Source organism: Hevea brasiliensis, chromosome 5 (assembly GCF_030052815.1).
Source record: "Hevea brasiliensis isolate MT/VB/25A 57/8 chromosome 5, ASM3005281v1, whole genome shotgun sequence".
Lineage (NCBI taxonomy): Eukaryota > Viridiplantae > Streptophyta > Magnoliopsida > Malpighiales > Euphorbiaceae > Hevea > Hevea brasiliensis.
In genome coordinates this window covers 115267407-115332437 of record NC_079497.1, presented here as the reverse complement: position 1 = coordinate 115332437, position 65031 = coordinate 115267407, and the positions used below count along the sequence as shown (strand labels likewise).

General features: G+C 44.8%; 2 protein-coding genes, 2 non-coding genes and 1 pseudogene across 4 annotated transcripts; 4 read left to right on the top strand and 1 right to left on the bottom strand.

Moving 5' to 3' along the window:
* The first annotated feature begins 10978 nt into the window (after positions 1–10978).
* On the top strand, positions 10979–11739 carry LOC110668638 (NADH-ubiquinone oxidoreductase chain 3). Its single transcript, XM_021829968.2, has one exon. The coding sequence runs from the start codon at positions 11136–11138 to the stop codon at positions 11490–11492; it is 357 nt and encodes a 118-aa protein (XP_021685660.1). The 5' UTR covers positions 10979–11135; the 3' UTR covers positions 11493–11739.
* Positions 11541–11933, top strand: LOC131179999 (ribosomal protein S12, mitochondrial). The gene has a single exon (XM_058147581.1). It carries the CDS (start codon positions 11541–11543, stop codon positions 11916–11918), a length of 378 nt encoding a protein of 125 aa, XP_058003564.1. The 3' UTR covers positions 11919–11933.
* Positions 11934–18664: 6731 nt separating this feature from the next.
* On the bottom strand, positions 18665–18736 carry TRNAG-GCC (transfer RNA glycine (anticodon GCC)). Its single transcript has one exon. It is a non-coding gene; the product is annotated as a tRNA-Gly (tRNA).
* Positions 18737–20445: 1709 nt separating this feature from the next.
* Positions 20446–27886, top strand: LOC110668647 (ATP sulfurylase 2-like; annotated as a pseudogene).
* Positions 27887–29541: 1655 nt separating this feature from the next.
* TRNAD-GUC (transfer RNA aspartic acid (anticodon GUC)) lies at positions 29542–29615 on the top strand. The gene has a single exon. It is a non-coding gene; the product is annotated as a tRNA-Asp (tRNA).
* Positions 29616–65031: the final 35416 nt, after the last annotated feature.

Genomic DNA, 65031 nt, shown 5'->3' with positions numbered 1-65031 from the left:
CAGTGACTTCCGGACCTCGCTCTGTAGATGTTTAAGGAATAACCTACGCAGTTAGCCCCGCTCGTGGCATAGCTCAGAGTCTTAGTAGTAGTAGCGATCAGTCCTTTTGCTCTTCACGACTCCGATGTTCTCGGGTGCAGATGAACAAGCGGTGTGATCTTTTCCAATGAATACCAGACGAGGAGTCAATTCTTGTTGAGTGAAATGACATGGCACGGATTTGTTTTAGATTAAAAAGAAGAAGCTCTTGACCCTCTTCCATATGCCAGGGTATCCGTCGTCGTTGGTTTACTAAGTATTGGCCCTTTAGTAAGGCATTCTCTTTCAGAAAGAACGGAGAGTGAAGGCGGCGGGTTTGCTTCTCGATAGCCAGTCCGGGGACCTTTCAACCAAAAGGGATTGGATGCGATTCTCTCTTTCCGGGCTTCCGCCAGTAGGACTTGTGAAGCTGTAAGGTAAAGTGAAGGCAAGTCTCCATTTGGTACTTTATTCACGGCAAATAGAATAGGAGTTTACCCGGCTGCTGCTATAGAATAGGCAGTTGTTCACGACTCAGCTGCTATTGACTCTGTTGTTGGAAGGGCCACTTCTTTTTCTTTCGAGAGGGGAATCCCCCGTCGGCTGGCCAGTCTTTCATTTCAACTAAGCCCGAGCAAGGGAAATGCTTTTGGCTCGCCCGGAGAAGGCGATGACGTAGCAGGTTTAAGGTAAAGAACGTTGGCCATTGTCGATCCCAGACCAAGTGACCTCCGGGAGTCTGATTAGGATTCAGTGACCAAGGGGTATGAAAGCACTCTGCATCTTTCTTTCTTATCTTATTCAATTTCTAGTTATAGGGAAAGCGAACTCATAAACGACTTCTTTATTACCTACGTAATTGACCCTTAGGTTAGCTTTTACCTACGTAATATACCCTTAGGTTAGTTACAGGGGTAAGTAAATACCATACCTTTAGGCCTTTAGACTTACCGGGTCAAACTTGAGGGGTTGAAAGCCTACCGCTTACGCTTACCCCCTCTCCTTTACAGTCGAGTATCTTCAAACCTAAACTGGTATCAAAATCGAATTACTTCTCCAGTAACAGAAATAGACCACCGCTACGCCCCTGTTCAAAAGGGATTGAATGTCAATGGTTATTTACAGTGAAATCTCTCGATATTAGCATCATAAAAGGCCATAGAAGAGAATCATACCCTACAGGTCATACATAGCCCTACTCAATGGAAAAAGGGTTGTGGAATCGAACCACTGACACAAGGATTTTCAGTCCTTTGCTCTAAGCAGCTGAGCTACCCTCGCTTAAGGTTACGTACGAAAGTAAGGAAAAGTCAACTAGCCGCATTCTCCTGTATCTGTAGCGGAGGAGGTTTATTAGAGCCAAGGTTGCCTTCTTTAACTGAATGTGTGTGTTAAACTTCCTCTCGAGGGAGCTCCCACCTTTGAAAGAGTTCTTTCATCGTCCTCTCAACGAAGGAGTGACCCTTCGCTTTCTTAAAGACCACGAGTTGGTCTTTTAGGTTGGCGTAGGCAAGGTCATTACTATTTTCACGCATGACATGAGGTTGTCTACCTCACTAGTATTTGAACTGGAATGCCAGGCGGAGGAGTGTAACTGCCTTAGCGCCCTATCCGACTTGTATGTGAAAAGCATTTCGTACTCGTAACTGATCCCTTCCTAGCGAAAGGTGTGCTCCAATGGCAAAAAGAAAGAAAAGATAGGCCAGCCGGGAAGCAGGATAGAAGTTGTACTCTTGTCGCGATTGACTCACTAGTAAGGATACGCACGATTTTTACTTCCCCAGAAGGAGCAACTGCTTAAGCACGAACTAAAGGCAGTCGTCCTCATGACCAACTGCCTTAACGCCCAACAGAAACTGCTATAGTTGCTATTATCTTGCCAAATCATCCTTGCTCCTAACGGCAATCTTTCTCATCAGCGGCTAGAGAAGAACATCCTTGCTTACCAGAGCTTCCTAGCTACCTGGAATAAAAACCTCGCTAGGACGACAGCCGGATGGGAAGGTCTTTGGCTTTCTTACTTCGGATAACGGATACCCATTTACCTTAACCTGGGACGAAAGCGCCACGATTGACATCAATTCATGAATCATGAACTGCCTTGAACCTAACATTTATATATAGGCGCTAGCTTTCCCTTCCCCGAGGGTTTTTACACTATTCTACTAGAAAGCTCCACCTTTGACTCCTTCGGACCCTTGCCTTTTCCTTTATGTGTTGTGTAAAATAAACTCCCGAACAAGTCGATCTAGCAGCTACAATTGCTTTAGCGGGGGATTTCTTAATATCAAACAAAATGCGAGCCTTTGTTCCCTAATTAAGAAATGCTAAATGCATGGGCCGCTTCGCCCCTTTCTGCGGTAATAGGTTTCCCACCAACAAGCGAAAGCAATTTCTTTCTAAACTCTCGTTACGCTTCCGAATGAGTTAGAAAAACGAAATTCTCTACTCTAAAAGGGCGAGCGAGTACTCTTCTGCAGTGAACTCCAAAACTCCATCTCCAAGTCATGCACAAAAAGCATCTCAAACGAGGGTTTGATACCCCAATGGCAGATTAGCTGCGAATTCCCATAAACATGGATTATCAGCTAATAGAATAGAACAAAGTGCAGGGGTTAGGTCTCTCGAGCCTTCTCTCTAAGACTGAGACCACTTAACCAGATTTGTTTTCGCTTCGTCAGATGAACCAAAGCATCCTGGCCTAGCATTAAGAGTTGAGAGTGGAAAAGAGAGATCCAATGAGAGTGTCGAATTCGGTATGTAACTGCTACCGCTAAATAGCATACCCTACAGTAGCTCCCGCTAAAGCAATTGCAGTGACTCCTGCGAAACCAAAATCAAATGCGAAATCAAAAGCAAATCTTTCCCCTGCAAACGTTGCCAATACCTACAGTAGTAGCTCCCGCAAAATAGCATGAATTGGAACAAGATCTGCTTTCTAATTGAACTAGCAAAGCCGGTTCAACTGATTCTCCTTCTCTCCTTCTAGCATAAAAGCAAACACTAGTTGATTAGCCAATGAGCATTTCCCATGTGAGAGAGAGGGGATACCGGCAAACCAAGATATAAGAGACCCCGGGGGTTGACTATCAGGTAAAAGGACTTTCCAAAAGCAAAGACCCCGCTTTGAGGCGAAGTTTATGCTCCTGATAAAGAGGAAAAAGACTTTCCCGGTCCCTTTCAAGCAATTGTAGCTCCCTCTCCTTCTAGCGCGGAAACATAGATTTGAAATCAGTCTTTCCACTGCAATTCCCCTTATCTCCTTCCAGCAATCGCCCTATTCTTATCTTAAAAAAGCCAGCAGAAAAGCAAAAAGGAAGGCGCGCAGCCCCGAGGTGCGCAGCACTGGTTTCCCAATGAAGACGAAGAAGAAGATCTGCTTTCTAAATGAACCGGGTTCCCGAACCAAATGCGAAATGATAAAGGAATCCGCTCCCATCTTCGCTACGCCCCTTTTAACCCCTATCTATAAAGCGGCTGATTCAACTTCATATTCCCCCCCTTTCTCTTTTCGTCTTCCTTGGAAGCAGGGGCCGAGGCCGAAAGAATAGCTTTAGCTGGATCCCCTTTACCCGAAGCCGCTACAAGAGCTTTTGCCGAAACAAGAGCTAGAACAGGAGCAGGAGCAGCTGGGATACCAATCTGCAGTGCAGCTAAAACAATTCTTCTGGCGGCTTACAGCCAAAACCATTCTTCTATTTAGGGCAGCTTACAGCAGGCTTTGACCATGTTACACCAACAAATGCTTTCGCAGGAGCAGAAGATACAAACCGAGCTTATTCTGCTGGTTGAACACAAACAAGTTTAGCCAATGAGACTGGAGTTCTACAATTGTTGACCAGTTTTGGACGGGGAAATTCTGACCATGGAAAAGTAACCTGGTCTGCAGCAACAAATGCTTTCGCAGGAGAAAGAAGAAGAGCTTTACCAGATCCTCCATTTAGGGCGGCTTTTGACCATAGAAAAGTACTAGGGCTTTTTCCTTCCATGTCTCACCAACAAGTTGATGACGCACCAATGCTTGAAACAGGAGCCGAAGATACGAGCTTTTTCTGCTGGTTAAACAAGTTTAGCCAATGAGACTAGAGTTGTACAATTGTTGACCATTTCTCTACCATTTCTCACGGATTAAACACAATCCTGATTCGGAACCTCTTCCAGTTTTGTACCATGTTTCCCTAGCCCGAGGGTACCACTGTGGAAGGGCTTTATTCCCACGTCTGTCTAATCTAAGAGGACTCTCTTACCCTAGAATCAAACTCATAACGGTACGCATCGGTTCCCTAAAAGAGCGGGAGACTGACGGTTCGCACAACTCTCTTTGGGGAATTCCCAGTAATCTCTTCCCCTAATAGCTATCTTGACCCCATCTTCTTCCCTGGCTTGCTTTTTCAACCAGATCCTAGGGATCCTGGCTTTTTTCAACCAGATCTTTCAGATCCTGGAGAAGTCTAGAAGTTGCATTAAGCATATAGTTAGTCTTCTTCCCTGGCTTGCTTTTCAACCAGATCCTTGCTACGCCACCTGGCGAATGTCCCAAACGGAAAGAAGTGATTTTATCTAGTTGAGGCAACTACTAGTTGTTCTCAAACTTGGTTGATACCCACATGCATGAAGTCCGATCGAGGATAGGTGCGCAGCAGAAAGAATAGGTCTCAAAGAGCCTAAACCGAATGTCCCAACCTCCAATCAGTGAACCGGTTGAGTCTTAGTTGGGCGAAAGAAGGAGAATCAGAGAATCGGGGAGTTCCTATTCAACTGGCAATTCGGATAGGAAAAAAGGGGCACAAAAGAGCTGTGTTTCGTGTGCCAGGTCAATTACATCGAGCCTCTGAGCTGTGGAATGCTAGGTTGCTTTCTCGGATCGCAGTCTGTATTAGCGTTGATCTCTTTCCACTTGGTGGCGAAGAATGCATTGGTTGGTCCCCTGACATCAACGCATTGGCCGAGGGTTAGGGTCAAGGGTTCGGTCGAGTCACCGCTTCGCCCCTCAGAAACGCGTTTTAAGGCATGTTGACCCTCCCTTTCAGGGTTCATATCATCTGGGGTCTAAAACGTGCATTTCTTCTTACAGAGGTCTTAGACAGACGAGGTTTGGAACCAAAGAAAAGAGAAAAGGCTCTCTTGAGACCTGCTGCCGCAAAAGCTCTTTCTGCTGCTCCTTCGCCTGCTGATTAAGCTGTAGAAGGCAAGCAAGCAAACCTTGGCAACTGGCAATTTCAAGGATCGGGGGAGGTATGAAATGGTTATCTCGGCTGGGAATCAAGCCCCAACACAAAGAGCTGTGGGGCGAAGGTGTGATATAGATCAGTTCTGGGCATTGATTTGAGAAAAAGATGAGGCAAAAAAAAAGTTTGATAAAAGAGAAGTTTTGTTTACTTTCCTTGTTTAAGAAGAAGAGAATTGCCTTTAGGAGAGATGCTTCCCAATACGACTCGATGAGGAATGTATTTACACCAAATTCTAAGGCAAATAGATCACTGTGCCAGCTTTCTTCTTAGCCCATGGAGTTACGAATTGGCATGTGTTAAGCAAATGCATAGCCAGCTTTCTTCTTTGCCCATCCCATAAGGGATTATCTTCCGGTCCAGTCATAACTGCTTTCCCTCAGTCTTTGTCTTCGGCGAAGAACCGATGCCCTAGTGATCTTTACTAGTCACTACTCTTATTCTATTCCCGGTAGCTTAACGCCTTGTGACTGTGAGACCTCTTTCTTTGGCTTTCCACTCCTGGGCCGCCTGGCTCTACCTTGTGCCTTCCCATTCCCCAATTCAGTCTCTTGATCAAGGGTTTAATCTTTCCCCGGCCGCGCGGAAGAAGTGCCTAAGCCGCCTAAGCCTGGTCTTCCTTGCTCTTGGTCGGCCTCCCCTAAGGCGGGGCCCCGGGATGCAGAGGGTTCTGGGAGGAAATCCTCTCTGGAAGCAACCCTTCTTCGTATCTCGATTTGTCATCGCAAGCAAATATGAAAAATTTTCTCTATTTAGTTTTTCCGCGGGCGAAATTCCCGCCAATGGCAAGGGCTTCCCTTCTTTCCTGAGGAGAGAAAGAATCCAATTTTAACAAGGCGTCGCCTAGTCATCAGCCAAATGGGGAAAGAAAACTAGCTGCTCTTCCTTCGGGGGCATCTCAAAAGGAAGACCGACGAGTCGCTTCTCCCCTTCTCGGGAGGCCTGATTCGTGAATCGCATTTGAGACGGCAAAAAGAAGGGGAGCCTCGCTTTGGGGGGAAGCCCCTTTCTTTAGGGCTAACTTTCCTTGTCTGCAGTCCGTAAGCTTTCGATTCGTTCTATCCCGTACGCATCAGTTCCAGCCTTCCAGTCTTCGCTCGAGTCCAATCCCTTCTTGTCATAGATCGGGTGAATGACCTTTCCTTTAGTTGCCCTTTCAGTGGAGTAAGCCAAAGCGGGTCTTGCAGGTCTAGTCGCATACCCCTATCATCTTATTGTTCTATTCGTTGCAGTGGGCGAAGTGACCTAACCTTCTTTCGTAGCCAGAATACTCTGTAGCGAGAAGCGTTCCTCATAGGTCAGCCAGGAGCTACAAGCAACTAGAGCGCAGCGACAAACTGCCCAAAACTCTAGCTATAACAAGTTGCATGGGGGATGCGCCCCTGGGACTAGATCCATTGATACATCTGTCATGCCCAATCTATCTTTATTGTTCGTTCGCTTTTGACCGGTTTGTTTCGAGCTATGTCTAATCCATGTTGTGTCTTTCGGCCCCTTGACGTGAAAGGAAGTAACAGAGCCAGGAGCGGTTTCTTTCTCTTGATCGTATGATTCTTACTCATCATAAGATAAGGCTTGCAGATAGAGATCCAAGCAACCAGGTTAAGGCATTCATTAGCATCCACCAAAGAAACCTACGTTGAATGCGATCATAGGCAAATAGGATGCTTCGCGGGAATTGGGAAAGTGGAAATGAGGGGCGTAGCGGTGAAGGACGGACTGGATGAGGACTATCCTCCCCGGAAAAGAAAGAAGAGGGCTCTTCCAAGCATTTAGTTTACGAGCCATTCGGTCACCCACGGAGCGGTAGGATTGGGACGAAGAAATCCCATGTCCTTGTAAACCCCTAGTGAACCGAAGTAAGAAGCTTTCCCTGAGCCTGACGCCTGAAGCGTTGGAACCGGAGAGAGCTCCTTCTAAGATTGCTTCCTGGTCTGGTAAGAAAAATGTTTGAGGGATGGTACTGGTCTACTTGGCATCGCCGGTTCATTCAAGAGGTAGGATTCCCGACAACCAGCCGAATTGAGGTATGCTCATAAGAGACAAGAGGATGAGATGAGGCCGGCTCGTCTACCCCTTCTCTCACTGAACAATTATCAATGCAAAGACCCGGGCTAAGTAAAGTGTCTTTCTAGCCATTCCGCATTGCCCTTTCACGAGTTGGATTCGAACCGGCCCACTTTTTCTTAAGGATTGGAAACCATCCTGAAGGATGGGGTTCCCATACCATACCCGCAAAGAACTTCTTTATTTATATGACCTACCTATACCGCCACCCGGAAAGCAAGCTACGTTAGAGTTGGTCCACTTGTTTTATTTGAACAGGAAAGATAGTCGAAACTAGCAGTTATCTTTCTATTCTCGAGAGTCCCTTTGCTGGGACTTCTTCCACTTCAAGGCCAGTTGACGAGAGAGTAATGACCTAAAGCTCATGGAAAAAGAGTGATTACCGCTAAGTCCCTTTTGGTATTGTAATTTGCTAATTCCCAGATGAGACTCTTTCCCAAGAGTCCAAAAGAGAAGGGCCTGGCCGCCTTGAAGTGGAAGAAGCCCCGGCTGACTAAGCCAATGAAGAGAGAAGAATCGGGCAGCGTACTGAAATAGGATGTGAAGAAAGCGGATCTTTCAAACTCTTTTAGAAAGCTAGCGCCATCTATCTGTCTGCAAAACCTCCCTTTTTTGATCCGCGTAGCCGATCCCTAAAGGCTGCTTCTCACTCTCCAGGCCCTTTCTTTTCTCTTACTCTAATAGTCATCCCAATGGAGAACGATCCTCAGGTTCTATCTTTCTTCAAAAGCGTCTACGAGGCCCTTCCTTTTCATTGACCGAGGCCTTTTTCTCCTTTTCTTAGTGGCTTTTGATCGATGAAGAAAGAAGGAAAAAGGATCCTCCACATTTAGGCTACTACGTGTCGATCGGAAGACGCCTTGCCGAGGCTCCGACCACTCCCTCAAAGAGCCCAAGATTGCGTAGAATGAAAGACTGATGCTGGCGGAGTTGAAAGTCCTTTGACCGGCTCCGCTCAACGTCTCCCCGGAGCGCCTTACCCCCCAGTGAGCTAGGGACAGTTATCTCCCTTCTGCTTTAGATCGAAAGCAACCTAGAGCAGGTCGTGGTCTACCCTGGGCGTATTATCGCCTTTGGTGAAAGACCGTCCACGAAAACCATCAGATAGTGGACTGAGATCTTCTTCCTATTTTTCGCCCTGCTGAAAAAAAAAGTAGTTGACTTGACCGGACTCACAAGTTTTCAATGATACCGACAATTGGGCTTGACTCTCCGGAGCTACGAAACTAAGCTGCATACTTCGCCTAGAATACCTTTCTTTTTATAGTCCAGTCCTGCAGCTTGTACGGAGTATGAAGTTGGGCCCAGTCTCAAGCGAAAGATAAAGCTAGGTTTGGAACCCTCATTTTGAATTATTGCTACCCACTGCACTTGAACCGCTGATGCTACCATTGATGCCTCTGCATCCCGTGCTTCTTCAACACAGAGGAGCCGAGAGAAGAACTTCTCCCTCGGTCACTGAGCTAACTCCTTCTCTTCCCGTCTCGAAAGAATTAGCCCCGCCTGCAAGAGCGGTTAGGCCTTTACTAAGAACCTCGTTCCTCCCCTCCCGAACAGCTGATGCAATAGCTGCATATCATATTCTGTAAGAAGAACAATGGCATTAGATGCTTCTCTTCCTTCAACAAAGAGCTGCTAAGCACCTAACAGTGGATTCTTCCATTCTATGTGCGAGGAGGGGATCGAAAGCCATCACCTTTACCTTTGACTCCGGAAAGACGGCAAATCAGTCTTATTGCAAAGTCTTCTCCAACAGTAAGAGCATATTCAATTACACTAACAGCTCCCCCGGTGGTAATGCCGTTGCTTCTGATCTCTGCTAGCAATGACATTCGAGGAAAGACTAGACCGGGTACAGGGAAAGCTACTCTTCACCGGAAATAGTAAGAGCCGCGAAAAGGCATTCTCTTGAAAGTTTTCAGTAATCGTCTGCGCGACTCACTAAAGGATTTTCACTTAGCCCAGCCGCTTATCCACCTGCAACCCTCACTCGAATAAAGAGCATTTTCCTCGTCAGAAGGTTTTTCCCTCAACGACTAAAGGATAAGGCTAGGGGACTACAACCCGGATACCCAAGGGGGGGAAGCAGCATACTACTCCCTTATCTTACTCAGACAGAAAGAACACGCTAAGCACTAGAAGAAAAGGAAGAGATAAGCTACTCCTACTAGAAAGGGACCTAGATCAATAGAAGGAAGGAAGGACGACAAGCAAGAAGAAAGAACCAGAAGACTACACCCCAACTCAACCATGCCTCTCTTCCACTTAGAAAAAAGACGAGGGAAAGACGAACATCAGGACAAGGGAGCCTCACTCCTAGAAAGAAGGATGATACCATTCCCTTGTTGACTCAACCCATGACAGGGAGAAAAAAAAGAAAGGAAGAAGAACAAGCACATTAATCAAGCCCTTGCTTCAGTTCTTGGACGACACCAACTCGTCTTTCTTTTGGAATCTTTAGCCGTAAAACATGTATAGGATAAACTCCGAGATTCCGTTAGGGGTTGCTCTGTTTCAAGAGCATCCTTTCAATTTCAGGGACGATTTGGTGACCGGAGTCAGGTACAGGAATCCCTTTGACATGATGGTGGATGTGGTGATCACGTTCCTTGGCGGTGGCCGGCCACGAGAATATTCCGGTGGGGGTGGCGGAGATGTATATCAAGGGGTTGGTCGGTCACTTGAGGTCTGGCTTGGGTACGCCTTTAAGGAAAGAAGGTGTTGCAGAGACTTACATTTATGAGTTGCTTGATAAGGACGTGAAGCAAGGGACTCGAAATTAGGTTGACGAATGACCGATACTTGTGCAATCAAAAAATCAGTCTTAGTAAGATAGCTAAGTTCTCCGGGCGCTACGGTAAGACGTGGATCACTCATAAGAAGAATAGACTATCATCGTATATAATAGAAGAAGCACAGTCCCTTCTCTCTCTTAGAGAATAGAATTTAGACTAGACGAAGATGCAAGAAATTACGTATAGAAAGATAATTCGATTCTTCTTGCTTATGCCCAAAGACTCCCATGCCTTTCTTGGTTGGACTAAGCCAACTTTTCATCGCTTCTTGCTTGGTTCATTTCTTCTTTCTTGGTTGGACTAAGCCAACCGGCCTCTTTCCTACAAGTCTTCTTTCGCAGTCTCAACGACGGTGGAGGGCTATAGATAAGACTGTCCCAGTTAGGGATCCGAGATAGATGTCCTTCCCTCCTAGAAGTGCTTCTTGATTCTCCCCTCCGCTTGCTTTGAGATCCTGTGTAAGTTGAAGTTTAAAGAAGCGGAACTATTAGTTTTATATAAACTCGATGAATATACAAGAACTTCTTTCGTCTTTCATTCAAAGCGACCCCTTGCTTCAATTTCCGCTGCTGTCGGTATTGGAATAATATTCATTTTCGCGCTCCACAAATGGAGTCTTCCTTCACGGGCCCAAGACCAAGTAGCCCGTCTCGTTTCAGAGTATGCCCAGGAGCTGGACATTCAAAATCTTCCTCTCTTTACTCCGGAACAGTATCTAGACGAGATAGCCACTCAACTAGAGTTCAAATGGATTCATCATGGTATCGAAAAACTGCCCGTGGGTCACTCCTGGACTGAACTGGCACAATCTGTCATTTCGACTATAAATACGGATTTGACAGATCTATCCACTCTCACCTATGTGCATGCCCTCTTATTGGAAGGCGGGTGCGGGTATAACCCCATTATGACAAAAAGTATCGAAATAATAAGCATGTGGGGCGCTATTTCGTAATACTTTCTTTCTCTTTTTTTTCGGTATGACGCTCCGCGAGCAAGGGGCGATAGAAGCAAGTGGGCTGTGGTGATGTCAGAATTTGCACCTATTTGTATCTATTTAGTGATCAGTCCGCTAGTTTCTTTGATCCCACTCGGTCTTCCTTTTCCATTTGCTTCCAATAGTTCGACTTATCCAGAAAAATTGTCGGCCTACGAATGTGGTTTCGATCCTTCCGGTGATGCCAGAAGTCGTTTCGATATACGATTTTATCTTGTTTCAATTTTATTTATTATCCTTGATCCGGAAGTAACCTTTTTCTTTCCTTGGGCAGTACCTCCCAACAAGATTGATCCGTTTGGATTTTGGTCCATGATGGCCTTTTTATTGATTTTGACGATTGGATCTCTCTATGAATGGAAAAGGGGTGCTTCGGATCGGGAGTAATCACTAGTGATAGGGAAAAAATCGGGGGGAAGGACAAAGGAAAGAGCGATGCCTACATTAAATCAATTGATTCGTCATGGTAGAGAAGAAAAACGGCGCACGGACCGTACTCGAGCTTCGGATCAATGTCCCCAGAAGCAAGGAGTACGCCCGCGTGTTTCAACGAGAACACCGAAAAAACCTAATTCAGCTCCACGTAAGATAGCCAAAGTACGGTTGAGCAATCGACATGATATATTTGCTCACATTCCAGGCGAAGGTCATAATTTGCAGGAACATTCTATGGTGTTAATAAGAGGAGGTAGAGTAAAGGATTCGCCAGGTGTGAAATCCCATTGTATTCGAGGAGTCAAGGATTTGCTGGGAATTCCGGATCGAAGAAGAGGCAGATCAAAATATGGTGCGGAAAAACCCAAATCGATATGAATGGAAGATGCCTCTGGAACTTGTTTTTCTCGGTCAGTCGAGGGAACAACCACAACGTTACGCCCAAAAATCCCATTTCTTTCTCTTTTCCAACCAACAGGGGAATTCTTCTATATTCTGTTGGTGTGAAGTGAGTTTTCAATTGCCTTTCAAAGATGGGAGCTGCAGATTGACCTTGAACCAATGCTGGAATTCTCTACTATTAAATGAGTGAGTTGGTCCCCAAGCCTTAGGCTTGTATCTTTGTTTCGCTATCAATCTCGTTTTCCAGGTTCAGTTAATAGATCATCCATAGTGAAAGAGCATACTAAAGAATGAATTGAATTCGTCTTCCATGGCAGATGCAAGATAACAGATAGGCGACCAACATAGGTATATTTCCTCGATTCGCCAGGAGGAGTCTCACACTAGTTCTGGCTTTTCTTAAGGGGCTTAGCATTGCATTTAAGGTTTTTCTTCCTTTCTCGAGCGCTATAGATGGGTTCGAAACCCTCATAGCAATGAAAAGGGTAATTGGCGCGTTCTTTCTTCGAGAAATGGTTGAATAATTGAGTAATGGAATGGTTGAGTGCAGAGTAGCCTTTCGAGCTTCTCTTTTTGGATTTTTCCGACAGACGATGCCCAAGCTAGCTTGGTAAGTCATATCACGGTTTTGCACAGATCTGTATGAATCATTGGATGCGAACGCAAGGAGATTGTCTTGGCGAGACAGACGTAAAGGGAAAGGACTCGTCCTATTTCGCTAATGGTGAGCTAGCGGTGACTCACTGATGATCCGATTCGTCTGTTTAGAGAGAGGTATCTTCCCGCCCTTTTATTAGATCAGCGCATGATTGAAATGGGGTCTTTTAGCGATCATCATATTGGCCTCACATCGCAAGCACTTCATACAAAGTCTAGAAAGAAGGGGGCACGGCACGACGTCCGCTCTAGAAGCTGCAGAAAGAAATCTAAATCTTAGTATTACGGAAAGGCTCCTATTGCGAGATATTGGTTGTATTGGTATCTTGCCCTATCTATCCCGGTAGAAAAGGCTGGAAATAGGGCCTTATCGTGTCTCCTGCACGCGGGCAGGAATAAGTCTCTTCGAAAAGGTTCTATCAGTCGAGAGCGAAAGGGAAAAGCCCTCTCTCTAAAAGGGAAGCTTAACGGCATTGTTACGGAGATAGATAGATTCAAGGATTAGTCAGTGTCGGTAGCTGCAAAGAATAAGTAAGGATAGAAAGATTCAAGTTCTCCCAGGAAAAAGAGACTTTTGTCGATTCTCCGATGTCGGGTAATCACAAACTAGTCTGTTTCCTGTGCTATTAAGAATCAGGAATAGCAGACTTAGAGGAGGTATCTTAGCTTTAAAACGGAATTAAAGAATTCTAGAAAGCGGTCAGTAGTTACTCTCCTTTAGCTTCACTCCTAGCTGTGCTGATCTATCTGGCAGTTCACTACGCGCCGAATGATTCTTTGCTATTTCCTCTCTCTCTTCTCGATATGCCTGAAAAAAAGAGTTCCTCATAACAAGATTATGATTTGGGGTTTCATCAGACGGGATCAAAGATTGCGAGATTCGCCAATCATAGGTAAGCGTGTTAAGGGTCGAGTAATTTAGAATACCTTTTCTTTTCGCATATCTAATAAGATCTGCTTGTACTGGGGATTGGCTTAGCAGGAAGATTAAGATTGGATATGATTTTAATCGAGGAAATCTGTTCTTACTTTAGAGTGAATAGTGAAGTGAAGATGGACTGACTAAGACTAAGCGCTTTCCTGAAAGGAAGGAGCAATAGTTGCATCGTAGAATAAGGAAGATCCGCTGCTAGCCTTCTTGGAAGCTAGAAAGAAAGCTACCCTTCCTCCCTGTAGCTATCTAAGGTTTGTCCTTTTGTAACCTATCTGTTTTCTCTATCGGCTAAAGCATGAAGGAGCTGTTACATAATAAGGTCTTAAAGAATCATCTGTTAAAACCTATTCTCCGCATGCCATGTCTGTGCTTTACTGCCTTACTTGACTCTAGCATTTTCATGATTCTAGCGAAAGTTCCCCGAGGGAATGAGCAGTAGTCCAAGTGAGTTGGTGAGGTAATAAAGCAGGTCAGACAGTAATCATAGGCAAGGATCCCAATCTTTTCAAAGAAAGGTAAGCCTTTGAAAAGAATCAATAAAGGCGAAAGGTAAGTAGTCGTAGCTGCACAAGAAGCGGTAAGAGCAAAAAGCAGTAGTTGGCCGATAAGAGTAGCTTTAGAGATAGGGGGAGTAAGGTGCAAGCATATAGGTCAGAAGACGGGTTAGAGCAGGAAGTGGTAAGGGAGCAGGCCAAATAAGGCAAGCATAGGCAAGCAAGCAGTGATCTCGGGTAAAGTAGTCAGAAGGGTTCGCTAAGAAGACAGGTCAAACTTTTGGCTTGCTACAAGCTAGGCTCAGGGACTGCAGTCAGCCGCTTCCCCTGTAGTCGTCAGCTCGTTCTTGACAGATCCGATCGGGTGTTCATAATCTGGAGTAAAAGGATTCGAACCTTTGCATGCCGGTACCAAAAACCGATGCCTTACCACTTGGCTATACTCCATACGGCCTGTTTTGGACGATAGAACGGAGAGAGGGGGAAAGGAGAAGCAGGGCTCGAAGAACGAGCCGAGCCGTGCAAGAACGCGGGGATATAGCAAGTAAGCAGCAAGGTTCTCCCTTTAGCCTTTAGGACCGACTACAACAAGCTCGCGACTCTAATAGAAAGAAAGAGTAAGCTCTCTGCTCTATTTGCTTGCAATGCTATATCTATCAAAGTTGGCGAACGCTTCTTTAACCTTAGACTCGTTACGCTGTTCGAATGAACTTGTTGGCTCCGCGTCCACCGAAAGTCGTACACCTTCGTCACCGTCAGCATTTGGTACTCTCTCGATAGCTTCAATAGTTCACTGAAAGCTTTTGGTGTAATTGTAATGAACCGCAAGCCCTTCAGAAAGAAAGACATAATAAAAAAGAAAGGCTTGGTTGCGGGAACTGACGGTGACGAAGGTTACCGGGCCGATACGGCCGGTTACCGGGAACCGCAAGGTTGCAAGGTTCCCGGGAAACAACGGTTCCCTTTGTAAAGTAGGCTTTTTGATAACTAATTAGAGTTGACATGAAATGGATCACGGAAGAAGACGTTTCCGATGAATGAATGATTCAATCCCCTCCCACTCACACGGGTTCTTCTATTGAAGGGCTTCCCCCTCTTCTATGTGAGGTGGGGCGTACGTAAGAGCGGAACCTAGATCGAACGCGGAGCGCCGGCTCCCGGCTGCCGATACTGTTACCATGCTTACCAGCTCTTACCATTGCCGCCTATAGATATAGATGGGAGGTAGGCGAAGGTAGCTTGCTTCTCTTCTCCTAGGCTACCTGCACATCTTATTCGCGAAGAAAAGGCAGCGAGCGGTTCTTCGCTTAGTAGAGCTACCGGCCGCCGGACGACGACCGCTTCTTGTTCTCGCCCAGCCGTTTCTTTTGATTTTATTATTATTTAGAATCCTAGACTAAAGAAGAAGCTCCTGAATCAGCGCAGGGCCAAATCAGCAGCAGGAGAACTGTACTAACCTGCCGCCGGTGACTTTCTCAGGGCTCCGCAGGAGAAGAAAGAAGGTCCGAGTCAAATTTCTAATGAAGCGAAGGTCCCCTTACTCCCTATTCTCTCTTAAAGCTTTATAAAGCTCCGCGAGAAAGGGTTGGTTAAGAACTATTGACTGTAAACCATAGCAGTTACACTCACTCAATGGAAATGTTCGCCTTTGGAATGAAGATGGATGAGCAGGCACTTGAGCCTGGAACTGATGAAATTCGGGGGAAACATGGAACCGGTCAGTATACTGGGGGGGCGAGACATGACCGCGACTTAAGATTCAAGTACCGTCGAAAAGACTAAAGGAACGGGGGGAATGACTACCTGTAATAAAGCACAGGCTAATACGAGCCGACCAGAAGAAGCAAGGCTTAGATTACCAGATCCTGGACACAATCTTCCTAGAGATGGAGAGCCCCTTGCCTCGCCTTTTCTAGGTTTTTTTCTGAGTGTTAAAACGGGTAGATTTTTCATTTACCAATGAATTGGATCCGCCCCGATTCGATCAATAATGGGATTCTTGGCTAGAAGAAAGGTTCTGTGACATGGACGCCCAGCCCAACTCGATCGGTCGGTTGGCTCACCTAACAGATGATGAGATTCTCGATCGATTTGATCGAATTTTGAAAACTCTTTTTCACTATTCAGAACAGTAGAGCTTTCGATCAAGATGTTCTCGCCTCCCCCGTTTGGGCTCTCGCTCGAATCGGAACTTTTATGCGTTGGTAGGCTTTCGACTCAATCTAATAGCCTACCTATCGGGCGCCAATAAAAGAGAAAGTTTTCGCATGGGCTCATCATCTGATGCAGAACTTATTTCATAACCACCATCCATCACCAATCACATTCCATATCCCACTTCAAACTTTTCGATTCCTCGGGTAGTCTCCTCTATAAAATAAAGGCATTCCAGCTTCAGAGGCAGGTGAGCCGGGTCAGGAAGGAGTTTGACTGCTGGGATGGGATCGGATCCTATTCGAAGTACTCCACCACGAAAAAGAATCTTCGGGTTGGATAGGCAGTAGAGATAGGAGTTCGGGCGGGCTTTCAAGACAGAGATGCACTACTCCATCTGGAAAGGGCTTTCCCTCGAAGACCAGAAGGGAGTCAAAAAATGAATAGAAAAAATCCCTTCCCGGCCGACGGGACTCTACGTCTGGGTCTTATTCCATCTCAAACTCGGATTAGGAAGAGTGCCCTTTTTCTACAGATCAATCATAATAAACAATACAAGAAAAGAAATGGATTCTCCTGCCGGCGAGAAAGGAAAGGAAAAAAGGGGGAGATAGGGAAGAGGAGATTAAGGATAGATAGTCACTCCACTCCATAGATAGTGAACACAGATTTTTGTTTCATTTTCAATTCCTTTCAGGTCAAAAACGCGGACTGCTGGTGGGGCTGTGCCCATTCTCCCTCTTCTTCCGCTTTACAACCGGAATAAGGAATCACCCTACCTGTCGATGAAAAAATGGGATTTTAGAGGCGACCAACGGAAGCTCGACTGAAAGGAGAGGAGCGAAAGGCTAGCGGATCAGAAAGATTTTGTTGGAATGTCCTACTCCTGCCTGAGCTTTCCGATCAACCAATCCCCTATTTCAGGGACATCTCTGTTTAGGTAGGGCCAGGGATCTCTGATTAGTCGAATGAGCCCATCCCTCTGGCCTATCATTTATTGGTCGATCCGGCTGGCGGCTCCTGCATCTCCTGCGTCTCCATGGGGGCCCTTCATACAAGTTTGCTGCTAGGAGCCCCTCTAGTCGAATCAATAATCAATAGAAGTCCCAATAGAAGTTTACTGACCCGGCTCGTCAATCGACGATCTACTGCTCCCTCTTAGTTGCAGATGCCCATGCTTTGATTCGAAAGCCCTAGCCAGTGATGAATCCCCAGTAAGATCGGAGTATTGAATTCCTCCTCCCTTCACCAGTTTGAACCCGTCCCAGCAACGAACACCTTCCTACTGAAAGGTGAGGCTCTGCCCTTCCCCTAGAATCCACTCCGGGTCGGAGGAGCAGCTAGTCCAACTTCTTGAGCAGCCGAGATATTGAACAACGAACATTTGATTGAATTCCTTGCCAAACCCTGGGATGAGAGGGAAGGTCGATTTGACTCGAATCCTGGACCTGATCTTTAATCCTACACCGGTTAATGACGCGATGGGAGAAGTTTTGATTATTTCATTTTTTCATCAATGATGGCCCAGGAGAGGTTTGAAGATACTCGACTGTAAAGGAGAGGCTCGTCCATGCCCAATCCCAATGGACAAACCTTCGATCCGCCCTTAGCTCTATAATCCACCCGTCTTCCCCAGTCCCTGAAAGCCCTCCTCTCCTGGGCCTAGCCCTCTTTCTCAAAAAGAGTCTTAAGTTCAGCGGCTTTCATCGTTGACGAACACCTGCGCTAATAAGACAAAGAAGTGGGGAGTCTATGCCTTGAATGAATCAGTAACAACGGATTAGTGGAATGAGGGATCAAGAGACGGATAGGGGGGGAATAGCCTATCAATCATTGGTGGACCTTCCCTTGAACGGTCACGGAGCTCTCAACTGAGTTGTTTAGGTTCTGGAATTCCATCTCTAGTTGGGGGTTTCGGTTCGAAGGTTAAAAAATGTGGTGCGGGTTCATCTCTCTCGACCAGTTCAGGCTTTCCTTTGGAAAGGGTGATCGAGGGGACCCAGACTTTAGATCTCTTCTCTATGGTGGGAGGTTTTTTTCGTATCAAGAGTGTGTTGGGGAGGCCAGGGAAGACGGATTGGATCGAGGGGCGATGCCTATGCCTCTTCTTTATCGATAGAATTCCCATCATTTGCAGTCTACGGCGAAGGAGACAAGGGCGAGGCACCGAACATGTTCTATCCTCAACCTCCATCCGTCATTAGTAATCTCAATCCGCTGTTCCTATTCACTAGTACACTGCGCGCTACAACTAGCAGCCCCTTTACTAGTAAGGGAAAACGCTAGCGCGCAACGGCTGAAAAGCCAGCAACCTGTTAGGAGTAGGTTTTGGCTTTCCCCTTTTTTATTATTAGTAAGAAAGGTTTGGAACCCTATACAAGACAAGACAAGGGGCTGCTTGCTGCTCGCCTCTATCTTTAAAGGGGCTTATGCACTCTACTCGCTGCCTACTCCACTCGTTATCACTAAACGACGAAGCCAAGAGCGGAAGGAGGGACTTGAACCCTCAACCTCAGCCTTGGCAAGGCTATGCTCTACCATTAAGCTATTTCCGCCAGCTACGGTAGTGGCGAAGCACTACTGAGCAATTCACGTATCACTTGATACGGACGACTTCTATTTTTCCGCCGGACCACACTCTTGACCCCCGATCGAGCTACGAGCACGAGTAGGTAGGCGGCTAGGGGGGGAGAGGCGGCTGGGCTGGGAAGGAAGGGTTCCCCCTTCTTTTTGCTTCGCGTCAGATGAGATGATGATTAGTGGGTCAGGTCCAGTGTGTGCTCTTGATCACAATCACTAAAGGGGCGGGCTGGCTGGGCTGCTTTTTCAATCAATCTCCGGCCGTTCAGTGCCGCTATTGGTGCGAGTTGTAAGGAATCTTGGTCTCGAGTCGAGCTGGGGCTTTTTTCATTCTCGTAACGGGAGTGAGTGCACCGCAAGACCAGACAAGTTACTCCTTCGCCTCGCAGCGGCGGCATCTGTCTTTTAAGTGAAGTAATTACCTAAGACGGCTCCTCTTATTCTACGATAATCCAAGCAGCAGCTCCACAAGTCCGCTCGGAACCAGTCGATTCCTGAGCCATTCGTTCTCCCCTCTCGGTTGGCCTTTGCCAGCCACTAGAGCAAGTAAGAGAACAAGAGACTCTTCATGAACTTCAAGAACCGCAGATTTTGACCGGATTGTACACCTTTGTGTCTGGCTATGTATATGGATGTGCATAAAGAAGGGACGGGACATCTCTCTCCTTTGGGGGGGAAGAGAGAGGGAATAAGCTGCAGCGGCACCTCACGAACTTCTTACTGGGGCAGCACCATCCTATAGCATTTGCGAGTGTTTGAATGCACGTGTTTTGTTTTCATATTCCTGCGCAGTTAAGAAATTGTCCCCAAAGAAACCACTTGTGTCTTTCTTGGATATGCTCAGTCCGGGTATAGATGCTATGACGTGAAATCCAAGAGACTCGATGTATCCTTGAATGTTCTCTTTAATGGGGTCGCCTCATATTTTCCTTAACCTAATGTTTCAGCCCCGGGGGAGAATGGTGATGGAGATGTATTGCGGCCTTCTCCTGTTCATCAACTCGAACCTCATTCTTCTGCAGTTGATGTTACGGATCAGCCTCACTCTTCAGGCCAGCATCTTCTGCCGATTGTCAGCCTGTTCAGCTGACCTCAGAGGATTCCAATCACCCGGCACAGCATGTTTATTCTCGGCGGCGATTACAGTCTGTTTCCCAGGGTAAGACTACTCCAGAAGATCAGCAGTCTAACCCAGTTGCTTCCCTGCCAGTCGCTTCCTCAGATTCTGGATCCCTCTCTCAGGTTTGTCGATCCTCTCAAGTTTCTTATTGAAGTATTTTTGTCTTATCTTATGTCCCCAAAACATCGAGCTTACCTCATGTCAGTTCAATCTTCTCATGAACCTGAATTATTTGCTGAAGCCTTCAATCATTCTTGCTGGAGAAATGCTATGCAGGAAGAAATCAATGCCCAGGAAAAAAAAGAATAAGACTTAGTCTCATTGCCTGCAGGGAAACAAGCCATTGGCTGCAAGTGGATTTACCAAGATCAAGCATAAAGCAGATGGCTCGATAGAGAGATACAAAGCTAGATTAGTAGCTAAAGGCTTCCGTTAGGAAGTTGAGTCGAACCCCGATAGGGAAAACATTTGCCCCAGGTTGCTAAGCTAAAATGACCACCATTCGTGGCATTCTTGCTTTGGCTGCAATCAAGAAGTGGCCCTTATTTCAACTTGACGTGAAGAATGCCTTTCAACAACATAAGGGAAGGGGGGATTCGCAAGAATAAGTTTCTATTCAGCCTCCTCCAACTCCAGGCTTCTCTTCTCCTAGGAATCCTAACTTGGTATGCAAGCTCAAGAAAGCGATTTACGTTACGGCCTCTGACAACTAAAGCAGGCCCCCTTCAACGCTCTTGGTGCCTGCTTTCAGAAATTTAGCTCGTTTCTCACTGCTTTATTTTTGAAAAAGGGTTCCCCGTGCGGATTCTTCCATGTTTGTTTGTCGACGTCATGGTCGTTGCCTCATTCTTCTTTTATATGTTGACGACAACATTCTCACCGGGAATGATTCTTCTCTTTTATTCGATTTCATCAAGGAGCTTGGCAACCAATTTGTCTCTTTCATCCGCTGCATTACTTTCTCGGCATGGAGGTATCTCGCTCCACCTCTGGACTTCGTCTAACCCAAACAAAGTATACTCTTGAATTCTTATCTTGTCCATCCTGCCCTGCGCTACGCCTATATCTCCGGGTGCCAAGCTATCCGCCCCTACTCAACTAAAATAAAGGAAGGCAGGCTGCCCTGACGACCGACGCTCTACCTCGGGCTTTTGTTCTTGGTCGGAATCTCATTTCCTGGAGCGCTAAGAAGCAGCCCCTTACTCACCTCTTAATCTATAAAAAAAGCCCTATTAGTAAAGCTTTGAAGCAAGCTGCTAGAAGTAGCGCGCTAGCATTTTACTAATATAATAGAAAGTCAAGGCTCTTCTCATCGAGAGTAGGTTCTTTTCAGCGTTGTTTGTTATGAGTTGTATGGGACCAGAATTTCAGTGAAGGGGCTGTCACATTGTGGGGAAACCGACTCCAGTTGGGCATGACACCAATTGAGTATTGATGGGGATCTTAGCAAAAACCAATCATGTTGTCTTTTAGACAGTCACCCCTCACACCCACCCCCAGATACTGGTTTTGTTTTGTGAAGCTAATTGCTTTTCCTTTTGTAATTTTTCATTGTTGTATAGTCTTGTTGCATTGCCTTTTAAGATTCAAAATGGAATTCTAATGTTGTACCTAGCTCAATGTCCGCCAAGTTATTTGACTCTCTTCCCTTAGCCAAAGGATATTTCCTAAATTGACATTTTTATTGCAGTATTGAGATATACAAGCATAACAAAGAAGAAAGAATAGCTAGAACGTGGGGTACAACCGCACCAGGATTGCCATATGTCGAGGTTTTTCAAAGCCAGCTGGAAATTGGCTCATAGGTAGAGATCTGGAAGTGCTAAAGCCTATCAAATAGAATGATGGGCTTGATCACTACAGGCTCTTTCCCCAACAACTCCGGAAGGAATTTGATAGGCGTCAGGCTGATGCAGTTTTTGCATTTCAGTGTTGGAACCCTGTGCATAATGGGCATGCCTTATTGATGAATGATACACGCAGGCGACTTTTGGAAATGGGTTACAAGAATCCAATTCTACTGCTTCATCCTTTAGGAGGTTTCAAAAAGGCTGATGATGTGCCTTTGGATGTTCGGATGGAACAACACAGCAAGGTTATTTTTATCAATTTCCTCTATATAGCCTTTGATAATGATGATCTGATGAGCCATGCTGTGATAACAAATATTTTTTCACCCTAGGAAAAGAAAATCGATGCCATTCTTTTTGTTTTTCATTTCTCTAAAATGAGTCTATTTGCTGTGGAATGGGTGTTCATGGATTTGTTTTCAAACAGGTTCTAGAAGATGGAGTTCTTGACCCTGAGACTACCATTGTTGCCATATTCCCATCACCTATGCATTATGCAGGTCCAACTGAAGTACAGTGGCACGCCAAGGCACGGATAAATGCAGGTGCTAATTTTTACATAGTAGGTCGTGATTCTGCTGGTATGGGTCACCCAACATAGAAGAGATATTTTTTTATATGACCCTGATCATGGAAAGAAGGTGCTAAGCACGGCTCCTGGCCTGGAGAAGTTCAATATTTTGCCATTTAGGGCAGGTATCATAGCTTCTTGCCTCGACTGTCGAAGCTCTTTTTCTCCTCTATTTTTTGTCTCTCCTGATTTTCTTGCTTATAATTTATTATCTTCCAAGGCCAGAAAAAAAAACTCCATCTTCTATTCCGATTATAGTGCATTAATTACTCTACAAGATATTCCAGACTTGCACAAACACCAACAAACACAACGGTCTTATTTAAATTTGAATACTCGATGGTTACTCAAGCAGTTCTAGAATTTTGAAAATCACCATTCTAGAGATGGTCTACATTCGTTTTTAAATTCTAGCGACCTTGGCTGTGGACTAGGTAAATGATGTTTTCACATAAGTTCCTTTAATAATGAAATAGCTCGTGATAGATGGCCGGTCATTACATAGTACAACACTATCAGTGATCTCTCTTGAAATTAATGAGAGTGGGAATTTTTTTAAGTGATCATGTTTTAGTATGTTTTAAAATTGGAAGAATAAATGAAATGTTACATAACATGGCAAGCTACGAAATATCTGAAGCTAATTCTAAGCTTGATGTAGAAACTTGCTGCAGCTGCTGCTAATTTGGACTAGGCAAAAGAGGGTAAGAAACTAAACATTTTGAGGACAGCACATAAAACAATTGGTTCCCAAACAATGCAGAGCAAGTAGATGCTCTTACAAGACTGGGCTAGGTCTAGTACATGAGATGCCATTGTTTACTGTTTTTCTTCCACTTTGATATGTCTGTTCATATCTAACCTCAATGTGGTGGTTATTACGTCTTTACTTTTGAGAGTTTGTAATGTATTTGCTGGGTTTAAGTTCTGTGGCATAAGAGGTGATGGAATTCTGATGTTTTAAATACAAGGTTCATGCATTCTTCCTTTTAATGTTTTCCCCACAATGAAGCCATTAAATAATCTTTTGTCATTATATTGTGCAGGTGGCAGCATACGACACTGTGGCAAAGAAGATGGCATTTTTTGATCCATCTCGTGCTATTTCATAGCCTCTTCATCTCTGGAACCAAAGTAGGAACAGTATCTGATTCCCTGGTTATCTCAGCAGGCTCCATGGATCTGAAAGGAGTCATTAACTATAAGATAGCCTCGAATAGTTCAAAATTCTTGCATAGATCCTGGTCTATAATTTTTCTCCATAAGTGGGTTATATTGGGCTGTTTGGGTCAGAAAGTCCCAGGTTATACTTTTGGCTAAGAGCTACCTGCAACTCTAGTGTGGTAAATCTACATATTTATTCTCATGTGCCGTGATTGGTGTTATAGTTCAGTAAGGCATACCTAGGATGTAGTATTGAAGAAACCAATGGGATGTGATGATTTAAGCATTTCAAGTTCAATTAACATTGGCAAAGAATATAACAGCGAATAAGAAAATCTGTTTTATGTCATAGTAAGACCTTTTTTTAAGAAAACAAAGGAAAAGGCTAGCGCTGCCAATTATGTGTGTCCTTTAGTCTAGGGTAATGTGGCATTGGGTACACTTTCCTGCATGTTCTTTTTGCTTCTTATTGTACAATTATCATATCACATGGTTTCATAAAGTTGGTGTTCAAGGTGTTGAAGTTTCCTTTTATGAACCTTCTCCTTCTCCCTAGAATTGTTACGAGGAGCAAAAGAGTACTTGGCTATTTTTCTGAGGAATGAGCTTGTGAATGTTGAAGATTTTATATCTAAATGGTGTTGGAAACAATCATGTCATATAAACAACCTATATGGTTTAGGGTATGCTCATTGTTTTGTTGCAGATGCGGACTTATGCAAGAAAGGGCTACGAACCCTCCAGATGGTTTTTTGTGCCCTGCTGGCGGTTGGGAAGTCCTTGTCAAATATTATGAGAGCTTGCAGGCAGAAGAGGCAACACAGAAGCCAGCTGTTTTATCTGCTTAAATCTATGATTTATTACCAGAATTTCATGCAAGTTAGTTCAAGCAAAAGAAAGAGTTTGACTTTGACCCTTGGTGGTTGGGTTTCAATTTTGAACTAGGTTGTGTTTGGTATGAATGTAAAATATTGAATTATTTGTTATTCATTTTTAAGACAATTATTTATACGCAAGAAAAACTTTTTAGGGGTGCCAAATATATAACAAAGAAAGTGGTTTTCTCACATCCAGTATTGACCTCGTGTTCTATTTTTGCACGGGTTTCAAAAATTACCTTGAAGGCGTGGTTGGTATCATCCTCTCAGCTTGAGCTATAGCTCGGTCGCTAATGTGTGTGCTTGTGTGGGTTTTGTGTGTCTTTTCTTAATTTGAGTGGATTCTATTGAGAAACACCACTGTACAAGTACAAAACAAACATGCAGCCAAGTTTGTTACGGATCCCCCAAGGGGCGTGTCTAACTACCTCATAGATAGCATCCACAAGACACTGAATTAGCCTAGAAATGGATGCATCTTATTGCTATCTCTCATGACCTTTTGGTCTCCGGTTTCACTGGAAAATTGGAAGGTCACAAACCGCCCTCTACAGTTGCAAATGTGAAAGGGTGCTAAAGCAGGATCCGTGACTATGAAAAATGACTGCTCAATCGAAACTTGAGTCATCTTGGAGTAAGTCAAGCCACATACTCAACAACGTCTCTGTCTGAACTGTGAAATCCCTAAATCGAAACACACTAGAATAACTTCAAACACTGGATCTGCAGATCTACGTGTATTCAAAAATTCTGGTCTTCTTCAATCAGGTTCTCAACCCAATCAGGGAACTTCCAAAGACCAAACGATTTAATCCCAAACTATTTCTGGCGGAACCTTCCGAGTTTTTTTTAGAGAAAAATCACGCTGAATTTTTGCGATATTTTGAAACTTCTTGTTTCAAAGCGGCGAAACCTCGAGATACTTTTCACTTGTCTTCTGCGAGTCGGAGACCTTACTTCTGCGACTACTCGAGACTTGCAAAAGTCAACCTTATCTCGACAAAATCTCCTTAAAGTCTCCTCTATCTCAGAGTCTATTCTAAAATAAAAAAAGAATCCACCAATAGCCCTAGAATAGATTGAGTTACATAGTGCCGCCCAGATTTGGAACCCACTTTTTAGAAGTTCATATGCACGCATGCATGTGTCATCACCTCATTGGTCGGAGGTCCAAGGGGTCCATAGAAAAAAATCTTATTCTTTTTATTTTTATATTTCTATTATTTTTCTTAGAAGAGAGAAAGAGTAGAAACAAAGGGTACGCTCTCTAGAAGATTTGCTCGGGGCTGTTCACTTTCACTTGGTCGCCTGGTATCTTGAAACCTCTTTGCTTGCGGGGGCAGGAGTGGAAACGTCTGAGAGAGCGCTTCGCGAAAGAATCGTGTGGCGTGGTGAAAGGTTTCCCGTTGGGGTTTCCGGCCCCCTTGGTCTTCACCTAATTTTTGAAGAGGGGAGGTGAGTTGATACTCAACTCTCTCTCTCGCGCCTTTATTCAGCTTGTTCCTGTTCGTCTATTCGGGACGGGGCAGGCAGCCCACATACATGAAGAGAAGAAGAGAGGGGGGGGTTCCTTGATATTAAGGTGTCAAGGCGGTCGAAGAAGGCCACAAGTGGAAGCAACCGATGCTTTGGTCATTCTCTTACAGAGCCTTGCTGCTAGTCCGTGCTTGCTGTCATGCTGGCAAAAGCAGGTGTTTCGGCCGGTTTTACCTACTATTGGATTTGAACCAATGACTCTCGCCGTATGAAAGCGATACTCTAACCGCTGAGTTAAGTAGGTCAAGCTGAGTCAAGTCAGAGAAAATAGACCCCTATAAGATAAGAGAAAGCCGCGCAACCAGAGTTCCCCAACCTTGTATAGGTTGGGGGCGGAGCGCTAAGAAAGAGAAAGCGTTATCACTATACGAAATGAAGCAGCAGCTAGCACGCTAAGATCAACCACTTGGAGAACGTGGAGCCTTTCTTTCTCGGTCGTCTGTCTTAATAGTTGTGGATTCCGATTCATGCGGTCGTTCTCTACTGCATTGGTCTTTTCACTCCCCACTCTCAACCATAACAAAATGTTTCCACTATATCTCTCAGGAGTAGTCAAAGGAAGTACGGCGGGTCCGAGTAAGAAAAAATTCACTAAGAACTAGGGCATACAACAATGGATCAATTCATTCAACAAGATCCGTTCGGATCGGACCAGGATGAATGGGATTGGTCTGACCTCTCGCTCAGATGGTTGACTCCCGCCGCCGACAGATGTCCCATGCCACGTTTCGTGAACAGCTATGCCCGAGAATGAATGAATTGTGATATAGCGCCGAATAAGCCACTGCTCTATTCCCGACTCGAAATCTATAAAGGACTTTAAGGGAGAGAAAATAGGGGGCCCTACACCATACATCCTGCTGCCTCGGGACGACTGCACGTTACATCATAGCAGCACGACCAAATAAAGGCGGAAACCCCTTGTATAGGTTGGGCGTTCCTGCGCACCCGGCATCCTGCAAGAAAAGGCCCCTTACTATAGAACAAGCAACGGATTGAGCTGCGCGAAAGCCGTTGCTCGTTAGCGCATCCGTTTTCAATAAGGACGTTTAGGCTTTACTAATAAGATAGAAAGGGCTTTTTCAGCTTACTCTGCTACAGCGGACCGTTAACAGGGTGCCGCGGTTTGTGGGCTTGAAGGACTTAGCGCCGTGACAAGTGGTATCAGAGCCAAAGGTTAGGCCAAGCCATCGCTAGTGGGAAGAAACCGTAGGCTAGTGCCGTCGAAGAGGCTCGACGGAGATGGTTCGAATCAAGCGAAATCAAAGGCATTCGTTGGCACCCGAGATGCTAAGGATCGAAGACTTTTTTGATATGGAGCGGCTTGTCGGACTACGTCCGAGGAGACGTCGGTGAATACGGCTGCCATGTATCTTGATGGTTCAGCCAAGTTCTGGGTGGCGGACCAAAAGACGTAAAGAAGGCGGAGCGTGAAGTGCAATTAGATCCATTTTGAATTTGAAGACGAGCTTCAGGCAGAATGGAGGGTTCCTGCCCGGTTGTGGTCCGACATGTTGATGAGCCTGAAGCAAACAGGCCCCATGCCGATCTTCGCTTGGGCCGGCTCCGAGGCTCTACCCTGGCTTTTCATTGGTTCCTCCCCAGGGCCCTTTATCATATCGTGCGTGCATCTTCAAGCAATCGGGGGAGGCGCCGAGTACATAGACGAGGCGGTCCCGGGAATGAAAGCCCATTCCCTCGTGCTCTGGAACTCGGTTTCACAAAAAAGGTTCAATCTTGTGAAACCGTAGCGTAGGCGAAACCTGGCAGCCCGCCCAGAGTTTGACCTTATCCGGTCCTGGTTTGAATCTTTCCTTCCTTCCCCCAGCAGCAGGCAACAACACTGGGAAGAAGACGATCAGGATCTCACGTGTGGCAGCTGTTGGAACAAAGTCCTACATCCAAGAGGTACCTACCCAGAGGAGAGAAAGGAAACTCACCACTCATTGGTGAAAGAGGAGAGAGAAAGGACCAATTGAAGGCCCCGGGGCCGGAATGCGGTAGGGTCTTCAAGCCCCACGCTCGATTCTCGAGATTCATGGGCCTAGAACTTCGATCCGAACCTTCGCATCTATTTTATCTTAGAGGATGAACCACGCCTTCGTTATCGCCCCTCGCTACTGCTCAACCTCGCTATCGTATTGATTCTTGCCGGCCCTTCCAGATTCCAATTCCTTATTGAGATCGAGATCTTGTTCCATTAGACCCAGTTCGGTCAGATCAGTTCCATAATCTAGCTTGCCCGGGCTGGGCCGGGCTTGAAGTCTTTGGTCGGGCCGGCCGTAATGAATGATCGTTGTTCGAGAACAAAACAATAAGACTTAAGGGTTTCGCTATCGCTCTTCGCCTAAAGCCGTAACTTCGTTGTTAAACCTTCGCTATCGCGAGAATATAGCGATCGAAGACGCTCAGCTGCTTCGCGTATTACGAAAGCCGTATTGCCCGAAGGGCATGCTGCAAGAGCGTGGGTGAGTGGTAAGCGTAGGAGGCGCGCCCGAAGGGGAGCGGCAGCAGTGTGGTTCCAGGTGCCGTCGCGTCATTGAGATCTGCGGGGTGGCGGGGACTTCGACTGCCTTGTATCGGGTGAAGAGAAGGGGTGGTAGGCTTAGTAGGGCTCGAACCTACAATATCACCGTTATGAGCGGTACGTTTCAACCAATTAAACTATAAGCCCCTACGGATCTCTACATGCAATTCGCTCACTTCGGGAAGAGCGGACGGAAAGAGGGGGCCTTTGCTCTATCTGCTTCTTCCTCTTCCCAGGAATGGAATGAAGAATTAGATAAAAAAAAAATGATTATCTTATTCTTTATAGATAGATATAGAATATTATATATCTATTTTTAATTATAATAACGCGACTCAAACGGGCGGAGGCTCTCTATTTGCTTGCAATGCCGGCTGTTCGCCTTTCGGAAAGGTTTCGCCTATTTGATTCAAAAGGCGCTACTAATGTAGTACAGCTAGTGTTTGTTAGTAGTACAACAGAATGCCGTTCGCCCCGCAAGCCCTTCGTATGCAAGCCCTACTGAAGTACCAAAGGCGCGCTCAGTGACTTTCGTAACCCAACTCTTTAGTAGTGAGTTTGAGAGTGGTAGGGCGACCTTCAGTATTTCAATAGTAGTTGAACAAACAAGCCCACTAATAGCTTTTTTTAGTTTTGTTTTCACTTTGGTGTAGTTGACCCTATTGACTCAAGGTTAGACCAAAAATAGACTCATGTTCATAGGAACAGGGAACCTTTCCGTAGTGGGATGTAGGCTTCAGTTGTTTTGGTACTTTTTCACCACTAGTTATTATTTCATTTAGTAGTAACCGGCTGTTCACCTAGTGTAGGCTTGCTCCGCCCAACGTGTAGCTTAACGACTGAACTCGTTGGCTACACAAGCCAGCTGATCACTTGATAGTGTTAGCCTTTGTCAACTGAAGTATCGTAGCGCCAACTGATAGCTGATAGAGCAGATAGATAGAGCGCGGCGCGGGGCCTCGTTTGAGTCGAGTCGTCGCGAGCAGAGCCGTTTGTTTCTACTGTCGTACTACGACAGTACCAAAGGCGAACGGCATTAGTACAGCTGTTAAGAATACTCTCCGATGTTGACTTTGTAAACTAATAGGCCTTGGTAACCTACCGGTTACTTTTGAATCAAAGTAGCGACGAAAGGGGGAAATAGCTCAGTCGGTTAGAGTGCTGGTCTGTCACGCCAGAAGTCGCGGGTTCGAACCCTGTTTTCCCCGCCCGATCATGCCAACCAAAAGTGGAAGAAGTCAGAGTTGGAAAAGGACGAAGTTCTACAATCAGTGGGGGTTCCCTTGAGTTCTTCATCGCGGGCCGGTCCCGAAATGATATCCTTCTCCTCGGATGATCGCGGAAATAGCGAGAGGTTGCAGTCCCCCCCCATACCATAACTCATCCAACATTCCACGTTCCCGAACGGATCCCGTTCAATATATTTCCTATGATGACTCCCCTCTAAGGTACCTGGCCTCTCAAATAGACGAGATCTCTCTATAACAGTTTTGTCATGTCAATGCCGATTGAACCAATCTTACCAGCTGCCAATTCCGGATGATGGTGCTCTATCGAAGGCAGCCGGTCGAGCCGCGGAACCTGCTCTTGGATTGGCCACCCCCCCCCCATCCTCCTCGGATAGGGACCGGCCGGAAGGAAGGAGAGAGACCGAATCAAGGCTGCTTCGGCCGAACCCACCCTTACTTCATTCAGAATAGGAGAGCAGGAAAGAGCCAAGCAAGGGTTACGAGAGCAGCAGCGGATAGGAGTAATCCAGCACTACCACCGGTTAGTGATTCAACCACGGCGAAGATTGACTCAACTGCGGTTTACGATCACTCTAAGAACGGTTCTTCCTCCAGCAGCCTATTCTTTCACAGCTTCTATGCCAAGGGCTTCGACGTCTTCTTTTAATGGGTTGCCCTGGGTTTAGTTAGCCTGCTTCCTCTCCTGGATCCAATGAGCTAGCATCAACCTGAGTTGCTTCTGCTGGTCTATCATCCGCTTCCCTGGCTGCATGCCCATTTATGGCTATCTAGTCCCAGGGAATGGAAGGTGAGAAGCATTTCAACTACAACTTCTACTATATCTCACACTGCATAGCTTGCTCTCTAACCTTTACTCGTATTTTATAACTCCTTCCTTTCGAGAGAGAAAGAAGAGGTATATTTTTACCTGCTTGCCTAAGCTTTTTTTTTTCTAGCCCTACGTAAGGCACGTGCCTAAAAAACTATCTTAATTTTGCTTTTTAACTGCCACTGTTTTTTCATTTTGAAACTCACCTGCTTACTATACTAACTTTTTTCAGATAATTAGATTAACTCATATAAAGGAACTTTCTTTCCTCCTTAAATAAGAAAAGGAAATGAAAGGAGATAACTAAAAGACTAGCCTGAATCAGACAATCAGATAAGTCCAGCCTCAGTCAAGGTAGCTTAGCCCTTTACGAAGATATAGCTTGCTTGAGCCTAAGAAAGGGAGCTGCTAGTTCTAGGGCCCTAGCGCGAAAGCCAGCCCTTGCGAGGTAGGCTAAGCTAGAAAAGTAGGGAAGTCCTTTCTTCACGCGCATGCCTTTGAGTGCTTACCTCGACCCCTAAAGAGAGAGACCCGAAAGTCAGCTTTTCACATTTAGAAAAGACATTCCGGACGAATCAATCATTAGCAGAAGGAAAGAGCGGAAAGGCCTTTTTCGATAGAAGAGAGGCTTACCTATCTTCTTCCCTTATCAGAGGGCTTTTACCCTTCCCTTTCTAGTTCTTAGTTAGAGATAAAGCATCTTAGCCTGAATCAAAGAATGTCTTTGTAGACAGAATGGAAGGATTAGGACTCTTTTCCGTAAGAGCGGGCAGGAGCAAGCAGAGACCTATTCCATATGAGCTAGCTAACCATTGAGTGAAAGCCATGTCCCTATCCTATGTTCCCAGCCCCTACCTTTCTTTCAGTATTTCAGATGGGTCCTTCCTTGCCTACTATACAAGATTTTTCCAGTTTCAATAAAGGGAAGAGCCAAGGCACCTTATAGAAAGAAAGGCAAACAACTATCACTGGTGAAGAAGAGAAGAGCACAAGGCAGAAGCGAACTTGTCAAAGCTAAGAAACAAATATAGTATATATAGAGAGAATGCATTTGATCCAGTAGGAAATTCGGCACAGATAGCACTCACTATTCGAAATCGAACTCTTAGAGTCGGAGCGTGGTAATCGACAGATTTCCCGAGCGGCTTGAAACTCTTCTCGTAGGGGTTCGCCTATCGGCTCAGAATTTACATCACGTGTGATTTTAGCTTGTAACTGGCAAGTACCGATGCTCAGAACTTTGTTACGTCGCCTTCCAGACTTCGTCCCCCTTTTCTGGGTCCACTATGAATGAATTGTCTCACACGACGCTAGCGCCCGAGCTTTAGTCAAAGACTTCTCGGCATAAGCACAATTCAATTCCTTTATCAGATTGCGCTCAGTCCCAGTTGTTGGGCTTTTGTTTTGGAGTCTTCTTCTTCCTTGCTGGTTTTTGTTTGAGCGAGCATAGTTAACGTTGGAAAAGTCCCCTAAAGGAAGCGGGACCCTAAAGAACTAAGTCTTCACCTATTCTAGCTCCTTCTACACTCATGGATTTTGCACCGCCCTAAATGCCCTCGTCAGTCTAGTCATTTTCTTCTTCTCGTTTCCACTCAAGCTACCCAAGCCAAGCCTTCTCTCCGTAACCGGATTCTTTTATTACTAAAGAGCTAGCGTGCTTAACCCAGGGGACTCTTACTCTTATATATGTAAATTCATTAGAAAGATCCGGAGCTTCTCAATTTCTCTATGTTCCTGACTGAGTTTGAGAGTTAGCTGGGTAAAAAGCCTGGCATGTGACTGATAAAGAAGAGATGTTAGGAGGTTCGGGATGATGTCCCCTTTTTGAGGTTGGACTCCGTTCAGTTGCTTCAGACCGTAAGGGAAAGACACGAAGATGCTCTTTAAATTTAAATAGGGCACTTCTTTCTATGTTCCGCTAGAGTGAATGCGGGAATGAAGGCAACTCACGGGAGATTGACTGTTAACGATTGGCTTCCAGACGCTGGAGAAGGCTAGCCCCAAAGGCTAGGTGTAGATAGGGTTTCTCACGCTCTTTAGCTCGGACTCAGGAATTCAGACTAAAAAGGATAAGAAAAATGGTTAGCTACACTGAGTCGGTAGAGGCGAGATGGCCTTTAGTTTGGTAGACCTACAGGAGGCCGGGTTGAAAGCCTGGCATGTGACTTTGTCGGGAGAGGAGAGGGTAGCAAGAAGTTTTTGTACTTTCTCCTTAGAGAGTGGAAGAAGCTTTTGCCCTTACTCCCTTCCATTGAATGGATTGGCTTATGTTACTAAGAAGGATCTTTTGTATAGCTTCGAGCTGGTCTAAGCCTGGATTGAGAGTTCGATTCTATCCCGCTGGGGAAAGGTTAAGGTAGTTTTTTCCTGCTTTGAAGCTGAAGAGAACCTGTATCGAGGAAGTTCCAACCAACAATGCTAATCCTTTCCGTACTCTTACTCTACTGTAAGTGAGTGAGGAGTAGAAGGAAAGAACTCTGTTTCCAAGCGACCTTTCCTTATTGAATTGAGTCTTGTCGCAAGATAAAGAGTTTACCTTCCGCAACTGCAATAACTAGACTTCCTTTTGACTGGTTCACTAGAGGAGTGGCAGTGGCCTGAGCCTTTTATTTTAACGAGACCTTAGATGTATTGTATGGTATGGTATGGGATTGAAGCTTATCTTCTCAATCTAGGAACTCAAACTTTGAAAAGGTTCCTAGTAAACTTAACATTAAAGAAAGCTTAGCTTATTCTCCCACTCTGGTTTTAACCGATGCATTAGCTTTTCTTTTACAAGATGTCCTGGACGCCCCTTTCTTCAAAAAAGGAGATGCATTCCATTACGGATATTCTTCAAGTCATAGCTTTAGGTGCTCCTACGTTAGATTAGACGTACATGGACGATACACTCGATACAGCCAGCGTATAGGTATAGGGAGAGATTATCAAGATCTGCAACATCATACTTGTCTCCACTCAATTTATTAACTGCCCGTTCAAGGCGACTAATCTTATCCATCAGAGGATCGGACAGCTATGCCATATTCCCCTGTACGAAAGGCTTGCGAGACTCAATCCAATTTGAACATTTTTCTACTGGCGAGGTCTAAAGGCGAACATCCACCTACTCTGATCTAAGGCTACTTAGAAAGAAAAAAAAAGGTGACCACCGCTGCGACTATAGAACCTTATAAGCCTACTACATAGGCAAGAGATCTAGGCGACCTAAAGAAAAAGAAGACCTACCTTGGCATGCTAAGACTAAGGCTACTACCCTAGATACCTATAGCCCGTCATTCGGGTCACTATAGCTGTGTCGAAGTCGACGTCAAAACCGATCTTAAAACCCTCATATCACCCTCTCTTTGAAGAGAAAAGACTTTCTCTATATCTATGCAACTAGTTCTTTCACTTGCTTCCAAATTCATCCATCTTACTTACTCAAAAGCTTTGAATATTCTACTCGAAATCTTGCTTATGCTGCTTTTTATCTCTCTTTATCTGCCTCACCGTCCAGCCTCTCTCTCTCTCTTGTTTCTAGCTTTGGGCGCCTCTGACATAAATAGCGTATATAAGATCAGGAAGGCTAGCTTTCGTTCTAACCCGATCTTATATCTCTCATCGTGAAATGGGCTACCTATCTGAATGTCGAAGATGCACCAGCCACTCCATATGACATTGGGAGAGAGTGTAATGGCACCTGATTTCATTGAATTTATGAGTGTTCACCCGAGCTTGATCTTCTATTTCTACTAGACAATCACTTGACTTTGCGAAAGACCCGGTTGAGCTCAACTAAACCAATCGACAAGAGGGAAAGAAGCCCTTGTTCTACCATTGATTCACCTTCTTCCCATGACACCGACCTATATCCCAACCAATCCAGCAAGCGAACTTGTAGGTCTGACTGGCTTGAAAGCAGGAAACTCTCATCGGAGAACGAGTTCACCCGCCATTCATTAATCGATCGCTATCAGTGAATTTGATGTCAGAGAAAGGGGTGCGTCCCCAGCCGGCGAGGAAGACTAACTATCTGATCTTTATTTACGTGATTGAGCGGGATTTTTAAAAGCACAGCACGGAATTAGATGAGTCATCATCGGCCCTGCCATGTCTTCTGTATCCACTTCTGAACCGGACACATATAGTCCATTGAATCACAGGTCAACGGAATGCGATCAGAGGCAAGCTCAACAAGCCAGCTCAGATTCAAAAGATACGTGCCGAGCCGGGGTTGATGAAAGATCACACTATAATAGAAGAGAAAGAGAATGCCACTTCACCGACGAGGAGAAAGAGTTGGATAGACAACAGCCACTCTATTGATTATCTAAGCAATTGCTGTCTTTTGAAGAGCTCTTTTTCCCCTTTCTTCAAGAAGCGAAAGCAGAAAAAGAACAAGAGCTGAACGCCACTAAGCAGCCACTTGATCGCAAGGGGGAGGATCAACTGTCAGGAGAAAAGCTGAATTTCTTCTTTCTAACAGTCTATAATCGGAGAAGTCCTCTGACAGCCCCGTTTCCAGCGGAGCAGACAGGGGAAGAGGGGTCGGAAAGCCCTTGATTTCCAGCTGAGCTGAGAACAAAGCCAGCAGCAAGCGCACTCAAGACACTAGTTTTTCTTTTGTTCCATCAGCTATCATCGGCCAGAGAATGAAAAGGAGATGAGGTGAGGAGGTCCTCAGCCTAAGGGGTCAATCGCTAAAGGGCAACGTCAACGGCATTTGAGGATCAGAATTCAAGTGCCCTTACTTCAGGTAATGGAATGCCTTCCGATACAGGTAGTCCGGCAGGAGGGGAGGGACGAGTCAAGAAAGTCGGAAGAGAAGCTGCATCTCATGAGATTGGAAGATAGGGAGTTGAAACAAAAAAGCCTTGATTGTGTTCAAGCAGGGAATACTAGAGAAGAAAGGAGGAACCAGCTGTCTCTTATGTACGCAATTTAGTTATTAGGGATTGGGGATCACATTCTTCAGAGAAAAGAAATTTCCTTACCTACTGTCCTTTCACTTCTAGCATTGAATGGGAGAAGGAGGAGCGTTAAGCCACTCAATTGCTTGTGAAATTGAGGTGAAGGATCGATAGCCTATGAAAGCAGATAAGAGGCTAGCCCCATGGACGAGGGAAAGGCGAAAACCCTATTAAGCTAGGATGAATCATCTAAGTTCACTATGGCCGGTTGGAGACACGGAATGGGGGAAGCGGGAAGGAATGAAATCAGCCAGCAAGTCGGTCTAACCAGTAACAGTAGAGATTGTTAAAAGCGAAGCCTGCGCGTAGTAAGGCCAGTAGAAAGCAAGAAAGTAGGCCAGTCTGCGTCTCTGTCTTTATAATAGTCCTCTGGGCCAGTCAGTGCTTTTTTATGGGTTATTCTCTGCTTTCTGGTTTTAAGAAGGGCTAGCAGGGGAGGTAAGAAAGAGTATAGCCCTTCGTTATATCCTTAGCTTTCCTGTATCTCTTTCTTTCCTGTCTCTGTCTCTCTATCTTCCCATTCCTTGGTTGAAGTCCTAGGAGCCAAGGCAGTAAGGAAGCCAGTCTTTGGTCTTTTAGTTTAGTAAGTCTTTCCCTTCCTCCCAGGAAGGAATCGGCTATCCGGAAAGAGCTATAAGTTAAATCCGGACTAAGGCATTCGAAGCAACGATTGAAAGAATGGGATTTGAGTCTTACTTGAAATTCTTACTTGAGTATTTCCTACTTCCGAACCAGGTATTTACTTTCTTAGGGTGGGATTGCGATCGCTTTCAGGCTTAACTAAGAACGTCTGGCTAGCTTCTCCCTCCCCGAGGAAAGAGAAACCCCGTATTTTTGGCATAACTGCTTTGAAAGCGGGGAACAACACCGTCACTTTCATACTTCCTTTCCACTCTTCCTCAAGTCAAGGTGATTCGAAGCAAGGATTGATTTACAGTCTGAACTCTAATTCAACTCTAAGAGCAAGCAAGATTTCCAGGTAGGGAAGTACTTTTAGGGTAGTACCTTCCTTTCATGGTATGGCATCTTCCTTTGTTGGATTTCCTGTTATTCGTAGATGGGACTAGCCGGCTCCTCTCTAAGCTTTGAGCAGCAACGGATTAAGGATTAGCTTCGTTCTAAGCTGCATTAGCTGAATTCTAAGCAGGAATTATTCCACTCATTCTAAGAACTACTTTCTTAGCTGCAATAGCTACACCGGCTTAAGAAGGAAGAGCGGAAGAAGCGGCTTAAGCTACTTTATTATCCCTCTCGTCTCTAAGAGCTACTTTTCACTCAAAAGCTACACCGCAACAACGAATCAACTCTTAGCTACAAGAGCGACTTTCTTCGTCCTCTCTAAAAGCAGGAAGCAAGGAAAGGGCTAGTTCTTTTGGTTAGGATGCCGCCAACAACAGACGCTCACTTCGCCCTCCCCGAGGAAAGACCTGCGGTGGCTACAACTGCTGTCAAACCTGAAAGAGCCGGGTGCTAACTTAGGAATAAAAGCAGTAGCTGCGAAGCTAGGATAGACGGGTTCATCGATCCGGGAACAAGAACCGGCGAGTGATATCCTTACTTTGAGCTTAGCAGCACCGGCTGAGGAATTAGTTTTTAGGCGGGAAAGCTAATCAGAGGAACTACTGGCATGGCAGCTATCCCTCGCTTTCTAAGAGTGGGAACTCGAATTCAACAGTCGAAATGGCTTAGCTGCAGGGAAACCCTCACATGCAGGAATTACAGTCGACAATAAATACAACAACGTCCCCGGGAGTTCCGGAAGCAGCAACGGCTTAAGAAGTAGCTGAAAAGCTAGGATTTGAGTCAAAGCCAAATCTTACTTTCAATTCATAATCGGCTTGCCCGCTCGCTTACTCCTGGTTCCTTCGTCACCCTCCCTTTCAAAACAAGGAACTTCAAAGCCAGGGTTAGTTTTTTAAGTTTGGCGGGAAAGCGAAGCGAAGAAGGAGAGTTCTTTCTTGACGTGCTACCGATCGCCGCGGCAACAAGGGAACAACGAACCGTCGACTAGCTACACCGTCGAAGACGTTCCCTAATACGAGGAACTCGGGGAGCTACTTGTTGATCCCTCGCTATCTAAGAGTGGGAGAGAGAAGAATGTAAATAGTCCAATTACGAATACTTCCTGAAAAGACTGGATTGGGAGGATTTCCTGTCCTGGTGAAACATCCTTTCCTGATGAGGAAGTTGGGATGGTATCTTCATTTCCTGGTATTTTAGTACCTTCCTGTCCTGCTTAAGCTACAGAAGCTAGCAACTCCGGATTAAGTTAAGGATTCACCGTCACGCTCGCTGCTTTGATAACCGGAAAGAGCTAAGCTATAAGTTAACTCCGGAATAAAAGCTGGTGCTTCAGAGTGAGGGTTTCTTCTTAGTTTAGGCGGGAATCAAAGGCAGGGTTGCTCTTTCTAAGCAGGAAGCTAGGATTGACTTTTAGGCTGACGGCTGTGACGCGTGGGATCGAAGTCCTGATCGTATACTAGCCCAGAACAGCACAGCCGAAGAGCTAGACCACATGGCTACCGCTCACTTACGCCCTTGGCCTTAGGGCAGGGCTTAGCTCGCTCTTGGAAGAGGGGAACGAACAGCTTTGATGAAAGACGTGCTTTCAAGCCGAAAAGAACTAACTAGCCGAAACCGCTTATGGAATCGCCTATCCGGCATGCCAGGAAGAACAATAGCTCCAATAGCTAGACCGGAAAGAACTAAAGAGTCAAAACCGGACTGTAGAAGCGGAGCGGGGAACAACTTATATAAAGGCTGACTGCCGGGTATGATCGCCGCTTTCCGAGAATGAGAAAACCGTCGAAGAGGATTGATTTTAGTTAGGCTACCGGCTGGGCGGATGGTGTTGCCGGGAACCGCTCTAGCTGCTTTCCGGATTAAGGATTAGCTGCAAGAGCTAGGATTGACTTTTTAGGTTGGGATGACGATCAACGCTTGCCGGCTTAACCGGGAACAACAGCACAGGCTACTAGCTACGCCGTCTTGGCATTAGCTGCTTTATCCCTCATCTCTCAGGTCTAATTCTTAGCTGCACTAGCTCCATTCTGAGCTTCATTCTTAGCGACTTTCCTGGTATGGTATTACCTTCGTTGGATTGCATCTTCCTTCCTGAACGCGGGGTATACTATACTACCGAGAACAAGGCTTGCCCGCTCGCCCTTGGCGGCAGGGCTTCGCTCACTTTACTGCTTAGCTACAACGGGAAAGAACAGCAGGGAATCGCCTAGCTAATACGAGGAACTCCTGCATCCCTCGTCTCTAAGAGTGGGAACTCCAATTCAACTCAAAGCTACAAGAGCGGAAGAAGCAAGACCGGATTAAGGATTCGCCTATCAGGAACTATGAGATGCCCCTCGTTTTCTCAGAAGCTACTTACTTTGATGGAAACTTCCTTCGCTCGCTGCAACTCCTTCTAAACCGGAATTAGCTCAAAGGCGAAACCGGACTTAGCTTTCAGTAGGAGTACAAGCAGAGTAGCTCTAAGGCAGGATCCTTTTCTAGGATGCCGGCTGGCACGCTTTCCTTTGCTTGGAACGTCTGGCTAGCTTCTCCCTCCCTCCCAGGGAGGAATCAGCTATCCTACTAATGCTTTGAACTCCTGGGAACTATCCCTCACTTTCTAAGAAGCTACTTTAGAGTTACTTCTCAGTCAAATCGAGGGTTGACTATTACCTGGTATTACCCGAGTTGGGATGGCTTCACTCCCTCTCCTTACAGTCGAGCATCTTTTTCCCTTGCTTTCAAAAGCAGGAACTTAGAAACTATGATTTAGAGCAGGGACTAGCTAATTACAGACTCCTGACAGCAGGAATTATTACAGTTATCTCAGAAGCTTTCAAACCGGGTAGTGAAAACCGGACTTAAAGCGGGTTTGTTCTTTGTTCTAAGTAAACTAGCCTCCTTCCTAGGAACTCAGTAAGTCGACGGGCAGGGGGGGTCTGACGATGCGGAGAGCAAACAAGAGATAGGCGTGGTTCAACAACTACATCTTCGCAAGACCAGTCTCGCAAACACGGTTCGTTAGCTCTGGGGCTACAATGCCACTCTTCCTAAGCAACATTTAGTAAGAACATCGATAGCCTGGCATTTCGTCGTATATCATACCAGCTCCCGCTTCGACATATAACTTTTCCAATTGCAAAAGGTAGCCGGGCCTAGCTTGCAATAGATCCCATAGCTTATCCTGTGCAGTTTCCGATAAGATAGAGTTACAGTAAATATTTTATATAATAAGTCAAATTGCTTATAAAATGCTATGCTTGGGATGGGGAATCAGACAGGAAAGAATCAAGAAGCTGCCTGTCAGGTAACTGATTGAATACATTGCCAGTCTCCCATTCCAATAGCTGCTAGTAGACAGAATCCAGTCAAAGTCAGCTTGCTTTTAGCATGTCACTGGTAACCTGATTGATAGGAGAGTTGCTAGTATAGCTGCCAGTACCTCTATCCTAATTGAATAGATATGCCTAGCAAGAAGAAGATAGCTGACTAGCTTGTTGATTTGAGGTGTGATCGGCATTCTATATAAGAATAGATTGAATTTATAGTCTGTCAGTGAGAGAAGCAGTGATCGAGAAAGTCCCGCCCTTAGCCAAGAGTGGACCAGGCCATATGGCGGTCCCGCAAAGCCGGTCACCGGTAGGCCTTCAAACCTCTCGCAATTTCTATTTATATTTAAGGCGAGCTGCTTGCTTATCGGCTCTTGTCACAATTGAATCAGAAGTAGCTGTAAAAAAGAAATATCGTAGTGTAGTTACAGTCAACACAGTAGCTTTAACGTGAACAGCGCTTTGTCGTATATTTCTATCTAAATAGGCTGCAACTGCGCTGAATGAGAAAGCCTTATTCCCATACAGTTTCCGAGACAAAGTCGGAACAAATTCTCTGGCCCCCGCCATTCTTCCCTCTATGGAACCAGGCAGAATCCCCAACTACGTTATAAAAGGGGTCTGGGCAATCTGCCCAATATCTTATAAAGCTGCTGCTACTTCGTCCCCTTCGTTGCCTCCTTCAATCAATCGTATTTCTGCTCGTGAAAACGGAAACGTACTTTAAGACCGAGGGAAGACAAAAAGAAAAACCAAAGGCGAGCTACTTTAATCAAAAAGAGTAGCTAGGACTCCCAATAAAGGGAGGCAGGGAAAAAAGCATTCATTTCAGTCTGCTTAGTCCGACCGCACCATTCCCCTTATCGTTCGGGCGCTACGGCCAGTAGCTCCCTCACTAAGCTTAAAGATAAAATAAGGCTAATTCAAATTAATGAATTCGATTTAGGTTAGGGAAAATCACTCCAGTCCAAGGTGAAGGTCTCTCTTATCTAGTGTTGGAAAGCCTTGGAAGAGACATTCAAAAGCTTTTCTAACCAAATAGATGAATGCCCGGGAAATAAGGCTGATGCCCGTGCCCTGCCAAGTCAAATTAGGTCGGTGTTCAATTAGTGCTCGCCCGACCACTCTTCTCTCATACTCCACCCAACACTCTGTATTTCGAAACCTCTTAATGGGGAATCACACCTTCCTTTCGCTTCTGCCGCTTTGATCTCTTGCGCCGCTGCTGGTGTTAATTACAATTCGGACGCGACTCACTGGGGGAAAATCCATTAGCATTCCTGCCAGCAAGGCAGATTTACATCGTCGGTCATTGGCGATTGCTTTCTTAGTGTGGCATCCCGCTGTCCACTGGTGATATTTGCATCTATAAAGATAGAGAGAGAGGCTAAGCTAAGCCTACGTAACGCTATGGGAACAGCTTTTTTTGTCCGCTTTCCGCTATGCCGCCACCTTGTGAAAGAAAACATCATATGTAAGTAGCATCTAGAATCCAGAGCAGCTAAGAAAATCGAGTAGCTTGCGGGCCGGTCGTCATTGCACACTAGCTTTTCAGTGGGGTAATAAAGTGTTCCGTTGGTGTTCTCAGTGCGACCTTGCTTGGTCAACAAGGGGATCAAAAGAAAGCCAGATATAGCATGTGTGCCGTGATTGACCTCTCAGTTCTTCTTTCGAAATTCTCGAAGATGATGAAGAGCTCTTATCGGCTTGAGGCTTCTTTTCAAGCTGAGTAGAAATATCGTAAGAGAAGCAAAAGAATGTTACGCCCAAAAATCCCATTTCTTTCTTGGTTGGCCTAACCCAACCGGTGATTTCCAACAAGTCTTCCCAGGGGCAGGGGGGAGCAGAGCAGATTCTTTTTTTTATTTTCATGGAGCCTATTTTCACATCTGCAATCTCTTTTTTTACCGCTCACCCGCTCTTCCTATACGCGTTTTTGGCCGTAGCATCTTTGCACACCTTCACCTCCACCTTCTTGAATTATCTCAACTCTCGCTTGGTGATTTATATGAATCAATCATTAGGTTTCGCTACGCAATTTGAGTATGGCTGGAAGGGAGTCCGCGCGATCCCGGTCTGGAAAAAGCCGAGCGAAAGTAGTCCAGAGGCCGAGAAAAAAATACAAAAGAACGGGCAGGAAAAGGTGGTGACGGGTGAAAATTCTTTTTCTGAAAAGGAGAAGGTGGTGTCCCATAAAAAAGGAGAAGGGGGGTATCTTGTCCGGTCAGATGAAAGTAATGGAAATTTTTAAATAGGTCCAGTCCAGGGGACAAATCAATAGGAAATGCCTCATTTAATTTAATAATATGCCTGACGTACCTTAGCCGTCGGTCGAGGGTCCACTTCATCCAGTCTCACCGACTGATTCTTGGTTTGCGGGGGCGGAAACCGATATTTCAAATATGTTTCCTAACCTTGCTCCAGCGGATCAAGGGGAAGACATCAGTCCCCATTCGGGTGCGGGGTCGAGCCCTTGCTCGACCGACGGCTCTATTGGCCCTGGATTTGAAGTGGAATGGCTCGACTCAGCCCTTATGAAAGGATTTAGTATCGGCTGTTCCGAGTTGGTCAAAGAATGAGATGGACTAGAGTCTACTGAGAGCGGCAAGGTATGTTGGTCAGGAACCCGCGGCTGATTCAGATACTGATAGGGGGGCTGCTGTTTACTTTGAGCCTGCTGCGCCTCTTGAAACCGCCCTGGTTGGTTGACCATCGGCAACCTCTTGGCTTATACCTCGGGGATTTCTAATGGTACTTGACTTGAAGTAGCCATATTGGCACTTATATTTTCTCTAGCCATACTAGAACTAACCTCGGAAGGTTCGTAGCCAAATGAGTCAAGTAAGGCTTGGAGATGCTCGGCAGAGGAAGAATTACTATTCACATAGAGGCTCGTATTGAGCCTACCTGTGAATAGATTATATATCTGCCCACATACCCAAATACCAGAACAGATATAAATGTTTAAACAAATAAGATAATATATATAATTCTCTGATTGATCTCGAATCGCTCTGATACCACATAGTCTCAGAGGAAAGCAGTCCATTATCTCAGCTCTGAGACTATGGCAGATTTTTCCGAACAAGGGTAAATCCGAGAACGAGCCGTGGGAAAGTCCCCATCGACCTTCAAAGCAGCATTTAACGCCTTTTTGAGATAGGTGAGAACTTTTCCTCTTTATTCAATCAAAAGAATCCTGCCTAGAAAAGGTTTCTCTGTTGTCAATCTCACTGGATCTCAGTTCGACATAAGATTCTTAAAGATTTGAATCGTCGGGAACGGAACTCTTCCATCTCTGTTCTGGTGATTCGTGGTTTTCTTCGAGAAGAATTCCCTGATAGATGAGCACATGATGTACATCACTGAGTTAGAAGAAGACCACCACTGGGTCATGCATTTGGCTGGCGCTCTGAACGATGCAAGAAAAAAAAAGGCATAAATAGAAGTCGATTCCACTTTTTTGTCCTGCTGAAAAAGCTTAGTAAACCGGTCTTCTGAATTCCCTCTGCTTTTCCCTGTTTGTTTTTTCATACAGGCAGCGTGGTTATAGTACTCAGATTGTTAGTTAGATTATCTCCTCTGATGTTACACTAAGTGATCACTGGAATCATAGATGTTTCTTCATGTTCAGCTAGTCTGTTAGTGATAGGCAATCCAGTTAGATACAAGTCAGTTCTCTTTATGTTGTAAGCCAGTAACTTTCTTTCATCAGTAGTCCTGGAAGAAGACGAAGACTCTTTCTAGGAGGTGTGAACTAAAGGTCTTTCAAGTCTTCAGGCCATAAAGTTGTTTAACGTACCGATATGTAAAGAGAAAAGACATAGGATAGGATAGTTTATTATACTTTCTCTAGCTATTTAGTTACAGCTTTCACTCAGAACTCATAGGAAAGAAACCTCCCAACACTCCTAAGTCATAACTCAATAACTCAGAAAGCTATTTTTCGCAATCCCTTTTCAGGAAGATTGAATTTAGCAGAGTGGGAATCATTAACTAATCTTGTGGAATTTTACACAAATACAGTTGGAGATCAATAAGCCAAAAGCTTTACTATAGTAAGGTCAGATTACATTACAGGAAGAGCACAGGTCAGTCTTCTTCATAAGTTCCCTCCCGTCAGGATAGGGCGAAAGTTGCTTTGTATTCAACGAGTGATTCAGAGTTGTCTTGCCTTTCTAAATTCAAGCATGTCTGTTATGCTAGTTCATCTATAGAACGTCAAGACCTTGTCTTCCGTAAGCTAGATACCCGAGAAAGTAGATTAAGGTCATACTTTTTCCTTAGAAAAAAGCCCACCCACGTCTGGTCTGGGTCATAAGTTTGTCTGCCCATTAACAACAAGAAAGCCAATTCATAGCGCAAGGAGGATAAAGGAAGGGTAGGAGCTATCCAGTAGAATGCTAGGGCACAAAAGCAAGAAGAGGACCTCGCTACACGAATTGAAAGGAAAGCTCGGACTTCTAAAAGGCTTCGAATAACATACATAATATCGTTCTTTTTTCCTCCAGCAAGGAGCAGAGCCAGTTCAACTCATGAAATGGATGCTTTCGTAGGGACAGTATGCCTTTTTCTTCCTAAAGCTAGATAAGGCCTGACCGGCTTCGCGGGATCATTTCCACTCTCTGGCTAGGCACTCTTTTTGTAGGCCTGAAAGCTCATTCCTAAATAGGAAGGCTAGGAATCTATTGACAAAGTTCATGCCACGACGATCTATATGGAAGGGCAGTTTTGTTGATGCATTCCTGTTGAAAAAGTCTTTTTTTCTTCGAGATGTCCGGCTTTATTCCCTCTTCCCATTGACAAGGTTACCTTTTGAGCTAGGAAGTCACGGATAGATCCTTCCCTCCCATCATACCTTATGCTGAATATGTGCTCGGAAGCAACTTTCCAAAAAACATTGTGGGAAAAGAGCATTCAAAGGCATCCAAAGCGAAGATCTCCTCCACGTAGACGATAAGAAAGACGCTGCTCCCGCTCGTAAGCAAGTAAAGATTCAAAACATCTTTACCTCACCCACCGATCGAATATAAGGATTCCCCTGGTCAACCCGCCGGGGAAAGAGAACCGGAAGCACCAACTATAGATGACTAGCGAAGTCAAATGAAACTCGTTTTACGTAGTCATCGAAAGCTGCGCTCTGACGTTCTTCAAAAGATCCAAGAGGATATTAGGCTAGAAAGAGCTTCCCGGGATTCAAATGAATGAGTATCTCGATTACGTATCAAACAACCGAGATTCCCTGTTGAATTCCGGTCAAAGCCTCGTTTACGAGTTCACTGTCAGGGTCAACGATTGGGAACGGGAGCAAAGGCACTTCCCCAACCCCGTGGACGACGTACCATAAGACTTTCTTTTTTTACTCTGTCTCGAAAAAGAATGAATTTGGTGCACTCCGTTCGTAGACTCGATTGACCCTGGAATGGGAAGACGTACAAGCTCCACCTTCAAAGGAGAGCTATGTAGACAGATTTATTGGTCTTTACTTTCGTGTTTGGAGTAGGTGATAATGAGGAAGAGCAAGGAGATGGCTTTTTAGCCAAAATTGTGCGGGTAGCCCCCAATCAAGCGTAGCGATCACTGAACGATTTCTTCCTCTATTATTATTATACAATATTCTTGGATGATATAGATGGTGGGAACAATGAAGCGGATTCTTCATCTGTAGGTTGCAATCCGTATTCTTTCTTTTCTCGATCTACTGCTTGCTTTCGCTTATCCGACGCACTCACATCCAACTACTTAAACTGGGACGGGACCAATCATGTTGATTGCCTATCCGACCCAGCTCTAACAACTGGTTTGGTTTTTGAATCACAGACTTTATCCTCTCAATCGGAGAGGCCTCTAGTCCCCAGTTCTATTATAAAGATATTCCTTATTTCTCCAAGGAAAGCAGACAGTCTATTGCGGATCTTCACTTCAATCATAGGAAGCAGAGAGGACTGGATCTGGATACCGTAAGGCACATGCAACAACACGAAAAGCGTCAGATAAGGGGATGTGACCATGAAGAGGTTGGACTGGTTTTGACCGGTTCTCTCTTTCGGTAGCAGACACCGGGATAGGCTAGGCTGGGAAACCTTATTCGATACGATAGGACAGGTAAACTAAGCAAGGCCAGGGTCGAGAGCCCATTTCATATTCTCCGGTTCCATTCCAGATCGAGCGAGCCAATTGATTGATCTTTCACCGGGGAGAAAGCTGCAGGAACAGCAAACGGAAAAGGAAAGGGTTGTAAATGAAAAACAGCTTGGGTTGGCCTTTCAATGAACCATCCCCCTTCCCTCCGTCCCTGTCAACTAGAAAGCTAGTAAGCAAGCGATCGGCAAAAGACAAGCGGTCTGGGATTAATAAATGTCAGAAGGCCCCCTTCTCTTGCTTCCCCTTTAAGTGACAAAGGGGGTTTCGCCGCTCCGTCAAAGCTTGATTTCAGGTTCAACTCCCTGAAAGCTTTCGACTTGATTGACCGATTTAACATAGGCGTTTTCTGGAAGAACAAGCTCTCCTTCTGTGCGCATCGATCGACCAAGTAGGGAGTTGCATGGGTGTTCAACGGGCCTTCCACCGGAGTTCGACGAACAGAGCTCTCCTAACAATCCAATAAAAATCTTTCTGGACGGTTTCCCACCTAATGCTACCTTTGATTGACCGGGTTTACAATGGGTCGGTGCTGCCTTTCCTACCCTTGCTCTAGCCACAGCTTTTGGCTTTCACTTTCAATATTGATCTCCAACTGTATTCGTATTTGGTAACTCTCTTTCTAGTGGATCTTAATCTCCCCCCATGGTATCACTTTGTAAACTGGCTATAGGACTTGAGGATATATATATATATGCATATGATATGGATTTGGAGGATCTTCAATTGGATATTCAACTAGCACTGGAAAACTGGCTGTATCCGCGACTGGAAGGTATGGATTTATATATATATAAGTCATCAACGGTTCAAATCAAATCCGAGATTTCTAACTATACATATATAGATGAAGAAGTAAGTTCTTAGCTTTCTGAATGAATGTAAGATCGGAACTCAAAGGAGAATGTGGTCATAGGATTTGTTCTCAAATAGGTAGATAGATTAGAAATGGCTATCAATGGTATGTAATGGGGCTAGAAGCAATAGGAATAAGACTTGTTGCGAAGAATACTAGTGAATTTGAATGCCCAAGTTGGCATCTTCTGCCGGGATCTCTCCTAACGGCTGTATTAGATTTCGAGTCCCTATTTCAGGAAGAGTTTGAGTCCACTTACAGCGACGAAGGGAAGATTAGGATCCCAGCAACTTTCCATTGATGCCGACCCAACTTCTCATTAGCTCCTCCTCCTCGGGAGACCTTGGAATTCTTTTTTTTTGTTTTGTACGGGCTTGTTCTCTCCACCTATCACCAATGCTTCAAAGCAGTCTGGAAAAGTAAAGAGATTCTTGTCCCTGCGGAGATGAATCCTTTTTGAGGCGCACCATATCTATCTTATAGCTATCCGACCTCTTTGCCTAATAAGCCCGAAAAGCCCAACAATTGATAACTTCTGTCGTCGGGAGAGATCAAACTTTCTCCATTCGTGACCCCTATAAATCATACTTAGATTAGAAAGAAGGTTTAGTGAGATTTAGTCTTCAACTAATTGCATAGATAAAGTCGTGTATTGTATCTGACGATCGGAAGGCATCTAGCCCATTCTATACCGGGATATTGAGGTTCGAATCCTCCTTGATCTCTAGTGCAAAAAGTGCGTATTGCGCGTCAATAAGGAGATCGGATCAAGAAGCCGAAGGCCCAGTGTAGCTTTAGTAAAGCCGGCAACCTAACCAGCTAAGATCCATTTCCTTCTGGGTAAGGAGGTAAGGAAAAAACAACCTCTGCCCGCTTCCCTGGAACTAGCTTTTTAGCTTCGGTAAGACTAAGTCAGAAAGGAGGAGTTGTAGCGGGAGGTCTCACCGAGTCAACAAACTGTAAGCAATTCTCTACCAATCTGTCTTTGGATTGGTGTGCTTGGTCATTAGGTCTTTCCCGACGGCCAAGTAAGTAAGGCTTGAGCATCGGACGGTGTTAATACGTCTGTGATGTCTCGGCGAAGAGAGGCCTAGAGTAGGTTGGTGAGTAACTGAGCTCTGGCGAAAAAGATATAGCTGGAGATAGACTAGATCCCCCATTTCTAAGGTCCTCTCTCTTCTGTGCTTATTAGCATAGTACTGCATCCTCAGCTGTGCTTTAGCGCGCTGATCCTATAGAATCTGAGTCATATGCTCTCTTTCCTGTTGGAGGAAGTGAATCTATAACCGCTGCTAGTTCTGGTACAGTAACCGGTGGTAGTCTTTGGCTAATTGTGAAAGAATCTGCTCTTGGGCAAAGTCCTTATACTTGGCTTGGCCACTTGGAAACAGAGGAAATATAGAATGGGAAGCCAATCTGGAAAGGGGAAGGCCATTTTTGGCAAGGTGCGGAACTCTTCCATGGGTGCAAGAGGTTGCACAGGCTATGCTCCTGCATTGTATGCCCGACAATTTGGGTTTAAACAATTCATTCCCAGAACAACGGGTTTGGCTTAATTCACGTACTGGTTTGGAAAAGAAGGCTCACAGGAAAAGTTGGAAGCAGTTAGAGAAGACTGGAAAGGAAGAGAGTTGGTGATACAAGATGGGGGAGCATTCCGACCCTCTACCGCAGCTGAGTATCCTAGATGGCAACAAGGAAGAGGAAGAGATCGGAAAGAGCCTGAGATGTTCGATAAGGGGCCTCGGCAGCAAGAAAACCAGCTTCGGCAAGCCTCAGGGCATGAGCACCTGCAAATGCCGCAAGATGACCTGGAAACTTGGGCAATGAGAGCTCAGTTTTGGCGAGAACGGTATGACCGGCTCAGAGTCACGTGTAGGGAACTCTCTCTTCAAGCTTTCTATCTAGCAGAACAAGCAGAATAGATGTTTGGGGCAGAAACCGACGTCGGTCGGTGAAACCGGTTTGTTTCCCAGTGTGCTGAGCTGCGAGGCCAGATGGATCATGTGCTGAGGAATCCACGAACAGTTATGTAATGAAAGAAGAAATGAGTATTAAAGATGTTTTATACTTAAGACAATATTCATCTTTATGCAATGAAATTTCCTGTTCTTGGTGCCTCTGGGTGTGCGAGTTGGGGGTTGCAACCCTTAATTTTATAAGGACAACTGCGTTCCAACGACGCGTATAGAAAACACCCGGTTTTCTAACGTGCATCCGAATAAGCTCATCAATCCTGTATCTTTCACTATCAGTCGACAGAGAGCTCAGCTACCGCCCTTACTCTTGAAATTATTAAGGGCCTGGTTCTATTTTAAGTCCGCTTCCAAGCCAAGTGTACTCTTCTGGAATGAATACTCAGCCCCTCTAGTACACATGCTATTACGCCGGAGCGCAGAGCCGTTTGTCATCGAGAGATTGGACATCCCAGCCACAGAGCTCCACAACTATCAAAGGAATCTCCCCTGACAGAAAGGGGTCCCACAGTTGATTGGGAGTTTCGGGAATCTTCGATAGGAGCATTAACAGTACCTGAATAAGCAGCAGTTGTTTCGTGGATTGGAATCTCGAATTCTCAACACTAATCCCCCTCTTTTTTCGTCTCGACATTCTTGGGGCTAACTCCTAAAGCAATCACGGTAAGTTCACTTCGGGAATCAATACAATAAGACTGGCACCTTCGTTGGATCATAAACGCAGGTTTTTCGGCCTTTAATCGGCCTCTGAAAGAAGAAAAGTCTGACGTAGAATAGATGAAATAGAAGAGGCTCTTGGGAAAGAAATGGAGAGTCATTCGTGGAAAGTGCGTACGCGAGATGGAAGTATGGTAGTGGTAGTGATCGATCAATCGGCAAAACTGGGAGCTGTATGAGCGGTAACGTCCACGTACGGTTCCCTGAGAAGGGCGGCGGGAGTGATGGAGCTCTAGCGAACCCAGAGCTCAACCGGAGCTCGAGTGGGTGGCTTTGTCTGATCACTCAATGCTGCTACAGGCACTCATGACCAGCTCATAAAACAGGTTGGCCCCTATCCGACAGATAGAGATAACGCTTACCGAGGCCCACCGTAAAACCTCGTGCAGATGGCATTTCAAGCCTCACGAGCAGAATCTTTTTCTAAAGCTAAATGGGAATAGTGAAAGAAAGAGAAGGGGCAAAGTGGTTGAAATCCCTTCAGCCTTGAGTCGAATTTTATGATGGTAAAATACCTCCGCAGATCGAAGGATTTCCATAAAGCTTAAACTGATTGATCAGAGCAGTCCTACTGGATCACAAGCAAAGCTTGAGCATCTTTCTTTCCCAACGCAGCTACAAGAGATAGATATGGAAGACCCGCGGTATATAGAGCAACACTGGGGAATCAATATGAAAGGCTAAGATACCTATTCGTCAGGAAAGACTGCGTCAGTTACTCTTCTTCTCTTCAATCCGGTACCAAGACCTCTATTCTATCTGCAGGTCAGAGCCAGTCTCAATATCTGTATCTGCAGGCAGAGATCTAACTAGCAGTAAGCTCATTCCCTGTAAGTTGGTCAGGTCTATTCTTCGCTCTTAGCCTTTTAAAATTTTAATTAGAAAGATAGGTTAGCCTTGTTCAGCTTGCAAGGCAAAGAAAAAGAAATTGTTATAAAATGCATTTCCCTTTGTAGAGTTTTTCAATGTCGGCGGATCCTTAGTTTAGTAAGGAGATTTGATTTGACCCGAACCCCATTCTTCTTGTAATTCATTGGCAAATAACCCGAAAAGCCTTTTGTTTATGAATTATGAACGGAAGAAAGTGGGCAAACCCACTGAAAATTCTAAAAAGAGTCTTTCTTATCCTTACTCTTTCTTATCTAGGCCGGGCCTTGCTCTTTGTTGGCCTCACTCTTATATCTTATAGTTATGGGGAAGCAGCCCTCTCTTCAACCACACCACATATTCTGACTTGAAATACGGAAAGTTGCACTGACTATTTGGCTTAGGCTGGCTCTTTACCGCTCTGTGGGCAGGTCAGTCTGCTGCAAACAAAGAAAGATCATTATCTGTGTCACCTCCTTCTTCTATTTCTATTATATATATATAGAATCTTCCGAGGACCCACGACAGAGATGATTGTCCAGTCTCTTTACAGAGGCTCTGGGATTGAACTTTATAGATAGGGTTCTCACAAACATGATTCGTATTTCATGTCCTCTTACGTTACGTCAAGCCTTTACTCAATAGGGGCACGGCTTTAATTTAAGGAGGAAAGGTTCCAAGCTTTCTTTTCGGCAGTCGGTTCCAACCGGACACGGGAAAAAGGCCTCTTGCTAACAGGAGAGGTTTCTAACTAACTTCATATCTATTCGTAGATCGGGTAATCTAAAAAAGTCTGTTTTCAAGTGAATTTCTACTTTTGAAATGGACGAGAGCCTTTGCCCCAAGCCAGGATAACTAACCAACCAATTTCCTGATCCACTTGAATTTCTACTTGACTAGTAGAGCCGGGCAGGCTACTGTTCTTGCTACGACGAAATCCTAAAAAAATGAAATCTGTTCCCGGTAGCAAGCATTGCCCGCAGCTGATCTAATACTAGCAATGACTAACTGACCAAGCTGATCCAGAAAGGAAGAGGACAGAATATACTCTCTCTTACGCTTTCTTCAAGGCTAGAAGAGGAAGCCCGTGGGGATGGCTAATCTAATAAAAAATCTATCTTTCAAAATTGCCAAAACCTAAGCTCAGACTGGACTAACTGTCCAAATTCACAAAGAGATTTCTCCTAAGGACTTTCACTGGTTGTGAGCTTGATAGCCAAGCAATCTGAGTGGCTTTCGCTCCTGGTACAATTTCTCTCCAAGATTTAGAATTGGAAGTCGATTTAGCAAGAGTCAGTCAGTGTGATGGAGTCTTGTAATGGTTCTATCTATCTTAGAATAAGTAAGACGGTACTCGAAATAGGCCCAGAAACTAGCCTTTATTTCTTCTAAGTAATGAAAGGAAGTGGAAACGAAAAGATGACACCCGATGGTTCTACCCCCTGCTCGGGGAAGTTGGTATGCTGAAAAGCTGCGACTTATCACTCGATATTCTATCTTCCTTCGCTTCCTTCGTTTTCACACGGAGGAGATGAAGTATCTTTTTAGTCTTCACACTAGATGGACACCATCCTTCCTTATCGTGGCGTCTTTGCTCTGTTCCGCGAAAGTACCTCCACTTAGTTCGGCTGCAAACTGCTCCTTAAACAGCCTGGGATGTAGTCCACCTTCTGCAACGGATTCCCTCAGTCTTTTTCCTATCCTATCTTTAACACGGGGGACTCCTATAAGATATAAGCTTTAACACAGGGAACTCCCGCATCTAAGACTCCTACCGTCTCTAGTTACCCGGATCTTTCATTCTCCTCTTACACCCTGAAGAACTTGGGAACTCGTATATCTCTTAAAGTCAAAGTAAGGTTTTGTATAGCGGCAAAACATGGTGGTGCTGCTTTCACTAGCTAGCCTATGCCTATATTATATAAATAATAAAAACGTTTCCATCTTGAAAGGTTCCTCGCTCCCTTCTTTCAAAGGATCTTTTCCGTTCCTTTAAATTCAATAGGTCGGTCTTCCCGCTTAATCAGTACTTCCGTCTGAGCTTTTCTAATCAGACCTTTATCCTTCTGTGAGCTAGTATATTTACTTTCTTTCTGGGTGAGTATAAACTTCTTCTTTTGCCTAAGCCTTTGAGAAGAGAAGGCTCACTTGAACCCGGGTTGCTGCTGACCCGATCACTCTATTAGAACTTCTCCTTAAAATATCTATTTTTTTAGTGACGAGCAACTCTCGTATTCTGTATCGCTACGCCCCCCTTTGCCTTGAACTGGGCAAAAGCCTAGAACGCGTTCTACACCAGTTACCACAGCTGCCTTAGCTTTCACTCATTTCAGCCTTTGAGCAAGTGAAGATTCAAGAAAAAAGGATGCCACCGCGGAAGAGTCTACGTTGACCAAGCTTAGTTCACGCATGATGCCTGAAACGAATCCCGGTGAGTAGAAGTGGCTGCCCATTTATTACCTCTTTTCTTCTGATTCTGCCTGACTGCACAGGAAGACCCAGACCAGACTTCCATTTTCACTTGTAGAGGTGATGAAAATTTATAAGGGGATTGGTAGCGCCCCTGATTGAGACTAGACCATTAATAGCCCTTAGGAAATCCCCTGAATAGTTGCAAAAATCGGTGAGTTTCATTAGGATATTAATTAAAGCTGTAGTTTTGAGGGAAGTAGTCTTACCTCGGCTCTCAAGGCTTTGGGCGAAGTCCATTGGTCCGGCGCTCGGCGAGGGGCTTTATCGGAAGCGGGCTTTGGACAGAGCAGACGGGGAACCTCCAAATAGCACTTAGTCAACCCCTAATCGTTACTCTAAAAAGTCTGAGCTTGGTCGGTTAATCAATAGTTAGTCTTCGCAGGCATAAATATTTAATCGCCATTGGCGGGTATTGCACGCCGCCCATCTCTATACGGGCTTGAGTGGGGCACAGGGCAGCAAAAGAATAAGGCTCAGCCAGCGCAGCCCTAGCGCACTCAACTCAAGCAGCGAAGGAAGAGGGGCGGGCGGTGGGTTGGAAGGCTCAGGACACGAGATCGATGAAGAGAGATGTATACGCGATTGACTTGATCTGCGGTCACACTCACGCTTTCTGCTCAAGAAAGCTATCGACTGAGTTCACATGGTCCCTCGTAGATCAATGGTAAGGCATCACCCTAGCTTCGACCCACTCGCTCATGGTAGAGCGCTTAGCGGGTAGGCCCCGACTATTCGTAACTAGAGGGTGACGAAGGAAGCTTGACGATTTTGTTTTCGCGTTACGGATACATTATAGGCTATGAGTAAAAAACTTAACGCACAAGCCAAGCTAAAAAGTAAAAAAGGCTAAAAACGGCCAGTTTCGCGCGCCACAACAGCCGTTTGCAAGGCCTTTGCCCATGAGACCTCGCTCCTGCCGTTTTTGCTTCAGAAATGATGGTTCCTGGCGCGAATTGATGGATTTTTCTCACAGGACTTGAAAAAGGTTCGAAATCGAGTTCCAAAGAAAGGGGAATTGATTGCTAATAGCTGGAATCAGACTTTGATGATAGCTTCAAGCGAAGGGCATTCACTTTCCATTGAAGAGGAAGAAATGCTTGCAGTTCGAAGTTCCGATCCCGGTTTAGCTGGACTCGTACCTGTCTCTTCCTTATCTGTCCGAAGAGAGGTGGCTAAGGTGGGTTCCTCATGGAAGTCTACGGTTTCTGCTTAACCGGTCAGCTCGCCCGGATTTTTCCCATCAACTAAAGAGCAAGGCTAACCGGCCTTTTACTAAAATGGCTTTCCCAAGAGCTAACACAACTCTTTGATTTTATGGTACTTCCTGGTAAAGCAGCGAAACGATTACCCGAGACACTAGCTCTCTAAATGTTAGTCGCTATCTTTGATGAAGTACCGTAGAAGCGGATTATCTCTTCCTTTATGGCGGAACCAGACAATCTGCCTTGACTTGGATAGAGCGGAAGCATAAGTAAGCGGCATGAACCTTGTTGATCAGCGAAGGATATAGCTAAAGAAATACCTGCATCTGGCTTTAATTCGGACTTAACTAACCCGGAAGTTTGGTTATCTGAGCTAGTAAATATTTATAGCGCAGGCTGGCCAATGGCTTACAGTAGGACTTATTATTATCCCGGGACTGTGACTTTCACTGGGAAGGAGGAGCTCAAACAAGGTTCAAAGATCTCCAAAGTATGGTTGAAAGAAGTAGCTTCAAAGCAAAGCAAGGATTGACTTTTAGTTAGGCTGACTGGATCGTGAAACTTCGTTGGATTGATTTACTTTCTTAGGATGGGCTGCCCTTATCTTCCCACTTCGTAGGATGTGCTTTCAAAAGCAGGAACCACAGCTTCAATCGGAACATTCTTAGCTTCTAAATAAGATCGCTCCTCTCCTTATCAGTCGAGTTACCGTGGGTCAGCCTCTCGCTTCGCTCTCCCACCATATTATGATATTTTAGTGTGCAGAACAGGTAGCCTATTTACGTTACGGAATATACCGTATTAGGTGATGACGTGGTTATCGCTGATGAGGAGCGGAGCAGCTCGTACGAAGTATATCATATAGCTATATGAGGACCAGAGGGAGAGGCTGTGGCCTTCGTGTATGAGCAAGAATTGAGTAATCTAGGCCTTTCGATCTCGTATTCGAAATCCTTGATTTCTCATTCCGGTTCAACGGAGTTCGCTAAGCGGTTCAGGGTGAAGGATTTGACAGTGGATTTATCTCCAGTGTCTGCCAAAGCCCTTCTGTCAGCTCATCGCCCCATCAGGGATAAGACAAGAATGATTTCCAGCTTCGATATTTGCTGCTATTCCTTAGTCCTATCCACTTTTGCTGGAAAAATAAAGGGTATACACTTTTGTTGACCGCTTCTTCGACTTTTTCATTTTGATCCGTGATCAGAGGTTCTTCTGTTGGAGTTCTTATCTATATAATATCCATTAAGATTCTTTCTCTGAGGGCGTCGTGCACCAGCCCGAACTGATTCGGTGATGGTAACAAGACTGACTCCATCTGTCTCTGAGATCCGAGAATAACGTATGCCATAGATATCCGGAAATGTTAATCGATTTAAGGTAAGATTTACGTAAGACCTTTTGCCCTTTGAAAGGGCTTTCCACGAATCTTAATGATTTAAAAGCTCTTCCGAAAAGATACTCCCCTGGAAACTGGCTATTTGGAAGGTTTGAGGGATGAAAACGGTGCTGCTATAGAATTAGAATACCTTCTTGTCGAAAGAACCACGGTTAGGATGGATGCCCTCTATCAAGAGCTCTTACAGATGTGAAACTTTTCCCTCCGACATCGGCTTTTTCTCAGACTTTATCCAATCCAAAGTAACTGGCTGAAAGGAGAGGGACAGGCCCGGGAAAGCAGAAGAGAAGAAGAATATTATGCCCTGCCCACTTTCTTTTAGTAGCTTTTTCATTTTTATTCTCGCTGCGATGACCAAGAAAGCATTATTTTGTAAATACTATTTTATTAGTTCAACTTCGGAGTAATTTCAAATTATTCTTGCGAGAATAAAAAAGCTTTTTGATCGCATCTGAAACCACAACAAGTGCGTGCATTTCCCCCTTGAACTAACCTTTTAGGCACGAAGGGCATTCTGAGGATGTATTTCATCAGCCAGGCACCCACAATAATATTGATTTGTTTTGAAAGTAATTTTTGAATTGTTTCTGAGTCCTGTGCCTGTTTTTCTTTAAGCTCATTAAGCTTAACTTTAATGGCTTTTATTTCTTCCTGGAGGCTTTGGACTGAAACAGTTGATTGTTTTGAAGTCTTCTTTCTACCCAATATGGCCGTAAGGTCATATGTATTTTTTTGCAATGGAGGGTAGAATAGAAGGTTTTTGTATTGGTTGTTCTTCAAAGGTTTTTAAAAGTTTTCCTAAAAATTCCTTTTGTAGTTGAGGATCTTCAACCTGTGTAAGGATTTCTAAGAGTAACTTCTGATCTTTTGAAAGAACATTGATTTTCAATTTGGGTTTTGTAAACAGTTCATTTTCTGTTTTAGAACTCGAACTGGATGATGAACTTGTGATTAATTCATCAATTTGTAATCCTTCTTCATTTTCTGTGGGTTCAGAATTACTGGACTCACCTTCAGTTTCAACTAAAAGAGCCGTTATCTTATTGATAACTTCTTCCTCTAATTGTAACTCATGAAGTTTTTTGTTTAACTTGCAAAAATTTGCAGTGTGTCCTTTTTGACCGCATTTGTAGCAAGTCCAATTTTTGAATTTTGTTTTGGATTGGGGACTCGGTTTGCTAGTCTTTTTTGAAGGTTTTTTGTAATAGGAAGATTTTTCTGGTTTTGAAGAGGTTATGTATTTTTGGGATGATTTTTTGTAAGGTTTTCTGCTACAACTTCCTCCACAATCTGGAGTAGGATTCTTGGTTCCTATTTCAAATTGTTTGCAGAAATAAACTAACTCTTGACGAGTTTTCTTCATTTCCCATTTTAAATGTTTTTGTAATTTCAAATCCTGACAAATCTTTAAACCTTCTTTTTGAGTGAGACTAACTAGTTCACCATAGGTTAATTGATTATACGGGATTTGATTTCCAAATGCTTCCTTAATTTTATTCAAAACCTTTTCTCCGGGTCGGAAGTCCTGCAAGGAATTTTTCTTTCCAAAAAGGTTGATTAGAGTCTTCTCTAAGCATTACCCTAGTAAGGAAAGTGTTTTTGTAATACTGAAAATCACTCAGTTTTTTGCATCGGAGGTTTGAAAGGAGTTCGGCATTCTTATCCTTAAGATGAGAAGGATCACCTACGAAATGTAAGGAAATTGTTACAATCAAGGTGGCTACTGCATCCGGGATTGGTTGGCCTAACTCATCAAGAATTGGCACGCCATCTTCTTGAGTTTGTATGGATTCTAGAATTTCAGATTTTTGTAGGTTCGTGAGATGATAATCCCACCATCCTTTGAGCTGTCCTGAGAATCCTGCAATGAGGAGTTCAGCAATAGCTCTGTCTGGGGTTCCAGTTTGGGTTTTGTAAGCATTTGCTGCTTTTATAAGCATTTGCTGGAGCAAATTCAGGATGTTGTATTCTTACATAACATCTATGTTCAATTCATAGACAGTAGAGGCATTGAATTTAGACTGGGTCAGAACTTCAGATCTATTTTCTATGCCTAAATCTGGAGCTGTTATTGGAAGGGGCGTTGTTACCCGTGGCCAATAAAGTCTATTGATTTGTAAAGGTTTTGTAGACTGAATTTCTTCAGCTTGGACAGACTGGGTTTCTTGGCTTTGAGCATCTGAATCTTCCTCTATGATATTGACACTTCTTTGGGAAGTTTGAGGGGTTTCAGGTGCTACTGGAGTAGAAGTTGAAGCTTCTAGCCTAGCTTTCATGTCTCTCAAAGCTTGGATAAATTCAGAATTGCTGTTGTTTTGTAAATCTTTTTGACTGTTTTTGGAATGGTTTGAAGATTGGGTTTTTTAGTTTTGTATCTGGCTTAGTTTCAACCTGGGAAACTGTAGCCTGTCTTCAAACTTCAAATGGGTTTGTTCCATTTTTTGTAATTGCTTACCTATGGTATGCAAATGGGCATTTGTAAAATTATTCTGTAAAACAATATTTTTTATGTTCACAGAATCATCTTGATTTACGGTTTTGTAAGGGGCTGCATCTACAGATTGGTCTAAATGAGGAAACTTTACCTTCCTAAGAGGAGGATGTTCAGACTGTATTTTTCTACCATCTGAAATTTCCCATTCAGGAGTTTTATTTCTAACAGTGACAGGATTAACAGACAGTTTTTCTTCTGTTTTCTTTAGAAGATTTTTTAGAGCTGCAATGAACTCTGATTGGTTATCTTCTAATTCCTGTTGTTTAGGTTTTGAAATCTGAGAAGGTTTTGAAATTGGATCTGATTTTTTGAAAGTTTTTGGAGTTTTGTAAAACGGATATGAAATGTTATGTTTTTTGGCATACATTTCAAACCAGTCAAAGAAAAGAATATGAACTTTATGTTCGTTTATAAAGTCATAATATTCTTTTTGAATTTCTTTCCATTAAAGTTTTTGAAAAACCATATTTGCTTTTTACGATTTTTAGGAGAATAAAAATCATCATGCAAATATTGTTTGTCTACTTCAAAATCTTTTTCAAGCACATTAAGTTCATGGTTTACATTTTCTGTAATGGCTGAAAAAGTAGGTGAAGTGGGTTCTGAAAAGGAGTCAGAATCCGCGACAAGAAGTTCATCTTTCCCAAGCGCTTCATCCTCATTCTGTCATCAAAACGATTATTGGCTACTCAAAGGCCACCTCTGAGAGTGAGAAATTGGACTGGATCACCACCACCGCTTCACTTACGCTTTCTCAAAGTAAAAGCTCTTCTTCTGCCCTTAAGGAAGCCGACTCTCGTCTCGACCTCTGGGATAAGATCTGGATCATGGCTTGAGTCTCACTGCCCATAGTAAACTCCTTCTCGTTGGCGGAGCAGAAGATTCTTGCTCAAATGGCGCGGCTTCAAGCGGGGAGACTCGGCTTGTTTTCTCTTTCTGAAGACCAGCTTGCTTCTCGGTCTCTTACCTCCTTCTAACGCTGCCGGAAAGGCCTATTTTTAGCCAATGATGGATTTCTCGCGCATCAATTCCATTCCTGGATATCAGGGGCCGGCCCAGCAGGCTTCTTCAAATATCCCCTACGGTGTTTTGACCGTTCTAATTCCGATGAAGAAGACCGACTTTTCGCTACGCCCTTAAAGAAGAAGAAGCTCCTCAATCTGCACTGAACTTCAATCTGCACTGAATCCTTAAAGAAGAAGCTCCTCAAACGCTACGCCCTTACCTTAAAGAAGAGGCATGAAGAAAGACCCTTCGCTCCTCAATCTGCACTGAACTCGATTGGAAGAGGCATGGTCAAAGAAGGCAAAGAAGGCGTCGCATAGCATAGTAGCACTGCCTAATGCGGATTACGTCATCAGCCTAATGGCAACAAGAATGTTATAGCAACAGTCTTCTCGATCAACACAGGTCTTGAAGAGCCAGGAAAGGGCTTCAAAGCAAAGATCTGGTTGATGCCATATCTCTTCTGGATATTGAACCCTTTTGGGAACAGGAAAGCCAATAAGAAGCAGTTTCGCACTAACGAACTATAGAGAATCCGTAGTAGAAATAGGGAAAAAGAGTTCAGGTAATCGGGTAATCGGTGAATCAGGTGTTATTCCTCTCGTGGAGCACTTTCCCAATTTCTCTGTTAATGTTAACCAGTGCAAATTCATAGGCAAGCAAACCTGGCTTCGTACCTTGCTTCGCACCGGGATCACAAACGGTATCTCACATGCCAAGGTAGGGCTTTTTCTCATTAATCTTCTCTTACACTGTAACCCTCTTTCTTATGCAATTTATCTTATGCAATTTCTAGAGAAAGAAGGGATAGATCCCCAGTACAGTAAGAAGGAAGAGTAAGAGCGGGTAATCGAACTCAAGTGAAGCATTCAATGTCGGCTAAGCATACTATATGAAATGTCGGTTAAGCATGCAATATAGAGTAGGGCTGTGTCAGCTAAGCATGCAATAGAGAAAATGTCGGCTAAGCATGCTTTCTATAGAGCAAGCAATCAAAATCCCCCAATGCTTGGCTGGAAGCAAGGTCTTGAAGAGCCTCTTCTGGACGAGCACTGGAAATCCTTTCTTCTGGACGAGCAGAAGAGCCTTTTCCTCACTCTTCCTCAGTAGTTGCCTCAACTCGAGAAATGAACTTCTTTCCGCTATCCTGATCAACCAGAAATTATTATGTTCGCGATTCTTCATCCACCGATGCAGCATTGCATTGATAAGAGTGGAGTGCGAACATTTTCCATTAATTGAACCTCCATAAAGGCGTCAAACTCTCGCCCGTACCCCCATCCAATGGGGAGGTCAAAGTGGGCTTTGATACCCCTCATGACTTCACCCTGCGAATTCCCATAAGCATGCACTATCAGCTATTCGCTTCGCGCCTTTGCGTGCATCGAAAGGTCGAGTTTGAAACTTCGCTTGTTAGCGGGTTCTTCGCTACGCCCCTTTCTCCGACTCCGCGCTACGCCCCTTTTTCCAACCTCTTCCAATTCAGTTTGAAACCAGATCTTGGGGAAATCCAGTTTTCGACCAGGGAACCTCATTTACCGGTTCTTCTTCGCTACGCCAATCACCTTTTCTGCTTCCAATAGCAACCAGTGATTCTTCCAACACGAATTCGACACTCTTTGAACCGGTTTTTGCTAGTGCTAGAAGGAGAGAAATGAATGTACGAAGGGGAAGGTGCAGAAGATTTTGAGCACTTTCAGAAACATACCAAGCAGGATCTCGTGGGAGCAGGAGAAGCAGAAAGAGCTTAAGCGGTAGGAGATTCGACACCAGAATGATTAGACTCATGCTTTTAGCGCTAGGATTGGAATAACTCGACCGGTAGGGAGAGGAGTGGAATACCTAATCCCACACCCTACTTAGACTCATAAAAGGAGGAGTGGAAAACCCATTTGCATGAGTGGAGGGGGCATATTAGCTTAGTACCAAGATGGAACTAGTGATTCCCTTGCTTGATAGTCAAGGATAGGATAGTCTTTTGGAGTGATGCTTGCTAGTTACCGCACCGTGGGTCCTTCAACCAGACAAAGAGGCTAGGCCCCTCGTCATGTCTTCCTTTCCCTGGTAAGGTCGATAAAGAGATTGAAGAGTAATTTTATCCCATAGGTCCCTCTTTATACTATATGAGAATTTAGAGTTCTATTCCCGCCTCAGAACCAAAGCGTCTCAAAGGCTTTCCAAGAGAGAGAACCGAAGCCGCTTCGCACCTCTTCTTCTACGGAAAAGAATTGTGATCCATCCGTACGTACCGTGCTAACCCCTGACTAGCTTCTTGCTTTCGCTAGCTTGCTTTTGATATGTGTTAATCGACCTTCTGATGAAAGCATTGAAGAGCATCCAAAGTGCCAGCGATTTAGGACTAACTAGCAATTGAATAAGCTGTTGATGCAATCAAAGCTCTGATCCTAGGAGCTGCATATGATGGGGAATAGCCGGTGCATCGAGATTCGGTTAGTGTTCATGCCCGTAGAGAACTTTTTCTAGCAAGCACGGAATGAGTGAGAGCTCAAAGCGTAGAGGAAATTCCTTCTCTTATCCAACTAGAAAGATCGTAAGATAAGAGAAGAAAGCGTCTGTTCACGTCAGGCAATGTAATTGTTGATTTAGTATTTCTGTAACTGGCAATGAGTTTCTTTCTCCTCATACCTCTATTTTAACTACTTTTTAATAAGAAATACCCTTAGGAAAAATTATTTCATTAGAAAAAAGCAAAGAAAAGAAAGAGATTGACCTAGCTCCCTACTTGCCAATAAAATCCCTGCCTGCTGAAAGGAAAGCAACTACAATTGGCACAGGCTCGCAAGAAATTAAACTCGATAGAAGCCAACTCCAACTAAAGGTATGATACTTATCTTATTACCGGGAGAACTTATATTACCCTTAACTATAAATGTTATTACTGGAAGTCTTATTACATGGATAGGCCCGTTGAACCTGCTATCCTGCCGCAATGTGCTAACGCATTAAAATAAAAACCTGCCGCTTGCTCACTGGATGGCTCTTTCCCTTGCTGTAACTTGATGGGCTTACCTTTTAACTTACAATTAAATAGGATACGCTTAACTTGAAATGCCTGGAAACTTTCTCCCATTGGATGGATTGCCTAAGATGCCTACTAGCCTAAGCTTGCTTACCTTTTTGCTTACCTACTATTGGAAAGACACTTTTAGACTGGCTGGCTTGCTCATTGGAAACTGATAGACTAGCTTTATCATTCTCACAGGAATAAGAAAGTTGCTTTCTAACTGGTTTCCAAGGAGAGGACTTAGCTTACCGATAGAACTGAATAGGCGGACTTCACTCCCTTTGAGTAAGGGGATATTCAAAAGGCACCAAGAGTCTAGTCTTTTTGATCCAACAAGACCCACATTCAAGGTAACTGCCCGAAAGGAAAGAACTGGTACATAACCTAGAACCCCCTTTTGACTTCAAATCCCGAGCCTAATAAAAGAAAGTACTGGAAAGAGACAGATTACACTTGCTTTCTCACACTTGCTGCAACTTGACTTGATGGAGCTCGCTCGAAAATAGAACCATGAAAACCGCTGGAAAGGGATTACTTAGGAGAAGGCATTACGACTGGCAAGCAACTCTCACGGGGTAGAAGCGCTATAGACGCAAAAGCATTTCCATTGGCACATTCTTAATGCGTAAACTTAAGTGGAGGGATGAAATTAAGAAGCGAGCATATAGGATAGGATATAGGCAGGGCTTTCCCTTTCTCCTGCGGGCAACGTTCGAACTAAACGAGAGTCAGGCTTTCTCCCCGAGAGAACGGACTGACTACTTGGAGAGGGGCGCCTAGCTAACGGAGTTCACGAGGAAGCGACTTCAGTTAGTGAAGCGAGGCCTCACACATTAAACCATATCTTACTGAACCGAGTGAGGTATAGACAGATTATACCACAGCTTCTGTTGTGGCGAGACGAAGGGCTTTTCTTCAATCAGACGCTCTTAGAAAGGGAGCTCTTCAATTAGGAACTGCATCGAGATTAGGAAAGTGTGAATTTACCGCTGCACATGTTATCAACTCCATATCCGCCCTTACAGTTTGAATACCTGGGGAGAGTCAAGTACCATTCCATAGCTTGATCAGTAAGGCTCTTTGGGAATAGTTTGATTATAAGACTCTCATCATGAGCCACTTCAGCACATTAGGCGGGTGGGCATAAAAGGTCTTCACATTTTGTTGATTAATAGAAAAGGGTAAAGAGGGAGGATGAGTGTGGTAAGGGGGTGGGCGGCGACCCTTACTGAATCTAGAATAAGGGAGAGGTGACCAACTCCAACTCGACCACCGGGAGAGGGTCCGAAGGAGTCGACTGAAAGGAGAGGAGCGAAGCAGATTACTCCGGATCAGCAGTTATTTCAACTAAAGCAAGAATGAACGAGAGACAGAGGGCGAATAAGCAGGCGAGGAGCGACATACTTCTTTCGAGAGGGCATGTGTGGAGTGAACGAGTGAGAACGATCGCTTTGAAGATGCTCCGCTGAGTCGGGATAGGCGAGATGGCCTTTTGCAAGTTCAAGTGTAGGGGGCTATGCGACGATCGTACGACACGGGACTTTACTTTGAGTGGGTCTGACTCTATTCCCTTGCTTTAGGGCAGGAATGGCGGGACGGGAAAGCAGCTTATTCTAACTCTTTCAGGCAGGTATGCCCAAAGGGCTTCCTCTTTCAAGAAAACAGAGAGTAGTTTGCTGACTTCATGCCATGTGCCCGTTCTACTTTCTGGTGCTAGAATTGTCTTACTGGCTGGAATTTACTGGTTTGACAGATTGACTGACTGAATGAAGGCACTGAATGAAGGAAGGAGTGTGTTTTAGGGCTAGCTTGGCCATGTTCCTTTATCGGGCGGGCTTGAACCACCCTTGTCCTAGCTGCACTTGATTGAAACGTAAGGTCAGGCTTTGGGACAGAGATTTCTCTTTTTTTGTAAACGTCCAGGTGTGTTTTTCCTTTCTTTGAGACCTTAATATAAGGTTTTTTGCTCTTGCAGTTGGCATTAGCAAGTCAGATTCAAGTGAGAAAGTCAAGGCGCGCAGCAGCGTAGCGAATTCTACGACCATTTCCGGATCTGATCCGACCTTTCTTAGCGGAGTCGCAAGGACGAATTCCAAGGGACTGAACCGATAGTTCATCTAGAAAGCCCTTTTCGACTTCATATTCATGCTCTTTTGCGAGAGCAGAGGGAGATTTCTTTCCAATCCCTGTTTCCGCGCTAGAAGGAGCCGCTATAACTTATTTCGCTGGAGCTGCTACAATTGCTTGAATGGGATCGGGTGCTGCTGTAGGTATTGGTTTTTAGGGAGCAGGTTTCAATTTCGCTGCCTGACGCTAAGAAGAAGCCGAAGAAGGGCTAAGAGAATGAGAATAGGGGCGTAGCGGATCTTCTCGAGACAACTTGCATTCAGAGGGGCGAATAAATAGCTTCAAAACCGCTAATAGGCTAGCAAGAAGGCGTTGAAAACCTTAGCTTAGAATCTCACGATTATCACGCATTTGCGGTAGATAGAGTATGGTTTGGAACCCATTTCGCTGCTTGAGTCCCTCTCCCTAACGTTTCGCTGCATCGGCCGAATCCGGTAACCCTGTTTGCATAGGTTGATGCACAGAATCTTCTAGTGCGTGCTTATGGGAATTCGCAGGGAGGTTTGCTTGCCCGAGTTTGAGATGCTTTTTGCGATGCTTTATTCGACACCAGAATGATTAGAAAAGAACCGGAAATATGCTATGCTAGCAAGGGGCGTAGCGAAGAAGAAGAGGAATTCCCCGAGCTTCTGGCAAGACACCGGGAGGAAGATCTATTCTTTCATAACCTGTGCAGTAGAGTGGCACCTCATATGCTCGATCCATAGAGAAAGAGGCAAGTCGTTAAGAGGTGGAATCTTACTACGTATCCATCAATCAGTCATCCCATTTAATTCCTTTTTTACACCTCTTTAGTAGTGCTTTAGTTATCCGGTCATTCCAATCTTTCGTATGCGGATCTTATATATCTATATCAGAAGGAGAGGCTTTCCGTATCAGAAAGAAGGGCGATGGCCCGGCAATGAGATTCATCACGCAGCTTTCACTATATAAGATACCTAAGCTGGAGCTTGAAAATAAACTATAAAGTGGGAAGACGAGCTTTGAAAATCCCCGCGGTAT

What these genes read in the sequence shown, in the direction of transcription:
- LOC110668638 (XM_021829968.2), top strand. Translation starts at nt 11,136, where the DNA reads ATGTCAGAATTTGCACCTATTTGTATCTATTTAGTGATCAGTCCGCTA.
- LOC131179999 (XM_058147581.1), top strand. Translation starts at nt 11,541, where the DNA reads ATGCCTACATTAAATCAATTGATTCGTCATGGTAGAGAAGAAAAACGG.